This window comes from Schistocerca americana, chromosome 8 (assembly GCF_021461395.2).
Source record: "Schistocerca americana isolate TAMUIC-IGC-003095 chromosome 8, iqSchAmer2.1, whole genome shotgun sequence".
Classification (NCBI taxonomy): domain Eukaryota; kingdom Metazoa; phylum Arthropoda; class Insecta; order Orthoptera; family Acrididae; genus Schistocerca; species Schistocerca americana.
This window is the reverse complement of record NC_060126.1, coordinates 238,610,414-238,682,502: the sequence shown is the minus strand read 5'-3', so window position 1 is coordinate 238,682,502 and position 72,089 is coordinate 238,610,414. Positions and strand designations below refer to the sequence as shown.

The 72,089-nt window shown below is 44.4% G+C and overlaps 2 pseudogenes; both read left to right on the top strand.

Annotated features, from left to right (window-relative positions):
* Positions 1 to 46,126: 46,126 nt before the first annotated feature.
* On the top strand, positions 46,127 to 46,244 carry LOC124546326 (annotated as a pseudogene).
* A 13,899-nt stretch (positions 46,245 to 60,143) lies between these two features.
* LOC124546144 lies at positions 60,144 to 60,260 on the top strand (annotated as a pseudogene).
* Positions 60,261 to 72,089: the final 11,829 nt, after the last annotated feature.

Below are 72,089 nucleotides of genomic sequence, written 5' to 3'. Positions count from 1 at the left end.
TGGCAGGCATGTTTTGCATGAAACTGTACCGACCTCGAAAGGGAAGCAGCATTTCATGAATGGTAACAAATCCTGATAGGGAGTAATTGTTTTTACAGGTACTTTCAGAGTCCTTATGTACCTCCCTAAGAGCTGCTAAATTATCATACTTTTCTCTCATTGCCCTGGCCGCCCTCTTGTTAAACTTGATGGTGGTCGGTACGTCCATAATAAATCTGTAATAGGAAAACGTAGATCGGCAAGCCATCATCCCTGCACAATTACGTTTCAAGCTCTTCGGGTGTTGGTGCGGCTACTTTTGTTGAGAGTGATGAAGAATAAGAAGAAAGCCATTTCTGAAGAAGATGTAAACCTAGAACCTCTTTCCGTCGTATACTGAATTGCACAGCTCTGTCCTGAAATATACAGTTTTATGTAACGAACAGTTTCGTCACTCATATTTGAAGGAATGAATCTCATAAAGGCGTCCAATTCCGAGGAAATATTTCTGCCCTCGCTGTTCGGGCCTGGTGATACTTCTATAATGTTTTTTTTTTTTTTTAATTTCGTTTTATTCGATAGATATAAGGAATTGCTTTTCCAAAGTGTTTCTCCATCTTTTCCGCCGTTAAAACGGTAATCATTGCCTTGAATATCATCTAAAGGATTGGAATGTTCGTCCCTGGATTGTTCTGAGTCGGTACTGTGACAATCCGCGTTCACAATTTCTTCCTACCCTTCACTTTCATTAGTGAAGTCTCATGGAGGCTCTACCCCTTCATCTTCGTCAGACAGCCCACGAAGTATTTGAGGTACAACTTCATCAGGTGTATGGTCCCTATTCCTAGAAAAGCAAAAGGGACCACAGACGTAATTACGTGCACTGCACTTATCGCGATATGCAGCGACGGTTAGCACAAACAACGGTAAAAGTAAAGGGAGATACGTCAAAGTAAACACGTACCTGACTGACTTCGCGCGGTATGGAATGCCGGTTGTGCGATGTTTTCACTTGAACGGATAGTTTCTCACTGATTATACAAGGAAACAGGAGATAGACACGTGGCATTCTCGGGGAAGGGCGAATCTGGGAATTCCTATAAATAGAAAGTGAGCTACACTTGGGTTGCGGCACACTCTGCCACCGCGAGGTATTTAGAGGGGCAAGTCAGTGGTTCCCAACCAGACGGGTAATTATCTCCCTGAGGGCAAAATTAAATTTTCTGGGGAATAAAAACAAAAGGGTTCAGTTGTGTTTCGGTTAAGAAACTAAATTATTTTTAAAAGATCATTATTATTACTATTATCACTGTTTTTAACTTGCTGGAATTAACACGTGACACCGTGGGGCGGAGGCTACTAATTGTGAAACTAATATATGAACAACGTCGTCCTCAAATAGTCTTCTACCCACATACTTGGTACTTTTTATCATGCACGAGGGCTATCCACAAAGTACATTACGTTTTGGAATTAAAAATAAATAAAGTATTGGAATTTTTTTTTTATTATATACAGATGAAAGCCACACTTAAATACTACTTTTCTACATAGTTGCCATTTAAATTAAGGCACTTATCGTAGCGATGGACGAGCTTGGAAATTCCTTCGTCGTAAAATTCGGCCGCCTGCGCCTTCAACCACGTGGTTACCTCTTTTGGGACAGAAAAGGTGAGATTTTTGTGGATTTCCTGGAAAGAGGCACTACAGTAAACTCTCAAAGGTATTGCCAAACTCTGCATAACCTCAGAAGAACAGTACAAAACAAGCGCAGGGGAAAGTTGGGCTCAAAGATCTTGCTGATTCACGACAACGTCCGGGCCCACACGACAAATGCCACTCGTGAAGTTCTCGAATCTTTTAAGTGGGAGTTGTTTCCTCATCCGCCGTACAGTCCGGACCTGGCACCGAGCGACTTCCACTTATTCCCAGCAATGAAGAAGTGGTTGGCTATGCAGCGTTTTGATGACGACGCACAGCTTCAAAGAGAGGTAACCACGTGGTTGAAGGCGCAGGCGGTCGAATTTTACAGGTCGTCCATCGCTACGAAAAGTGCCTTAATTTAAATGGCAACTATGTAGAAAAGTAGTATTTAAGTGAGGCTCTCATCTGCATATAATAAAAAAAATTTCCAATACTTTATTTATTTTTAATTCCAAAACGTAATGTACTTTGTGGATAGCCCTCGTATTTATGAAAGTAAAAATGAGACGTATACATCACATACTCTTAAACGCCTCGTGGAAATTCTTTCTCCGATTTGGGGTTAGTTCCCATAATAGGCCAGAAATAGATTCGTTCTTCACTTCGCAACAATAAAAATCTAATTGAGAGTCACAGCACTAGTGTCTTGTGTAATGGATATTATACTGCTGGAGAGTGTACACAGTATAACATTGAAGCAGTTGTTAGATCGCTTACTGCTGTGTACAATGGCAGGTTATCAAGATTTAAGTGAGTTTGAACGTGGTGCTACAGTCGGCGCATGAGCAATTGGACACAGCATCTCCGAGGTAGCGATGAAGTCTGGATTTTCCCGTGCGACCATTTACCGTGAACATCAGGAATAGGGTAAAACATCAAACCTCCGACATCGCCGCGGCCGTAAAAAGGTCCTGCAAGAACGCGACCAAAGACGACTGAAGAGAATCGTTGAACGTGACAGAAGTGCAACCGTTCCGAAAATCGTTGCAGACTTCAAAGCTGGCCCATCAACAAGTGTCAGCGTGCGAAACATTCAACGAAACATCATCGATATGGGCTTTCGGAGCCGAAGGCCCACTCTTGTACCCCAACCGGCATTCCATACCCTGGATCACAGCACGACACAAAGCTTTACGCCTCGTCTGGGACCGTCAACACTGACATTGGACTGTTGATGACTGGAAACATGTTGCCTGATCGGACGAGTCTCGTTTCAAATTGTATCGAGCGGATGGACGCGTACGAGTATGGAGACAATCTCATGAATCCATGGACCCTGCACTTCAGCAGCGGACTGTTCAAGCTGGCGGAGGCTCTGTAATGATGTGGGACGTGAGCAGTTATAATGATATGGGACCTCTGATACGTCTACATACGACTCTGTTAGGTGACACGTACGTAAGCATCCTCTCTACTCACCTGCAACCATTGTGCATTCCGACGGACTTGGGCAATTCCACGAGGACAATACTACACCCCTCATGTCCAATATTGTCACAGAGTGGCTACAGGAGCACTATTCTGGATTTAAACTCTTCTGCTGGCCACCAAGCTCCCCAGACATGAATGTTATTGAGCATATCTGCGATACCTTGCAATGTACTGTTCAGAAGAGATCTCCCACCCCCAGATACTCTCACCCTGCAGGATTCATAGAGTGCATGTCACGTCGTGTTGCGGCACTTCTGAGTGCTCGTGGGGGCCTTGCACGATATTAGGCAAGTGTACCAGTTTCCTTGGCTCTCCAGCGTATAACTACCATTATGTCATTATTATTATTACTGTAATTATTAATGACAATGGTCAGACACAATGTACTGACAACCTGAGGTCTTTCAATTTTTGCTATTTCATAACTAAGGAGTCCAACACACAAGTGATATAAAGATCTTAAGTATAGTGCACATATTTTAACTTGACTGATTTTAGAGGGCAAAGCGTGCGCGTGAAGCAAGTGTCGCTAGGGAGAGGAGTGGTGCGGAGGAATAATATTTGTAACGATGCGGACAGCTAGCTTTCTTTCCTGAGAAGGGGTAGGTAGCACTCGCGATACGCTGACAAAAGATTCATTATTCTGTAAAAATGGTTGATAGAAGTTAGCAGTAGCAATTCCCTCATTGACTCATTAGCTCGTAGTTTAATAAAATACCTACAAAAACTAAATATCATTTGTGTTTCGTCATTTTAAAAAGAAAAGTGTCAAAAGAAAACACTTTTTCAGTCTAAGTTTAGTTAGGCGCTAATGTTGATGATGGTAGGGAGTGGTGGGTTCCTAGCTTACGTCTGATTCACTCTTGGGTAATAATCTTAGGAAGGTTGGTAATTACTGAGCTACACTATAGAAAAAAATAAGGTTCTGTTTAGAAGAATTAGAACTCGTTGTTTCAGTTATATTAAAAATGACGAAATGAACTGCGTTCATAACACAACAGAAAGAGTAATTTATCTCATGTTTACCTATGTAAATAAATAAGGCTACTGCTTTCACTTATTGTTTTATAAATTACAGAGAAAACCACATTATCTGAAACGCTCTGTAATCGAGGTGTTCGGGGGAGGACTGGTCAATATTCAGAGATATGACAGGAACGATCATTCTAAGCAAAAACTTCTATAAACATGGGCTCTAAAAAGCGTGCCTAAAGAGTTATGAGCACTTCTTCATCTTCGATGATGTGAAACAAATCTCTCCTACTGAACAAGTTCTCACGACTTTTAAGGTATGCATTTTAGAGCCGATGTTTTCTACACATTTTTTTCTTGTTTTGATCTACACTACCTACTCTCAAAATATGGAAAGCGAAGAGCTTCCAGCAGAAGAGATTGTTTCACAGTATCGAAGATGAAGAAATACTCATACCTCTTAAGGCGTGCATTTTAGAGCCTCTGTATACTAGATTTTTTTGCTCCAAATGATGGTTTCTGTCATGCCTCTAAATATTGACCATTCCTCCTGAGACGTCCTCTAAAAAAACTTATTTCACAGTTGATGAAAATAAATTTTTGTTAAACCGGATAATAACTTGTAATTGACACCCGCTTCCGTAGCCGAAGTCACTAACAGATGATTGGGCGTAGGCGCTCGACCATGCAGTAGTCGGTGCGAACCCGCGTGGCGGAAGAAACTTTCATCGCCAGTGTTTAGCCTACAGGGGGAGCAGGGGTGTTGATGCAGAGTTCCTAAGTCTTCAAACAGCGCCTTTGGCCTGGATTAAATTTCACACCTTCCTGCAGTGTCTCACTACGTGAGCGAAAGTGACTTAGTCGATGGTGATCCGTTTGTCAGATGAGGGCGTTTAAGATGGGCGGCCCCTGTGGTGCTACTCAAGAGGAGTGGGTTATGTGGCTAATCACCATCCAACACAAACAAGACACACGTTATACGTTCATCTATGACAGTTACAGTCACCTATCTCTTGGACAGGCATACACAGCCTGCGGGCTTCGTTCACATACACTAATCAGCCAGAACATTATGTCCACCGACCTACTATCGATATAAACCCGTCCAGGCAATAGCAGCGTCACCTGGCGAGGAATGACCGCTAGTCAGACACACGCACTGTGCGTTTAGTATCAGTGAGTGTGCTGTCCGTGTTTGGAATGGGGAAGGCGCGCGGTCTATCTGAGTTTGAATGAGGGCAGATCGTGATGGCCCGGAGACTCGGCACGAGCATTTCGGAAACTGCACGACTTTTAGGGTGTCCGAGTAAAGATGTGGTGAGTGTCTACTACACGTGGTGAAACCAAGGTGAAACGATGTCCAGACGTCATGGGATTGGCGGCCACCCATCGTTACAGATATCGGACGTCGTAGGCTGGATAGACTGGTAAAAAAGGTCAGGCTGCGAGCTGTGGTGGTGATGATGTTTGGTTCGTGGGCCCTCAACTGTGCGGTCATTACAAAGTCCCAAGTTTTTCACAGACCAATTGTTTTCACCGTCCAATCTAGCCACTGCCACGAATCATGAGGATGATGATGACATGATGAGGATAATACAAACACCCAGTCCCCAGGCAGAGAAAATCCCCAACCCGGCCGGGAATCGAACCCAGGACCCCGCGATCCAGAGGTAGCAATGCTAGCCACCAGAGCACGAGCTGCGGAGGTGAACTGTGGTGGAATTAGCATAAGACTTTAATGATGGGCAGAGTACAAGTGTGTCGGAGCACACGGTGCACAAACTCTCCCAACGGCAGGTCTCTGCAGCCGACGACCCATGCAAGTGCTGATGTTAACACCACAACAGTGGCGACTGCGACTGAAATTGGCACGTGACCATCGGCACTGGACGTTGGTGCAGTGTCAGAGCGTTGTATGGCCTGATGAATCCTAACACTTGTTCATCATGACAATGGGTGGGCGCGAATCCGTCGTCTTCCAGGGGAACAGCTTCTTGACACCTGTACTGCGGAATGGAGACAAGCTGGCGACAGCTCCATTATGCTCTGGGGAACATTCACGTGGGCATCCATTGCTCCAGTGGAGCTCGTACAACGCACCATGACGACCAAGGGGTATCGTACGCTGGTTGCAGACCATGTACAGCCCTTCCTGACAATCATGTTTCCCAATGGCATGGCATTTTTCAACCAGATGACACTCTGTGTCATCAGGCTAGGAGTGTGATGGAGTGGTTCGAGGAACTCGTTTTTGAGTTCCAACTGATGTACTGGCCCTCCAACTCGCCAAATCCGAACCCGATCGAACACATCTGGGATGTGATTGAACATGGCGTCAGAGCTCATTGTTCCCCTCCCCGGAATATACGGGAATTAAGTGACTTATGTGTACAGACGTGGTGCCAACTCCCTCCAGCGACCTACCATGGCCTCATTGCTTCAATGCCCATGCCAGAGGTGGACATGCCGGCTATTAGGTAGGTAGTCATAATGCTCCAGCTGATCAGCGTACTTACCAAAAATCGCGAGCCGCTTAATCAAGTGACGCGCTGGCAGGGCTCTTAGCGCATAAAGTCTAAACCATAGTGCCCATGACGTTAATGTTTATGAGGTAACGCACCGATATAAATGGCACCCGTTGCCCGACACATCACGCCAACAAATTATGCCTCAATACACGCGTTTTTGAGAGTACATTCATTTTATGTTCATCTCATCTTCATATTGAAACTTCCCCTTTGAAAATTAAGAATGACAGTGCTGGAAAAACTCTTACGTTATTTGATTTTCAAACAGCTGAGCAAAATTGAACGTGCTCAGACAGTTCTCTCTTTACTTATTCTGATCATCACTAAACTGACGCCGCGCGGACTTATCCGTGCGGTCTAAGGCGCTGCAGTCATGGACTGTGCGGCTGGTGCCGGCGGAGGTTCGAGTCCTCCTTCAGGCATGGGTGTGTGTGTTTGTCGTTAGGATAATTTAGGTTAAGTAGTGTGTAAGCTTAGGGACTGATGACCTTAGCAGTTAAGTCCCATGTTTCACACACATTTGAAACTGATGCTGCAGTCATGGACTGCGCGGCTGGTCCCGGCGGAGGTTCGAGTCCTCCCTCGGGCATGGGTGTGTGTGTTTGTCCTTAGGATAATTTAGGTTAAGTAAGCTTAGGGACTGATGACCTTAGCAGTTAAGTCCCATAAGATCTCACACACTAAACTGACACACAATATTTTAGCGCAACGCAATCTGACTTTCAATAATCCCTACAAACCTATACCTTTTGTGAATCACTTACTTCACAAAAATCTTCGTTGCTCGAACTATTGCAATACAGCGAGTGCCAATACTGCCAGCTAAATAAAAGATTCTAACTACTGAAGACACTAACTACTGATAGGCAGAGTTAGCAAATGAAAGTTTTTGATAGAGAACAAACACTGTATAATATATATATATGTCAATTCATGACAACCATCTTTACAAATTTCTTTTTTCTGGCGGACACACGTCCAGATCGTCCGCTTATAGTAGTCTATTAAAACTCTTGGCATCTCTCTCTCCACATCCACCACTGCTGGCTGCTCACCTCCAACTGCACAACACTACGCCCTGTTCACATCAAACTGTCCAACACTACACTAGCGAATATTCCAACAATGAGTCCAACCAGCCACAGACTGCATACAGCACAGTTCGCTATTTTCATACACAGCACTACGCAGTACCAAAGTAAAAACCTAAAACAGCCTACTTACAATATGATTATATTTATTTACTCGTTGTGAACTTTGCATCGTTATTTACGGTTTTAGAATAGCTGTCTTAAAAACTTCCGTTGCAAAAATCTACAACGCTGTAAGTAAAGAAACAATGTTCACGGCACATAAATAAACGTAAACACCTGGTGAAGGGTTGTCAGGCATCTTGAAATGACATCTTGGAAAAATGAACGTCTATAAAAGCAACTGGTTGCAGCTAATTCATTTCAAATTACCTTCCGTTTCAGCAGTTGCAGTGTTCTAATACGTCTATAACGGACAAGAATTATTTACTCATGTTGACATGAGAAACAACAGAACAAAAAAAAAAAAAACGTCAACAAGGCAAGCAATCCCAGTCGACAAACAATTAGAAGTAACTATGCGAATTCTTTCCGCAGGGCAGATTGAATGAAACCAGGCAGGGACCATTGTATGGGGAGGAAGAAAATCCTTTGCGATTAGGCAGCTTAATCTGCCTCTTGTGGTATCACAGAAAACTATGCTGTACGACTCAATCCTTCTTATAACTGATCTTTATCTTACCATTAACGCCCTGGAGGGAATTAATTATGAGATTTTAGGGTACGCTACCGATAGTATCTGCTGTAAAATTTTGATTGTTGCATACACTTCTGGAACTCACCTGAAAGTCACTGATGTCGTTGTGTCCATGGCGGAGAGAGGGCGAAAACTGAGACGTCGCTGAAAGTCCTAGTTCAGGACTTAAAGTTCGAGTTTTGTTATCGTGGCAAGGACAAGAGTTGGCAATGTACTCCTCGTACTGCCCGGTTTATCGCAGTGAGGTACGTCACCCCGCCAGCGTTTATCGTCTGCGTGTTATTGTTCTGCGTTATAAGTGCGCTACAGCGCAGGTAATAGTTGAACACGTAAGGATAACAATAAATGCTCTCTCACTGCAGTTAACAGCCTGTTAATCATACCTCCTGCGAGTAAGTGTGTGTTTTCCGGATGAACACATTTCTACATCTACAGCCACACTCTGCAGACCACTGTAAAACCCATGACTGTCGGCACTTCCCATTTTACCTGTCATTAGGGCTTCTTCCCGTTCCATTCGTGCATGGAGTGCGAGAAGGATGATTGTTTAAACGGCTCTGTACGTGCTGTTACCACTCTAATTTTTCGTTGCCCTCCCTATGAGAGCGATACATAGGGGGTTGTGGTATATTCCTAGATTCATCACTTAAAGCTATTTCTTGAAATTTTGTTAAGTAGGCTTCCAAGGTACAGTTTGTATCTATCTTCAAGCCATTTCAGTTTTTTAGCGTTTCCGTGACGCTCAACAACGGACAGAGGAATCTATTACCATATGCGCTGCCTTTCTTCGTATACGTTCAGCATCCCCTGTTAGTCCTATTTGGTGCTGGTCCCTCACACTTCAGCAATATTCTAGGATGTGTCGCACTTGTGTTTTGTAGGCACCCTCATTTGTAGGCTCATGGCATTTCTCCAGTATTCTACCAATGTATCAAAACCTGCCACCTGCTTTACCTATGACTGAGCCTATGTGATCTTTGCATTCCATATCCATACGAAGAGTTGCAGCCAGATATTTCTTTGAGTTGACCAATGCCTACAGCGACTCATTGATAATATAGTCATAGGATATTAGCTCAGCTAGCCGCGCGGTCTAACGCGCTGTTTCCCGAGCGGGAAGGCGTGCTGGTCCTCGGCACGTATCCGCCCGGCGGATTAGTGTCGAGGTTCGGTGTGCCGACCACCCTGTGGAGGTTTTTAAGGCGGTTTTCCATCTCCCTCAGCGAATGCTGGCTGGTTCCCCTTATCCCGCCTCAGTTACACTATGTCGACGATTGCTGCGCGCACACTGTCTCCACGTACGCGTACGCCGTAATTACTCCACCACACAAACATTTGGGGTTACACTCGTCTGGTACGAGGCGTTCCCGGGGGGGGGGGGGGGGGGGTGTTCACTGGGGGGCGAATCGCACAATAACCTTGGATTTGGTGTGGGGCGGCGGTGGGGTGGGTGGACTGCTGGGGCCTGTTGTGGGGTTGTGAATCACTGAGGGCTACGGTAGGTCCCCAGTTCAATACACACACACATAGCATATTACGTTTTTTGTTCTGTGGAGTGCATAGTTTTACATTCGTGAACATTTAAAGCAGGTTTGAAATCTATGCCACATTCTGAAGATTTGTCATCCTACTGAACATTTCTGCATTTCGTTTTCAGACAATTCTTCACTATACAAGGGGCGATCAAAAAGTTTACGTTCGAATGCCGTACAGTTCAGAATTGGTATGCCAATCAGGTAAAATCGCCGTTTGGTAAATTACCGTGATTCTTAACTAATTTTTATTTTCAAATACAAAAATAAGAAATACAGTAAATAGGCATATACGTGCTGAAACATACAGAAAAAACCTATTTTTGGTACTATTTTTTATTTTAGTTCTCACTCACAAAATATGAGCTATAATAGATAGGCATATCAGTATTACAAAATCAATGGGAGAAATTACATATGCACTCTCGAGCCAATTCCTTAAAGTAAGGGTCATGTGGGGAGCAGCTTATGCGAATAGTCTCTTCAAGGTGGGCGGCCGTTAATCTCGAGCGATACTTGTTCTTCAAAAAATTTATTTTTGAAACTGGAATTTCACAAATATATGCAGTTATAAGAGTCGAGGGGCATGAAAGGGAAGCAATGGTTGGGAAAGGAGTGAGACAGGGTTGTAGCCTCTCCCCGATGTTATTCAATCTGTATATTGAGCAAGCAGTAAAGGAAACAAAAGAAAAATTCGGAGTAGGTATTAAAATTCATGGAGAAGAAGTAAAAACTTTGAGGTTCGCCGATGACATTGTAATTCTGTCAGAGACAGCAAAGGACTTGGAAGAGCAGTTGAACGGAATGGACAGTGTCTTGAAAGGAGGATATAAGATGAACATCAACAAAAGCAAAACGAGGATAATGGAATGTAGTCAAATTAAATCGGGTGATGCTGAGGGGATTAGATTAGGAAATGAGACACTTAAAGTAGTAAAGGAGTTTTGCTATTTAGGGAGTAAAATAACTGATGATGGTCGAAGTAGAGAGGATATAAAATGTAGACTGGCAATGGCAAGGAAATCGTTTCTGAAGAAGAGAAATTTGTTAACATCGAGTATAGATTTAAGTGTCAGGAAGTCGTTTCTGAAAGTATTTGTATGGAGTGTAGCCATGTATGGAAGTGAAACATGGACGATAACCAGTTTGGACAAGAAGAGAATAGAAGCTTTCCAAATGTGGTGCTACAGAAGAATGCTGAAGATAAGGTGGGTAGATCACGTAACTAATGAGGAGGTATTGAATAGGATTGGGGAGAAGAGAAGTTTGTGGCACAACTTGACTAGAAGAAGGGATCGGTTTGTAGGACATGTTTTGAGGCATCAAGGGATCACAAATTTAGCATTGGAGGGCAGCGTGGAGGGTAGCGTGGAGGGTAAAAATCGTAGAGGGAGACCAAGAGATCAATACACTAAGCAGATTCAGAAGGATGTAGGTTGCAGTAGGTACTGGGAGATGAAGAAGCTTGTACAGGATATAGTGGCATGGAGAGCTGCATCAAACCAGTCTCAGGACTGAAGACCACAACAACAACAACAATGTGGAGCCAAACACAATAGCCAGGTATGTGGCTAATTTATTGCAATTTTCATATTTTTCTGGGACATGTTTACTCCAAAATTCCATGAGGGATGTAGTTTTATACGTTTGCAAGGAAATGTCTTCCTGCAGATTTATTATTTTCATCTGACTAAAGGCTTTGAAAGGCAGAACAACTTCGCAGCCACATCCGTCCATTCTGCTGCTGGAGAAACGTCAACAGGCGGTTTTAAGAAACACGACAGCTTCTGTATCTCTGAAAAGCCTTGGAATCCTGCTGCAAATTCCTTCTTAAAATCCGACATAAAAATTGAGAATATTGAGGTGTCTATTTCAGAGCCGGCCGCGGTGGCCGTGCGCTTCTAGGCGCTTCAGTCCAGAACCGCGGGACTGCTACGGTCGCAGGTTCGAATCCTGCCTCGGGTATGGGTGTGTGTGGTGTCCTTAGGTTAGTTAGGTTTAAGTAGTTCTAAGTTCTAGGGGACTGATGACCTAAGATGTTAAGTCCCATAGTGCTCGGAGCCATTTGAACCATTTTTTCTATTTCAGTATTATTTTTCTATTCAAAAATTGTTGGAAAATGAAAAAAAAAATCTTGATTTGCTATGTCTTTTTCAAAGATATCCAGCTTGCGACAGGAAGAAGATACACTTTGTATCAGATCCCATATTAATTTCCCATTTTCTTGTAGCCCTGTATTGAGCTCATTTAAATGTTTTAGAATGTCTTTAAAGAAAGCCAAAGATAATGGTTCAAATGGCTCTGAGCACTATGGGACTTAACATCTGAGGTCATCCGTCCCATAGAACTTAGAACTACTTAAAAATAACTAACCTAAGGACATCACACACATCCATGCCCGAGGCAGGATTCGAACCTGCGACCGTAGTGGTCGCGCGGTTCCAGACTGTAGCGCCTAGAACCGCTCGATCACTCCGGCCGGCGAAAGCCAAAGAAAGAAAGAAAGCATACTGCTTTCGTTTGTTAAGAACTCTAAATAGTTTCTTGCTTCTTGTGACTCCAAGTTTTCTAATAAGTACGTTACTTCTTCTTTTATTTGCCAAAATAAACTACTTGATCTTTACATAGCCAACGACTGTTGTTGTACTGCATTAAGCCACAATGCGCCAAATCTCACTCAGAAAGAAACTCTTTGAATTGTCTGTGCTGAAGAGCGGAAAGAGGCTTTATAAAATTAATCAACCTGTTCAGTACTTCTTTCAGCATGACACCAAGTTCTCCACAAAGGACTGCCAGGTGAATTATGCATTGATGAGGCAGAAGCCCAGCATTCCTTATTTTGATTCCCTTTACTAGTCTTGATCTTTGCCGATCATCGCTGGCTGAAGAGAGAACAGTAGAAAAAGACAACATTTCTCCATGATTCTTGCCTTTCTACGGCAATATTGTTAGCAATTCTTCTCTAAATTCTTTGCTCACGAAAATGGACATTTGTTCTTCATCAACAACGTCGTATGACTCAACTAGTGTTATGGCGTAGCATGGCGCCTTCTGCAGAAGTTTCTTGCAAACTACTTTTATTGTCAGCAGCCAAAATTTCGGTTCTTCTCGTATTAATTCTTGCCGACAATGGAATACCCTGAAATGCGGCAGCAACGCCCTTTTTCTCTTAAAAAAGTGCCACAACCCGTTCCAGCATACGTATATCCACTATCTCAGAGTGTGATTATGGCTCGTGGTGCTTATTAAGCGTCCAACACACACGCATTACTGCTTCTGCAGATTTTTCTTGCTTGCTCATAGAGCGAACTGGGAAGGCCGCCCTTTTTTTGTAATGCGTGGAGTTTTTCTTAACAAGCTTGACTACACAGAGGAAATTTTTTATGGAACTGCTGATGAGCTGTTTCGTTGTGTCGCTTTAAATTGACACTTTTAACAAAAGCGACAGTTCTGTTGCATATGAGGTAAACTGGAACAGCTTCAGGGCTATCAGGCAGCGGAAAACAATATTGTTCAGTATACTCAGTCAAAAACTTTCTGTTTTCACTATCAGCTTAAAGCTTTTTAGGATCCATATCGATACAAAAGAAACGTTACGAGCTTCGATAATAACGAAACGCTCCGTATGAGAGCAACAACTACAGACGAACTGGCGATAAAATATGTGTAATTTATTTAGATCCGTTCTTGATAAAAATACCGGCGCCCGGCACACAGCACGTGCGACGCACCGCAAAGGAGCTGCTTCCGTGTCGAAGTGACTTCGTTTACGTGCGACACAACTTCCGAAACACGAAAATCGAATTTCGACAACCATTTTTCGCTGTCGTGTTTGTATGTTAAGGTCTGAAGCAGACTTGCTAGCGCAGTTAAATAGGGCACCTGCAAAACAGCTGTTACTATTTCTGATTTAGTCAGCACAATCGCTATTTCTCTTCAAAGCTGCAGTCTAATGTTTCTACTTATCCTTCACTGTACAGAAAGCCACTCCGTCCACATTAGCAGAAAATATTGAAAAACAAGACGAAACCTGACAGCCCGAAGCACGTTTTAAAACCGGTTGCGTTTACATGAGAACGAAAATCGATTGCAGAATTGGAAAACCGGCAACTAGAAGCGGATTTCCAGAACAGATTTTGAAGTGTTCACATGACCGTCCAGAAGCAGTATTGGGAAATCGGTTTACGAAATCCGGTTTTGGGAGCCCCATGTAAGCGGGGTGAGTGTACGCCGTAGCTCCACAAAGGAGCCGTACTGCAAAGGAGGCGCTTTCTTGTCAAAGAGCGCCGCCGCCGAGCGAAATCACCCGAAGTTTGATATAGTAGCTTGAATCTATCATATGAGTTACAAGTACAAAAAATGGTGTTTAAATGCATGTGCCTTCGATTTAATAGAGAGTTCACCAGAGTCTGAAATCGATTTATAAGATTTCCTTGTTCATTAAATAAAATTCTAGCGTTGCGTTCATGTGTACAGAGCTTTTATGTGGATCGACATGACATGCTGCACCGACAGGCCAGCTTGCTGCCTTCTGCCCCCGTTCAACAGCGCACTCCCCTGCACTGCACGGCATAGCAACTATGTGTTTAATCCACCTATAACTAACCATTAAAAATTCTAATTCTGCAACATTTAATTGTACACAACTAGAAAAAATATAAGGACGGTGTTCAAAGGAATTGTTATCTACATAAAAATATTTTTACAAGTAATCTGAGTACGTAATTTATACTAGGTCTACAACTTTGCTTCCGCCGTTTTTTCTCAAAGTTCGAGACTTTATTGTGAAAACTTACAAACAATTTACGATTCAAAGTACTGGCCATCGTTGGCCACTGCTTTCTCCTAGGTTTAGGGCAGCATACGAATCCCGCAGTGTATAAACTGGGCATCTTTCGAGGGGAGCCATGAATCGTTTCAATTTTGCACTTGTTCATATGACCGCAAGTACTAATCAGCTAGGTCATGTGTCACAGATCGAGAAAGGTGGTAGTCAGATGGAGGACTATCTGGAGAATAGAGCGGGCGGGGTAAACTTTCCATTTCAACGTTCCCAAGTACGTTTTGACGGGATTTTCGACATGGGGTCGTGCACTGTCATGCTGCAAAATCATTTTTTCATGTCTGTCGCTGTAGCGTGGCCGTTTGTCTCTCAGTGCTCTGCTCAAACGCATCAATTGCTTTCGATAAAAATTTCCTGTGATAGTTCCCGTCAGTTGCAGTAGCAGCAAAAGCTTTCTCCCTTCACAACCATGCCGGTCTTCAACGTCAAAATCACCATTCTTCAAGCATGGAAACAATTTTCTGTCACTAACAGGCATCTCATCATAGGTCTTACCCAGTTTTTTATGAGCCTCAGCCGCAGATTTATTCATATCAAAGCAAAAAATTAAAATCTCCCGCAGATGACGAGAACTGGGCCCATAAGTTGACGTATTCAGTCGAGAATAACTTTATGATGCAATCAAAAATCGGCTGATATTCTGATGGCGTAATGTTCTCAAATGCCTGAGCTTACTGTATGACACTTACGACGAACGACTTACACCACTACTTTCCACTACTGCTGTCTATTGCAAAACGGCGGAAGCAAAGTTGTAGACCTAATACTTTCAAAATATTTTGACCTTCCGCGGTCCGCCAATTGGCGACCGCTGGGCTAGGCAAAAAGTAGGCATGGCGGGAATGGAGGCTGGGGAAGTGGGTCGCCGGAGGGGGGGGGGGGGGAGGGGAGGGGGGGTGACGACCCGCCAAACTGCGCTAATACAAAGTTTATTCACGCAATGACAGTACATACTAGCACCAGTTTTTTAAGCGTTTATGATAAACAGGTCATCATAAATATCTATTTTAAATATTTTTTCTAGTTTGTATTAAATTATAATAATGTCTTTAGGTTAGTTAGGTTTAAGTAGTTCTAAGTTCTAGGGGACTGATGATCTCAGTAGTTAAGTCCCATAGTGCTCAGAGCCATTTTTTGAACAATCAGAAAACATATGTCAGGGTGTGCCAGAGAATATGCGGTACGTCAGTCGGTACCTTCAAGAGTAAGTGATTAAATGAGAGTATGGTTGTCAAGGAATATGCCAGAAGACTACGTCGGTTATTATAAAAGCATTACAGGTACAGGTGTGCAACTGAACAACACACCCACATCAAGAAACAAAAGTGTAGACGCGTGAAAATTAACACCCGTCATGCACCATGTAAATAAGGCTTCCACGAAGTTACTGAAAATGTGTTGTAGGCGGAGTGTGACAAATGTAATTAAAATATTCTTATCCTGAATTACCTTTGTTAATTGCGGGTTGGGGACCCAGTGGCGACATTGGTGGTTTTATTAGTTCCTGCGGATTTTGTTGCACGTGTTGTATGCAGAGTGTTTGGTGATTCTGTTATGTGCAGGACACAAAGGCGAGGTTATAGTGTACAGGTGGGGAGCAGTACAAGCAGATCTCAAACAGCTTTTTTCCGCAGTTAATAGACTCCCCATGCACAGCCCCATGCAACAACAGTATTCTAAACTCCTAATGCAGACACCTTATACCATACTAATTGGTAATCAGAATACCATTATACGGAGTATTTTTATACACGTGTAACTGGCTCGATGAATTTTTAACCGAAACAATCCAGTATATTGCACTGTAAGGCAGTGGGTGTTCTGCAAGAGAGCGTAACAGGATCTCTAATTCCTCATTTTTTTTAAAAAAGTTGTCAGTTTTTTCTTTGCTGCTTTATTTCATCTTTTTCTACCTTATACTAATCTTATCTCTATTTAACAACTGCACGTGACATTTTCTACGAGGGGGAGTTGCGTGTGAAAGGAAAAAAAGAGAATGAGACATTAAAGATGAGACATATCTTTATTTTTCTACATAATTTCCAAGTACATTGAGACATTTGTCATACCGCTTTATAAGCTTCAAAAAGCCTTCCAGGAAAAAATCTGGGCGTTGCATGCGGAAGAAGCGTTGAACGGCTTGTTTGACGTCAACATTGCTGTCAAAGCGCCTTCCGCCGAGAGTCTTCTTCAAAGCAGGAAACAGATGGAAGTCACTTGGTGCGAGATCCGGACTGTAAGGCGGATGGTGTAGGCGCTCCAAACCAAGATCGTGGATGATCTTGTGAGCTCGCTCATGTCCGATTCCAAGTTCTGCCGCTACTCCATCGATGGTGATACGCCGGTTCGCTTTAATCATGTCATCCACCTTCCTGACATTTGCATCTGTAGTGGCCGTGTGCGTCCGTCCAGGTCTCGGTGTGTCCTGCACTTGCTGACGTCCATCACTGAATTGTTGGCACCATCTCCGCACCGTTTGACTCGACATCACACCTGACCCATACACCTCAACAAGGCGGTTATGAATTTCTGTGCCTGATACTCCACGTGCCTGTTCACAGCGGATAACAGCTCTCACTTAAGCCTTTGACCACGACTCCAAAACGCACCTTCTCTCCATAGCTCCGGGAAATACTGAGTGGCTGGCCGCCACTTTGCGCAGGCACTGCGACAGCGCCCTCTGCTTGATCGCAGTCGACCTCTACCCAATGGTGTATCGGTGTCTTGCACGTGCGCCTTCACCTGCCGTGTCGTCTTTCGTCCATATCACACAACTCTGCCCACAGTCGACAGGTGAAACTTATTTTCCAACTCCCCCTCGTATAATCTGTGCCGCATACTCTATTGTTTGCCCTTCCTTACTGCTGCGTCTAGTGACAACGTAACTATTCCTGATGCCCTGCTAAATGTCTAACTTGCTCCGTCTCAGTATGCAGTATCTGCTCAAACGTATTTGGACACATCTAAGTAACGCAGAATTGAACGCTAGATGTCACAAGAGGCGGAGCCGCCAGTGTAAAACGAAGTGGGGGGTACTGTGGTGTTAGCAGTGAAACAGTAACAGCGAGATGAGTCGGTCGGGAGAGGTCAGTGACTGAGAACGTGCGCTGGTCGTTGGATTTCACCTGAGTAACGACTCAGTCAACGCTTCTAGAGCTGCCCAAGTCGACTGTTGGTGATGTAACTGTGCAGTGGAAGCGCGAAGGAAAAATCACTGCTAAACCGATACCAAGAAGCCCTCATGTAATGACGGACAAGTCCGTTGAGTACTGCTGAGAGAGCTTAAAAATAATTTCATGAAATCAGCGGATGAATCACTCGTGAGCGCCAAAGTGTTATCAGGAGTCCAGCTGAACAATGTGCGTAGTGACTTAAATGCAGTGGGTTGCAGTTGTCAAAAGCTCCTCGTAAGCCACACTTTTCTGCAGTCAGTGCTATGCGACCCTTGACGTGGTATAAAGAGCGATGCCACTGAACAGTACATAAGTGAAAACGAATGATTTGGAGTGATGAATCACGCTGTAGCCTGTGGGATTTCGGCCATGCCGTCGTGTGCGGTGGCAACAGTGAAGTGCGGCTGAGTTGGTGGTATGATATGGGGGCGTTTTCGTAGTTACGATGTGGCCCCTTACTGCAACTAATAAAACGCCTAATGCACCAAACAGTCTTCAGCCCGAAAAAAGCCCATCACTCGAAATTTTCCGGCAGTTTGAAACTGTGTGCCAGACCGAGACTCAAACTCGGGTCCTTTACCTTTCGCCGGCAAGTGTTCTACCAACTCAGTACCAAGCACGACTGACGACCCGTCCTCACAGCTTCAACTCTGGCAGTACCTCGTCTCCTACCTCCCAAACTTCACACAAGCTCTTCTGCGAACCTAGTAGAACTAGTACTCCTAGAAGAAAGGATATTGCGGAGACATGGATTAGCCACAGCCTGGGGAATGTTTCCAGAATGAGATTTTCACTCTGCAACGGAGTGTGTGTTGATGTGAAACTTCCTGGCAGTTTAAAAGTGTGTGCCGGACCGAGACTTGAACTCGAGACATTTGCCTTTCGCGGGCAAGTGCTCTACCAGCTTTTTTTGTCTTTTTTTAAATTTTTTATTTTTATTTTTGTGGGATACCTAACAAAAAGAAATAAAACAAAATCACAACCATCCCTACGGGGTACCGCCACTTGTGTCCCTGCCAAACAAAAATGAACTCTTACCTCTTGAGGCGTTGCCATCCTAACGCTACGTAACCACCCCCCATCTAAAATGTGAAGAAACTATACTATACGGGACTAGCTTGCGTGCGGCAACCCACAAAACACGATGAAAGGAAGTGGGGGAAAGGTATTTCTAGTTGGGTGCAGAAGTTCTTTTTTTTCGTTATGTACATTATGGACGTATAAATGGTTCAAATGGCTCTGAGCACTATGGGACTTAACATCTGAGGTCATTAGTCCCCTAGAACTTAGAACTACTTAAACCTAACTAACCTAAGGACATCACACACATTCATGGCCGAGGCAGGATTCGAACCTGCGACCGTAGCAGTCGCGCGGTTCCGGACTGAAGCGCCTAGAACCTCTCGGTCACAGCGGCCGGCTATGGACATATAGATATCAATGTCCAAACAGTCATGGATAGTCAAGCCTGGAAAACTAAAACAGAATGAAGACACCATCGAAGATAGTAAACATAACTGAGCTACTCAAGCACGGCTCACGAGGTACAGACAGAATTGAAGCTGTGAGGAGGGGTCGTGAGTTGTATCGTGCTTGAGTAGCTCAGCTGGTTGCTGGCACGGTAGCTCAGCGTGTTCGGTCAATAAAAAACTGAGTAAAGGAATCAACGGTCAACTTGAACGGATGTCTTGTGACGTCCGCCCAGATCAAACGAAAAAAAAAGAAAAGATACGGTTGGTAGAGCACTTGCCGTAAGAGGCAAAGGTCCCGAGTTCGAGTCTCGGTCCGACACACAGTTTTAATCTGCCAGGAAGTTTCATATCAGCGCACACTCCGCTGCAAAGTGAAAATCTCATTCCAGCTCATCACTCATTTGTATCGCCTCAGGTTATTATCGATTTTTATGTGCTAGAAGAATGAAGACATTAAGTTGTTTCTACAATTTTCTAAAATTTGTGTTAAAATATTGTAGATATGTGACACTTTGTGGTCGAGGAAAGCTGTCTCCAGTCAAGTCAACGAGATTTCAACGCCCAGCCGATTGCTGAATCGCGGCGTGCGGCACAGATAACTACTACGATGCAGCTGGCCACTATGAACGTTTGCCGGCGACTGCAAAGAAAAAACACTTTTTTTTTTAAAAAAAAAAGAGAGGATTAGTGTGTTATGTTTGTTCGCAGGGAATGGCTCTTGGCTTGTCCTTTTAGAATTTCAAGAGTAGTATCGTTGTTCGAGTAGTCAGCTTCGCGAGAGATTATCTCGAATGTGATGAGATCGGCTCACACGTACGATACGGGAATCAGTTTGCTATGGGGATAGAACTTAAATGTGTTCAGATCAGTTCTAAGCCGTTTAGAAAGGTATTTTGAGAAGATTATCGGTTTGTGTAGGAAATGGTTGTTTCGCCGATTTTGGTAGTGTGTGGACTCACCAGATGTAGAAGAAGTTCCGATTCATTGAAGTGTGATATTAGTTTCTCCTACTTGTGAATAATGATGCGTTACACCGCTTAATAGCCACGCTATGATGGGCGAACCGTATTTCAATATTTCTGTGAGATTTTCCGTTGGATGGTGTATATGAAGGGACGTGTCCACGCGAAGTCGTTTAGTGGTTTTGTGGCTGAGGATTAAAGCACGCACTCAGGGATAGTAACGCTGCATTGTATTGTTGTGGTTATATAGTCGTACGCAAGCACTAAGGAGTAGTGACTTGGCGATATTTGGGTAAGGATTTATTGTGTGACTTCGTGTGAGTGTCGTAATATAGTAAATTCCGGAAATCTCGTTGGATGCACTGAATGTGTAGTCTATATTAAAGAGAACGGTCGTCGTACGCAATAGTTATTTATTGAGAAACAATCGGCAGTCTATTGAGAATGTGATAGCTTTCCCCTTTGGCCCTAAACGACAAAATAAGAACCCTTTAAAAGAGAACACGCAAATTTTCTCTGAAAGAAATCATCGAGTGCTATGTTTTGAATTTTAAATATCAGCGGGTCGCGGAAGTCAACGCCTGGAGTGGTTGATCTTGTCTGATTACTTGAGTTCATACAGCCGAAAAGTGGCGGTGACGCTCAGTTTTTTTGTTTTATTTTTTTAATTACATTCCTGCTTAGTGTGATTTTGAATAGATAACCAGCACTCGAAAATTAAAACGCTGACGGGAACCTGTAGTCGATTTAATTGCAGGAAATAAGGAAAACAGTTTTAAACTGAAAAAGTCGGTACCCGACTTGTCCTTCATCCCCAAAATTATTACAAGAAAAAATATTTAAAAAAATGGCTCTGAGCACTATGGGACTTAACATCTATGGTCATCAGTCCCCTAGAACTTAGAACTACTTAAACCTAACTAACCTAAGGACATCACACAACACCCAGTCATCACGAGGCAGAGAAAATCCCTGACCCCGCCGGGAATCGAACCTGGGAACCCGGGCGTGGGAAGCGAGAACGCTACCACACGACCACGAACTGCGGACAGAAAAAATATAATCAAAGTCTTATTTGATAGCAGACTAATATCTGGAATATATCTTTTCGGAATAAAATAAATCCAAAGGCCAATGAAGTAAAAGACTGGAATATTGGTAAAAGCAAAGTTCAAAGAAATTAAAGGACGAATAATTTTTTTTAAGTGAACGACTTGTAACGAAAAGACGGGGAAAGCAAGTTTGCGTGTTATGGAAAAGTGACTGATTATAAATGAAACTTAGTCCATTTAATTCTGGAAGACTGAGATTAACGAAATAATTTATTACGATAAAATTTCAATAGAGTCAAGGTTATTGTTGTAGCAAGGCGCTACTTGTAGAGGTTATCGTTGATTGGCAACGAGACATAAACACTCTAAAATTATATCTTTGCCCTGTGATCGTATTCTCCAATATTGGTTGCGTTTGGAGCCCCCGGCTTCGATAGGCAAACATTCTTGGAAATTATCCATCATTCTTACTCCCCGTAGATTCCCGCATTTAGTATTTTTTTTCTGGTGATTGGTACTAGTTTTGGTGGTAGTTTATCTTTCGAACCCCCCAGGGGCTCAGCATTCATTTGCTGAGTACGGGCTTGGCGACCCCGGGGTCCTGAGCTGGGGACTGGTCAGCGCCGCCAGTATCCTGTCACCGTAAACCCCGGACATGCTTCAGAGACCACCGCATGGCACGGCGGTGGAATGTTGTGTGCTGCGGGGAATGGTAATCTTGGCTTGACCGCCTGGATTGCGAGGAAGGTAAACCTCTATAAAAACCCCTCAATCTTACGGTGTGCTGCGCGCCTATAAGATGCATGGCTGTTGGGGTGGAACAGTCACAAGCGGGCAACCTCTGGGGCACCTGCCGCACCCCAGTTGTATAAGGCTTACTCAGGCACGCGGGGCTCTGTCTGAGCGGACCTTTAGTTCCCTAGCTGCTCGTGGGACCGCAATGGACCCTTCGACCTCTACGTTTCCCCCTACCAGTGGATTGGGTGGGCCACTGGTACGAAAACACACCCAATCGAAAAAGCGACTTCGTGCTGGGAGTCCTCCAGCGCCTGGTGTTACTAGAGATTTATCAGATTCGTAACAGACCACATGCTGATAACCAGAATGTGTTTTTGATTGTCAAACGGAAGGAAGGTAGCTTTGAGAGAGTTTCTCCCTTTTACATCCACAAGGGTCTTCAGGGAATTGCAGGAACACTGAAATCTGTGAAGCGACTGCGCAATGGGACTCTGTTAGTTGAAACTTGTAGTTCCCGTCAAGTCACTTCTCTTCGGAAAGCAACCTGTCTCTGAGAGTACGCTATCGAGACCGAGCTCCATTCCACTTTGAACTATAGTAAGGGTGTTGTGACATGTAAGGACTTGGTGGATATCCCCAAGGACGAGTTGAAATCTGAGTGGGCTGACGAAGGTATTGTCGACGTGCAGCATATTATGAAACGAGTCGATGGGGACCTAGTCAAATCCGACTCGTTTATTCTCACGTTCAATTGCCCGAGACTCCCAGAGCATGTTAAAGCAGGTTTCTTACGTTTGCCAGTACGGCCATATTTCCCCAACCCAATGCGCTGTTTTAAATGTCAGCGCTTTGGGCATACAACGTTGGGGTGCAATGAGATAGCCACTTGTGGAAAATGTGGTCAGCCTGCCCATGAAGGAGCCGATTGTTCATCGCCTGTGAAGTGCGTGAATTTGCTCTGGGAGTCACCCTGTCTGGAGCCGGGTCTGCCCCATCTATCTCGAGGAACGGAAGATACAGGAGATCAAAACATCTAAGCGCATCGCCTATGGTGAGGCCAAGAAGCTCCTTAAGGCCATGCAGCCTCCTGTGTTTACAACATCTTTCGCTTCCACTCTGCAGAAACCGGTACAGTTGGCCACTGTTGCTACACAAACGGATGTTGCTAGTGTCAGCACTAATACCTGCTTTTGCCAGTGCACTTGTGCTGCTGCGGTTGTTTTGCAACCTGCAGCTCTCCCCACAACGTCGGACAAGGCCGTGGTTGCTGACATTGGGGTACTTCCTGCCCCTTCTCATATGGCACCTTATGCCCAGGGGAGTAAAGCTCCAACTGTTGACAAGGTTCTGCATTCTAAGCCCCCCAAGGCGAAGACGCCGAAGGTGAAGGTTTTGCCACCTGAGGAGACTAGTCAGGGTCAGTCCGATGGCGATGCCATCGTACTGTCTGACATCTCCCTTGGGTCGCCATCGGAGCTGATGGACATTGATGTCGACCGGGGGCGATATTCTCGCCCCAGGAATAAATCTCCGGCCAGTACGGGCTCTCCTCCAAAGCACAGGGGCAGGGTGAAAATTCAGCCACCCTGATCACTGGCTCCCATATTACAGTGGAACCTGAATGGGTTCAGGAAGCATGTGGCCGAATTACAACTCCTTGTACGAGAGCGCCCCTTGTGCTTATGTCTCCAAGAGACACATTTCCGGGCCACTGATGCTCCTTCTTTACGGGACTATACCGTGTATCGAAAAGATGATCTGATGGGGGAAAGGGCAATGGGTGGTGTTGCGGTTTTTGTCCATGACATGCACCACTCATCTGAGCTCCCTCTCGTTACGGACTTGCAAGCAGTTGCAGTTGACCTTCTTGTGGGGTGGAGGCTCACAATCTGTTCCGTTTACTTACCGCCTCAGGATGCAATAGACTCTGAGGCTCTCACAGACCTTATTAGCCAACTCCCGCGCCCATTTCTCCTTCTGGGGGACTTCAATGCTCATAATGTCTTATGGGGCTCTACGACTACTTGCCCCAGGGGTCGCATTCTGGAAAGCCTCATGGCATCCAAAGAACTGTGCATCCTGAACTCTGGTGCTCCCACTCATTTCTGTACTGCTTCTGGGTCGTCGTCAGCTATTGACCTTTCCTTTTGCTCTCCAGCACTCGCGGATTCTGCTCTGTGGGAGGTTGCCGCTGACCTCCATTCTAGTGACCTGACCACTTCCCCCTTTGGATTCGCCTCCTGGATGAGGCTATGGCATTACCAGTGCCGCCCAGGTGGCACCTCTGCAGAGCTGACTGGACACTTTTCAGCGATTTAGCTGTTTTGGAACACCGTGCCAGCGTCCACGAATGGGTCGACCATATTACAGCCGTGATCTCCCATGCTGCTGAATTGTCGATCCCACGGTCCTCAAGTCATCCCAAGAGGCGTCCTGTCCCTTGGTGGACCACTGAGTGCCGCTCAGCCATCCGAGCCCGCCGTGCAGCTCTGCTCCGCTTCAAGTGCCGTCCCTCAGCTGACAATCTTGCGGCCTTTCGGGTGGCAAGGGCCAAGGCGCGGCGAGTGATTAAAGAGAGCAAACGACGGTCATGGCAATCGTTCCTGAACTCCATCTCCCGCTCCACTAGTTCTACAAAAGTATGGGAAGCCACCAGGAGGATTTCCGGGAAACGCAGCCAACTACCTGTCACGGCATTGTTGCATCAGGGTTGTCTACTCACGGCGGCGAGAGACATTGCCCAGACACTGGCCATGTATTTTGCCGAATCTACTGCCACTATTAACTGTAATCCAGATTTCTGCCGCTACCGCACTGCCATCGAGAGGGATCACTTGGACTTCCGGTCTCCAAATTCTGAACCCTACAACTGCCCCTTCACAATGTGGGAACTGGATTCGGCGCTGTCTGTGGCTCATGATTCTGCGCCAGGTGATGATCAAATCCTGTACAGCATGCTGCAGCACTTGTTGCTGCCATCCAAGGAAGTTCTCCTGAATTGTTTTAATATGATATGGTCATCCGGCACGTTCCCTGACTCGTGGAGGGAGGCGATTTTGATTCCCCTGCTCAAACCGGGGAAGGACCGAATGCATCCCAGTAGTTATCGGAGTATTGCTTTGACGAGCTGTGTCGGGAAGACATTGGAACGCATGGTCAACCGTCGCCTGGTTTGGCTGCTCGAGACCAGGCAGCTCCTTAGCCACTCTCAGTGTGGCTTTCGGAGATGTCGTTCAACTATAGACAACTTGACCCTGCTTGAGGCGGCCATCCAGCAGGCCTTCCTACGTAACCAGCATTGTCTAGGTGTATTCTTTGACATTAATAAGGCGTATGACACTACTTGGTGCCGCCTTATCCTCAATCAACTCCATCAGTGGGGCTTTCGTGGCCATCTCCCCATCTTCATTCGGTCCTTTCTTTCCCGCCGCCTCTTTCGATATCGGGTTGGTAATGTGCTATCTGATTTGTACGTGCGGGAGAATGGTGTTCCTCAGGGAAGCGTTTTAAGTGTCACCCTATTTGCCATCGCCATTAACAGTATCACGTCCATTATCAGGAGTCCTGCCCAGTGCTCCTTGTTTGTGGACGATTTTGCTGTTTTCTGTTCTTCCTCCAGTCTTGTCACTGCTAGTCGGCAGCTGCAGCTTACGATAAAGCGATTAGAGGCATGGACTGAGAAGACGGGTTTTACCTTTTCTGTAGACAAATGTGTGTGTGTTCATTTTAATCGTTCTCGACGTGCTTTTACCTCCCCTGAATTGCGTCTGAGGGACACCATTCTTCCTTTTAGAGACACTGTGAGGTTCCTGGGCCTCACTTTTGATTCCAAGTTGTCGTGGTTGCCGCACCTAAAAGGCCTCAAGGTGCGGGCCCTGAAGGCGCTGAGTATTTTGAAGTGTCTGAGCCATCGGTCCTGGGGAGCAGATCGGGCGCGTCTGCTGCAATTTTATAGGGCTTTCGTCCGGTCGCGCCTTGACTATGAATGCACTGTGTATGGGTCAGCGAGGCCTTCGTATCTGAAGATTCTTGACGCAGTACACCATGAGGGTATCAGGCTGGCCACTGGTGCCTTCTGTACCAGTCCCATCCCCAGCCTGTGTGCTGAGGCAGGGGAACCGCAGCTCGCCATCCGGCGGAAACTCCTCATGGTGCGACGGGTGTGTCAATTCCTTGCCTGTCCTACCTCCCCTGCATACCCTACTGTTGCCCGACCGCCTATGGAACGTCTCTTTTCCAGTCGTCCAAGGGCAACGAGACCATTTGGGATTCGTGCCAAGCATTTGCTTGAGTCCCTTGGTGTGGAGCGTGTGGCACCCCAACTCCAGGGTTTTACCCGCCTGCCTCCCTGGTTGCTCCAGAGGCCCAGCGTCCTTTTAGACTTGTACCGGAGGAGATGCACTCCTGCGTTTGTTTTTACCTCCTTATTTTACGATATTTTAAACCAGCATGCCGACCATGTACCAGTATTTACGGATGGCTCTAAACAGGGGGACTCTGTTGGTTGTGCTGTTGTTTTCTCGGATCGAGTCGTCAAGTTACGGCTTCCTGCCGCGTTTACCATCTTTGATGCCGAATTGTTTGCGATTTTGCGGGCATTGGAGCGGATGAGATGTGTTCCCAGTCTTAAGTTTCTCATCTGTTCCGACTCCCTGAGTGCCCTTCAGACCATGCAACACTTGTACCCAGCGGATACGGTCGTCCAGAACATCCATGATGCCCTACTCCACCTGCAACGGCAGGGGAAGGAGGTTTCCTTCTACTGGGTGCCGGGGCACGTGGGTATTAGGGGAAACGAACTGGCGGATGTGGCTGCCAAAGATGCATGTTCCCTCCCTCAAGTTGTTGAATGTGCCGTCTCCCTCCATGCTGTTACCTCCCTTTTGCGTTTTCGTGTTATGCGTCAATGGGAAGGGGAGTGGCTGGCAGTCGGTGAAAATAAGCTGCGTTTGGTCAAGGCCACCACGCGGCCATGGCGTACGTCCTACCAGTCGTGCAGGCGGGATGAGGTTCTCCTCACTCGCCTCCGCATCGGGCACAGTCCCTTAATGCATGGTTTTTTACTCCGGCGGGAGGACCCCCCAATATGCAGTGCTTATGGCGTCCAGATTACTGTCCGCCACATTTTACTTGACTGTCCTTTATTCTCTGACCAGAGGGCGGTGGTTTCCTTGCCACCGGATTTGCCCTCTATTTTGCAAGACGACGCAACGACTGTGGTTAAGGTCTTACGGTTTTGTGTCCTGTCCAATTTGTTGCCTCGTATTTTAGGGAGAGGATTTTAATGTGCTGCTGGGTGACTGGCTCACCCAGGCTTTAGGTAAGAGGTCCGCCAGTCACGATTACCTACTTGTTTCACTTCGATTTGTGTTCTCTTTTCCTTGTGTTTCCTTTCCTTTTTTAGTGCGTTTCTTCTCCTCTTGTTTTGCCTCTGTATGCGAGGATTTGTAACTGTGTCAGGTCTGTGTCTTTTAGCCGTTTTCCTTGTTCGCTGTCCGTCTTCGTCCCTTCACTGCATGTGTTCCTATTTCTATGCGTTTGGGCGCTGATGACCACGCTATTTAGCGCCCGAAAACCTCAAACCACACACACACACTATCTTTCGAACCTAGTGAATCCTGATAGTCAGATGCGTTGTTGTAATTAATATCCAGATACCAATCACTGACTCCATTATACCACATAGTGATATCGTAGCGAGCGGTAGTGTAATTTATAGCGTGAGAAGCTGAATATAAGATCTTACGTGACGTCGTTGTGTTAATACCGACGATTATTTCAAGTCACACAGATTACGTCGTTGATTGTAGGCAAAAGCTTGTCAGGACAACTAATTGTAGTATTACGAGAGTGAGCTACATTGGTCGACGTCACTTTTTACCTATGTATTGCAGTACAAAGTTGGCGTTAGTGGTATCTAAAAAGGATGGCGGGTTATAGACGCTAAGTGCGGAAGAAATGAGTATCTCTCATTGCTTTGTGTACTGCGTATTGTAGAGGAACAACTTGGAGACGATGACAGTATTTATTTGAGAAAGCGTTTTGCCATAAAGCAGCATCTGTGAGGCAATGTTTTGTTATCAATAAGATTCCTGAAATGAACCACCCTGCCTGGAATCCCGACCTGAACCAAATGGAAAAGGTATGGGATGAGTTATAACGTCTACGCCTCTCCAGACCCCAGCGCCCCACATTGCTACCTTCTGTAGCTGCTGCTCTTGAGGGAGAATGGGCTACCATTCCTCCAGAGACATTCAGACTCCTCACTGTAAGTGCCCGAGTGGGGCTTAAGGCGTCATAAAGACGAAGGGTGGACGCACCTCATATTAATGTCTACTGACAGGGGTCCGGATACTTTTGATTAGATGGTGTAGATTGTTCGCCGACGACGTTGTTGTCTAAATAAAGTTTTTTCGTTGGATAATAGTAACGGAAATGCAAACCAACTTGGATTGAATTTCCACTTCCTGTAATCTCTTTAGATATGGACGAATCCAAGATAATGCCCATAAAGAACAGCAAGAATTCAGTAGTATCAGATTATATAAATGGTAGAGTCTAGAGCGTGTCACGTTGTACAAGTTTTAGCAGTTACACTAAGGTACGATATATAATGGGACTAACACATAAAATAACTAATAGAGAAGATAAATTGAAGATTTTAGATTTGTTTGGGGGACAGTGCGTTTGTAATTTTTCAGAACATTTCTCTTGGAGAACAGAAGTTTATTACTTAAAAGTGAACATGCTCAAATTAAAGGTTAGCGTTCGTGGAGTCGTAGTGCCTGCTCCGTTCTCCGACACCGTCTATCATCATGGTGGGAGGTCTGAAGATGGTCTAAAACAGACCGAAACCGGTAACCTCATTAAGAAGTTCCCTAGCTTGTGACTGTTCATGTTCATTTTTGACAGCGCATCTGTTGAGGTAACGTCGAACTAGTGGCCCCAATTATATAGTATTGCTCCAGCCCTTATGAAGTACACATGGCAGTAGATATTGGACAATTTCAAAGACGCGCTGATAGCGTCAAAGCATATAGGTATAACCCATACTATAGTGTTGTAGAGCTGCTTACGGAACTTGTCCTGAACTATTGCAACAAAGACGACGTTCGTTTGCGAAAAAAATTTGTTGCGTAAATTTAGACAACTGGAATTTGAGGGGGACTGTGTTACAGTTCTGTAGACCCTATCGTGTATCTTGCTTAGGTATCGCAAGAACAAAAGCGGATTAATAAGGCGCACTTCTAGGAACAAAGCCATTTCGCGAAATACCTGAACGAAATAAGTCAGAAAATCGTTAATATTGAACGAAGAACTCTCCGCCGTGCACTGTACTAATATTTACGGACTATATCGTGCCCTCTTGATGTGCTGTTTTCACAGAAATACAGTGTTGCCAAGAGTGCACAGTTACAACATATAGCGTACCTCCTAGAAGTTCGAGACTGATTTTATTCCTGGCCGTTGCGCGATGCCAGCGCAGGAACTACGGTGGCAGCTTGAACTAACAACTGTAAACAAGATGTGTGAGCAGGCAGTGGCAAATAGTGCTTGTGCAGCAGTAGTGATAACTATGTTGAATCAGAAGCTACAACAGAGCAACGTCTCTAAATCATGTGTACAAGACATTCTCCACAACGTTTTGAAGAAGAGACAAGTGTGTACAATGCTTTTCCACACATCTAGACGTCCGCACAAAAAGCACTACCCGTGGACACCTGCTGTGACTTGACTGAAATGCAAAACGCGGCCAGTTCTTTTCTGGAAAAAATCATTATGGTTGACGAGATTTAGTGTTATTAATATGAACCTACCACAAAACGACAAAGTACCGAAATTCTCATGAAGGGCCAACACTTTGACTACACAATCGATGTTGAAGCCATTGTGATGGGCGAGTTGAACACCATCCCAAATAACGATATTTCTAGTTTCATATTATTGTATGAACGTTCTGTGCGTCGTGCTCAAGTGGGGGGAGACTATTTAGAACAACTGATGCATAAAAACCTCCATCTCAAAGTTTTTCAATTTTTTTTTGTTACTCCTGTCTCGAAACTTTTTGGACTGGCTGGGTAAACAGATTTTAGCTATGGGTGAAATGTGTATTTATTTCAGCAAGTCAAATATTTTTAAATGGCTTCTAGTACAAGTAGTACACGAGTAATCGCCTTTTGAAAACTGTAAATACCGTCAGCTGCCTGTTCCATGGGTGTGCTCCAGCTCAAAGGGGTCTGTGCTAGGCGTTCAGGAATGCCTTGTCGTGGGCTTTGCTTACGTGAACAGAACTCACGTTAACATGGCCATTAGTCTTATCGTTCAGAAACGGTGTCAAGGGAAGTGAGTTTTACTGCACAGCAGCGTTCGAAGGTTGCCACTCGCCTGCAGAACCAGTGTTAGAGGCGGAAAAGACTACTATTCCGTAAATTACCCGTGGCCTTAGCTGTCGAAACGAAAAATCGTATGACACCTGCCACTGATTTCAAAGAAACTTCACTCCATTTGTACAAACACCTACAAAATAAAGAATAAAGGAACATTCAGTGCAACGATCATTAAAGTCCAAATTTGTGAATAGCTGACATAATTCAAAAAGTTAACAATGAATAGAATGCGATACTAATGAATATTGAACAATATTTGAAATTGAAGTGAAGTCTTCCTTGCAAATAAAGCGCAACTCCGCATTGCTAACGGAGAGACATCGTCAAAAACGAAAGTAACCTCTAGTGTTCCTCGAAGGAATTTCACGGGATCGATACTGTACACGAAAAAAATGAATAATCTAATAGATAAAGAGGAAAGCTGTGTGACGCTGTTTGTGGATGATGGGTGGTCGCATGCCCATAATAGCGATGCAAAAATGCAGGAACACCCGCAAAAGCATGGTTTCTTGGTACTTGATATTCAACATTAAAAAATGTAGCGATTTGCAAAATATTCATGATTTGTTGAACAGAGTGATAGTGATCAGTACCGGAAACAGTTACAAACGTTAAATATCTGGGAATATGAGTACGAAGTGAGTGAAAGTGGAACAACCATATAAAACTAGAAACTGAAATATAGACCACAGACTAAGATTCATTGGATGAAACTCGATTCACTCGCGGTGTGAGGTTGTAAATCCTTCGCCTGACTGACTTTTGCGTACCATTTAGCAGTCTGAGACCATTACCAGGTAGGATTAATAGGACAGACTGAAAAAACTCAAAGAACAAAATCGGGTCTCGTCATGGGTTCGTTTAGCCGGCGCGAGAACATTAGGGAGATGTTCACCAATACCAGTGTCCAACACTATAAGAGAGGCGTTGAACATCACGAATTAAAAGTTTCGAGAACACACGTTCCAGGTAGGGTAAAATAACATATTAATTCCTCCCACACATTTCGATGTATCTATATATCATACGATAACACCAGAGAAATTCGAGCTCATAAGGACGCAGTAAAGGAAACAAAAGAAAAATCCGGAGTGGGAATTAAAATCCATGGAGAAGAAATAAAAACTCTGAGGTCCGCCGATGACATTGTAATTCTGTCGGAGACAGCAAAGGACATGGAAGAGCAATTGAACGGAATGGACAGTGTCTTGAAAGGAGAGTATAAGATGAACATCAACAAAACCAAAACGAGGATAATGGAAAGTAGTCGAATTAAGTCGGGTGATGTTGAGGGAATTAGATTAGGAAATGAGACACTTAAAGTAGTAAAGGAGTTTTGCTATTTGATGATGGTCGAACTAGAGAGGATGTAAAATGTAGACTGGCAATGGCAAGGAAAGCGTTTCTGAAGAAGACAAATTTTTTAACATCGAGTGTAGATTTAAGTGACAGGAAATCGTTTCTGAAAGTATTTGTATGTAGTGTAGCTATGTATGGAAGTGAAACATGGACGAGCCGGCCTGTGTGGCCGTGCGGTTCTAGGCGCTTCAGTTTGTAACCGCGAGACCGCTACGGTCGCAAGTTCGAATCCTACCTCGGGCATGGATGTGTGTGATGTCCTTAGGTTAGTTAGGTTTAAGTAGTTCTAAGTTCTAGGGGACTGATGACCTCAGATGTTAAATCCCATAGTGCTCAGAGCCATTTGAACCATTTTGAAACATGGACGATAAATAGTTTGGACAAGAAGAGAATAGAAGCTTTCGAAATGTGGTGCTACAGAAGAGTGCTGAAGATTAGATGGGTAGATCACATAACTAATGAGGAGGGTATTGAATATAATTGGGGAGAAGAGAAATTTGTGGCACAACTTGAGTAGAAGACGGGATCGGTTGGTAGGACATGTTCTGAGACATCAAGAGATCACCAATTTAGTAATGGAGGGCAGCGTGGAGGGTAAAAATTGTAGAGGGAGACCAAGAGATGAATAAACTAAGCAGATTCAGAAGGATGTAGGTTGCAGCAGGTACTGGGAGATGTGGAAGCTTGTACAGGATGGAGTAGCATGGAGAGTTGCATCAAACCAGTCTCTGGACTGAAGATCACAACAACAACAGCCGGCCGTTGTGGCCGAGCGGTTCTAGGAGCTTCAGTCTGGAACCGCGTGACCGCTACGGTCTCAGGTTCGAATCCTGTCTTGGCCATGAATGTGTGTGTTGTCCTTAGTTAGGTTTAAGTAGATCTAAGTTCTAGGGGGCTGATGACCTCAGATGTTAATTCCCATAGTGCTCAGAGCCATTTGAACCATTTGAACAACAACAACAACAGCAATGGACGCTAACCGATAAGGCTTCTTCCCGTACACCATTTGCGAATGTAACAGGAAAGCTAGGGATATGGTAACGGTACACGACGTTCTCTCAGCCGCACGCCGTGCATCTACATCTGCATCTACATACGTACTCCGAAAGCCACGGTGCTGTGCGTGGCAGAGGGTATCCGGTATCGCTACTAGTCATCTGCTTTCCTGTTCCACTCGCAAACAGAGCAATGGGAAAACGATTACCTATTTGTCTCCGTACAAGCGCTTATTTCTTTTATCTTACCTTAACGGTCCTTACGTGAAATGTTCACTGGCAGCAGAAGAATCGTTTTGCAGTCAACTTCAAATGCCGGGTCTCTATATTTTCTCAACACTATTCCTAAAAAAAGACATTCGCCTTCCCTCCATGGATTCCTATTTGAGTTTCCGAAGCATCTCCGTAATGCTTGGTGTTGATCGAATCTACCGGTAACAACTCTATCAGCCCGCCCCTGAATTGCTTCGACGTCTTCCTTTAATCCGATGGTGAGGATCACTAACAGTCGAGCAGTGCTCAAGAGTAGGTAGCACTGGTGTCCTGTATGCGGTGAACCAAATTTTCCTAAAATTCTCTCAGTAATCCGAAGTCCACCATTTACCTAGCCTACTAAAATCTTCATGTGCTCGTTCCACTTCGTATCGCTTTGTAAGGTTACGCCTAAGATATTTAATGCTGTATTGAACATTACGAGTTTGTTTTTCCTATTCATCTGCATTAATTTACATTTTTCTACATTTAGTGCTGACTGGCTTTCATCATAATCACTAGTAATTTTGTCTAAGGCTTAAGTCATATCATCAGTAAACAGCCACAGATTGCTTCTCACCCTGGCCGCTAGGTCATTTACATATGTAGAAAATAACAACGGTCCTGTCACTCTTCCCTGGGGCAGTGCTGACGATACCGTTGTTTCTGACGATGACAGCGTTCTTGGTTCTGTTAGCTAAGAAATGTTCGAGCGACACACATATCTGGGAGCCTAGTCCGTATGCTCGTACTTTCGTAAACAGTCTGCCGTGGAACACCATGTCAAATTCTTTTCGGAAATCTAGGAATATGGAATCTGCCTGTTGCTCTTCATCGATAGTTCGCAGGATATCATGGCGTGGAGCACTGATTGTAAAACCGAACTGGGATTCCCCACGGACGTGGCGATTCGTTTGTTTTCAACTCTTTCAGTTGTTTCTCTACAGCAGCGATACCCATTACTATGTCCTATATAAAGGAGTCTGTTCGTTAGTCAAACGACAGTATATTTGAGCGGTTCTCGTGCATGAACTTCGGCTTTTCTTTTGCTGTCTTCTACTGCCACACCGTACTGGTTAACGAGTGACTAGGTATAAGCCTGAGACCTGTTTAAAGAATTTGCGTAGAACCAGAATTATCTCGGATTCTCGGCAAGATATTTTACTAAGACATAACGATGGTAGTTGTTGTATGCTTCGTGCATCGATGTTTTTACAGAGGCACGAATATTTGCTAACGTTTGCCTCTCGTCATTCGCGCGTTCTCTTTTGAATTGAGAGTGTAACAGGCTCGGCATCATCAGCATTTTCCGAATTTCGTTGCTAAATCACGGTAGGCGTTTTCCGTTCTTAATCCACATACTCGGCACGTACTTCTTCCGTAAGGTGACTAGTAGACTGAAGATAAAGGTGCAACTGTAAAAGGCTAGACAAAATTCGATATTAAGCTGAAACAGAAGTCTTTGGATTTGAAGGACCAGTTTGATTTAGAACGATTGGTGGAAGAAACAGGCGTGGACTCGTAGCAGAACATCTTGAAGTTAACTGATAACTGAGGAGAGAGACTATGTAAAAAAATCAGGAAGTTGTCCGGGAATTTAGAACCTGCTCTTTCCGATGGAAGTATACAAGCGGTAGTCATAATGCTCTAATTATCACATCGTAAAAACAACGTTACACAATAATATTTTTTTCTGTTTGCGAGTACGTCTTCTGTCCTGAAATATGGGGTGACCCATAAGTTCGTCAACATTTGAGAATTGAACACTTCACTGAATAATGTAAGTAGAGAGGTAAAAATTAACACATTTGCTTGAAATGACTCGGGGTTTTATTAAAACAGAAAAGAATGTTCGAAATCACCAACGGATGGCGCTTCATACGAGGCAAAAGTAATAATTAGCATAACAACTTAGCTTTAGCAAATACGACGTTCTTTGTAACAAACGCTGAACATGTCGACCATCATTCAGCAACAACACCTGTAGTCGAGGGACAATGTTGTGAATAGCACTGTACAGTATCTCAGCACGTATGGTGAGAAATTGCCGTCGTTGTTGTCTTTTAGCATGACTAACAACGTCGGAGGATCGCAGTAGATTTGAGACTTCAGGTAACTCCACAACCGATAATCACACGGATGGAGCTCTGTGGACCTGGAAGGCCAAGCGTGGCGCACGTGGCGGCACAGCACGCGATCCTCATTAAATGATGCACGCAAGAGATCTTTCACAAGTGTAGCGGTGTGGGCTGGAGCACAATCCTCCATAAAAGTCATACCTTCCAGCAGGTGTTTTCAGCCGGGCTAGGGGTGATCTGACTCCTCTAAAAAATGGCTCTAAGCACTGTGGGACTTAACATCTAAGGTCATCAGTCCCCTAGACTTAGAACTACTTAAACCTAACTAACCTAAGGACATCACACACATCCATGCCCGAGGCAGGATTCGAACCTGCGACCGTAGCAGCAGCGCGGTTCCGGACTGAAGCGCCTAGAACCGCTCGGCCATCCTCCTCTAACTTCAGCTCATTTTGTACACGACTCTTATGCGGCGTCACTGACGTGTTGCTGTCTAGCACTATCTGTTGACTAGTAGTTGCACTCGTTTTTGGTTTCAATAAGACTCCATGTCATTCCAGGAATGTATGTTAATTTTTACCTGTTTACATACGTTATTCGCGAATTAATGCATTTTCAAATGTTAGGCGACTTTTGGGTCACCCTGTACATTGAAATTCCCTCACCACAGTACCGAAGCTCGCTGCAAGATGGCCCAAAACAAAATGAGGCCATCCATTGACAAAGTGGAGTATCCAGCAGTAGTTTGTTTTCTGCGTTTGAAGCGGAACAAAGATACAACCAGCCTCGCTGATTCGGTAGAAGTGTACCATGACAACGCGCCATCAAATAACACTGTTGTCACGTGACGCAAACGCATCCACTCCAGTCAAACGAGTCTCAACCACGAAGAACGACGTGACAGACCATATTTATGTGTTGTACCGGGAATCGCAAGAGGAGGCTCTTGTGTTCGAACACTGGCGTGTCAAAATCGAGGCGATAGTGAAAAACGTGAAAAATCAGTCATGGATTAGATTTCAGCATCGTGCACGATATTTTGAACATGAGAAAGGTCGTAACTTCTGGTTTCCGCATCTATTCATATTCATTCAAAAATCCGAATCGAGGCAGCAGCTGCAATACTGAAGCTGTCTAAGCTGATGACTTAGCCGGACAGTCAGCATGGATGAGTGCTCGGTGTATCACCTCGTTTGACCCAGAAGGAAACGAGCAAAGCAGTCATCCTTGAGAAAGGAGAATGTCCAAAGATTTTCGGACAAGATGATGCCGAGTGTTGTTTGCCATGGTGTTGTGCTCGTAAGGAGCAAACGGTGACAGGGTTGTACTACTGAAATGTGACGGTTTTAGGGGAGACTGCCAAGACGAAACTTCGCGGGTTGCTTTCCAAGGCGGTGTTTTTGCTCGACGACAACTCCTCAGTTCACTCAACACAGGACAAAGTCTTGTATGCTGCTTCATTGGCGTGTAAATTTGGTCACACCGTTGTATTCTCCTGACATGGCACCGACCAACTTCTTCCTCTTTCCTCGAATGAAGAAACCTTTGCGTGGTAAGTGTTACCAGGATGACGATGTGGTTATCGACGTGGAGCGTTTCCTGAACAAGGGAAATGCAGGCTTCTGCAACCAAGGTCTCCGCCAGACCATCCATCTTGGGAACTATGTATCACCTCGAGGAACGAATCTGTAGAGAAGCTGTATCATCATAGGCAAATTTTAGGGTTGCAACTTGATTCCGTCTGCCACAGTGGAAGATATAAACATTGTGTGTGCTAACGAAGAATATTGACATTAGGAAGAAATAAAATACATTGAAGCACCAAAGAAACTGGCATAGGCATGCGTATTCAAATACCGAGGTAATTTAAACGGGCAGAATACGGCGCTGCGGTCGGCAACGCCTATACAAGACAAGTGTCTGGCGCAGTTGTTACATCGGTTATTGCTGCTACAATGGCAGGTTATCAAGATTTAAGTGAGTTTGAGCATGGTGTTATAGTCGGAGCACAAGCGATGGAACACAGCGTTTTCGGCCGGCCGCGGTGGTCTAGCAGTTCTAGGCGCGCAGTCCGGAACCGCGAGACTGCTACGGTCGCAGGTTCGAATCCTGCCTCGGGCATGGATGTATGTGATGTCCTTAGGTTAGTTAGGTTTAAGTAGTTCTAAGTTCTAGGGGACTGATGACCACAGATGTTAAATCCCATAGTGCTCAGAGCCATTTGAACCATTTGAACAGCGTCTTCGAAGCAGGAATCCGGTAAAACATCAGATCTCCGACATCGTTGCGGCCGGAAAAAGACCGTGCAAGAACAGGACCAACGACGACTGAAGAGAATCGATCAACGTGACAGAAGTGCAGCCCTTCCGCAAATTGCTGCAGAATCCAATGCTGGACCATCAACAAGTGTCAGCGTGCGAACCATTCAACGAAACATCATCGATGTGGGTTTTCGGAGCCGAAGGCCAACTCGTATACCCTTGATGAGTGCATGACACAAGGGTTTACGCCTCGCCTGGGCTCGTCAACACCGACATTGGGCTGTTGATGACTGGAAACATGTTGCCTGGTCGGACGAGTCTCGTTTCAAATTGTATCGGGCGGATGGAGACAACCTCATGAATCCATGGACGCTGCATGTCAGCAGGGACTGTTAAAGCTGCTGGAGGCACTGTAATGATATGAGACATGTGCAGTTGGAGTGATGTGGGATCCCTGATACGCCTAGATACCACTCTGACAGGTGACACGTACGTAAGCATTCTGTCTGATGACTTGCGTCCATTCATGTCCATTGTGAATTCAAAAGGGCTTCGGCAATTGCAGCAGGACAATGCGACACCCCACACGTCCAAATTACTACAGAGTGGCTAGAGGATCACTCTTCTGAGTTTAAACACTTCCACTGACCACCTAACTCCCCAGACATGAACATTATTGAGCATATCTGGGATGCCTTGCAACGTGCTGTTCGGAAGAGATCTCCACCCTCTCATACTCTTATGGATTTATGGACAGCCCTGCAGGATTCGTGGCGTCATTTCCCTCCAGTACTACCGCAGACATCAGTCGAGTCCATGCCACTTCGTATTGCGCCAGTTCTGACTGCCCGCGGGGGCCCTACACGATATTAGGTATGTGTACCAGTTTCTTTGACTCTTCAGTGTGTATTAATGTTGAACGACCCGCCCATAACTATGCCATTAAAGCAGGAGCACGATCTCCGTTTCATCTAGAATGGGAAAGCACGGACCCCAAATCATTTTCAGTGCGGCAGTCCGGTCATTCACCTTAATTAACTTACCGTAACCACAGATAACCAGGACAGCCGAACTGGTTTCTGTCATGCCCACTCCCCCCTGCCAGCCATAAACTCCCTCTTCCCGTCTTCGTTGTCTGAATCAAGGTCTCAACCACTGCGACACCTTACTATAAAAAGATCTCCACAGACGAACGGCGATTCACGGGGATCCGTCATCAGCACGTACGGTCTGTCGTACATCGCAGATTTGCGAGAAATTCAGAATTAACGATCACTGATTACTCGTAATTCCCAAGCAATATGCCAAATCGCATACGAAGAGTCGTTCAGGTGTGAATAAGTGGCTGCGTGACTGCGAATTGTTTACGGAGCTTTTAAGTGGGATAATTCTGTTACGTTCACTTCGATAGGATTTATAATTCTAAATGAAAATCACTAAATGGTGGCATTACACAATATTAATTTTTTTCGTTAACGGTTTTCCGGTTACAATGCCATCAGCAGTCTTTAAATGACTGCCACTGTTAAGTTGAAATCTGCTGATGCCCTTGCATACCGAAAACCGTTGACGAAGTAAGTTAATATTGTAGAACGTCCACAGTTTTACGCTTTTCGTTTATAATTATAAAGCTTTTCTACCAAGAAGTGACGAAAGAATCAGCTGGCATTTTAAAATTTATACTTATTCAGGGAGCACGAATCACTCTAAAAAATTAACTTATAATAGGAAAGAACGCAAATCTTAAATCACTAATACTCCCAATTTTTGCAGTAAGTAGAATTTTGAAGATAGAAGTAGAAATTCATAGGAAGTCAGTGGGAATAGTCACAATATACTGGGATACAGTTCGTTATTTTGAGTTATTAATGTAACAGCTAGGCACATTACTAAAGTTTTTAACTTCTAAACAGAATATTAATGTTTAGGACATACCTGTTGTACAGATATACTTAAGTCACTTCTCATTTCGTATAATCTAACTATCGCTCATGTACTCGTAATTTACAGGAGTTACGTAACCCAGTAGTGCTACTACCGAAAACATTTCAAAGTCATCGTGTAATTACTTACAGTTAAGCTAGAAGATAAATACTCTAAGATCAAAAAGGAACTAATTACGTTAAAATGTATTTGTAAATTACAAACTGGGAAGATGTACACGACATACTTGGTGTCAATAAAATAAGTAATGCATTCTACAAAACAACCTACAGTTGTAGGCAAGATATTAAGGAGGAGATGGTCAAGGTGGAGGTGACCATGAGCAAAATATGGAAAAACTAAAGGGTAACATTCTACGAGGCTGAGCGTGGAATGTCATATTGGTAACGAAGCTGGAGAATCTGAAAAAGCAAATGCAAAGGCTCAGTCTAGATATAGCGTGGTTAAGTGAATGAAAATGGAAATTAAACAAGGATTTCTGGCCAGACGAAGAAAGGGTAATACTAATGGAGCAGAAAATGGTATAACAGGAGTGGGATTTATTTTAAATAAGAAGACAGAGCAGAGAGTGATAGGGTTGTTCTCGTCAGATTTGGCAGCAAACCAACACCGACAACAATAGTTAAGGTATACATGTCAACTTCACAAGCCGAAAATGAAGAGATAGAGAAATTACATGAGGATATTGAAGGCGTAACTCAGCATGAAAGGGGGATGAAAATCTAATAATGACGGGCGAATGGAAGAAGTTGAAAAAAAGGTTACAGGAAAATAGGAGCTTGGTAGTAGGAACAAGAGAGGAGAAAGACTAATTCAGTTCTGCGACAAACTTCAGCTAGTAACTGCGAATATTCATTTCAAGAATCACAGGAAGAAGAGGTATACTCGGAAAAGGCCCAAAGACACGGAAAGATTCCAGTTGGATTACGCAATGGTCAGATAAAGATTCTGAAATCAGATATTGGATTGTCGGCGTATCCATCTCTGATCATAATTTAGTAATGATAAAGTGTAGACTGAAGTTCAAGAGAATCGTACGGATGAATTTTCGTGGAATGGAAAAGGATACAGAAGTACTGACAAATGATGAGACGGGCTTGAAGTTCGCTAAAAATGTGGATACTGCGGTAAGGAATACCACACTAGACAGTCCAATTGAACGTGAGTAGACATCTCTAAAAGAGCCATCACAGATGTTGGGCAGACAACCGTAAGTATCAGCAGAGTAACTGCGAAGAAATCTTGGGTGACAGAGGAAGTGCTTCAACAGATCGACGAAAGAAGAAAGTACAAAAATGTTCAATGGAAGACGGGAATGTAGCAGTATAAATCAGTTTGGAATGAAATAATGTCCAAAGAATTCAAGGCGAAATGGCTGCAGGAAACATTTCGAAACAATTATCGTCAGCAGAACTGAGTCAGCACATAAAAAAGTCAAAACAGCCTTCGGCGAACATGAGCAAGGGCGAAAACATTAAGAGTGCTGTGGGAATTCCACTGTTAAAAGCAGAAGAGAGGGCGGATAGGTGGAAAGAGTACACGGTGTTCGTAATTAAAGTTCCGATTTCAAAACGCTGTAGAAAGAGAACCACTATTCAGAACGACGTCACAATTGAACAGCGTGTTATTGAAGCAGGGGGAAACATCATGAAACAAAAAGTTAACAAAAATCTGACCGATAGGTGGCGCTGTAAGCGTCGGAATAGGTACACCGACAGACACGCGGAGCACAGCTGTTCCTCGGTTGAGTTCGAGACGTCCAACACGACTGCCTACATGAATGATCGCGTGCTGATGCTAAAGATCTTTTACAAGAACAGCGACTGCTCCCCAGTAGCCTGACGGAAGTTCCGTGTGCTCAAAGTTACGAAAAAAGGTATTGGTGCGATGTTTGCTAAGGGGCTGAAAAAATGATTGCAAAATTCGAAAAGACAGGTTATTTTGAAGTACAGTGCGTCTGTCGAAGATGTGGCCACATCACTTCAGGAGGCGTCGAGCTGTGGTGTGCAAACATGTAGTGCACGGGAAATTGACTGAATGCTGAACATGGCTACGAGCACAGTGCGTAATATCTTACGAAACATACTGCATTGTTATCCATACAAAATCACCCATGTTCAGAAATTGCTTCCTACTAGCCTACCTGCAAGACAAACGTTCGCTCTAGAATTTCTTGTTCGCATCGAAGTGGACAACGAATGGCTATGGAAAATTCTGTGGCCAGTCGAAGCCCATTTCCGTCTCCAAGGACATGTCAATACGCAGAACTGCAGAACATGGGCAACGGTAAATCCACACGCACATCAACCGGTACCACTTCATCCTGCAAAGGTAACTGTGTGGTGTGGGTTGGCGGCATTGTTTATCGCAGAGCGTACTTTTTCGAGGAGATTTGCCCTGCTCGTGCTGTTATCTGTACCGTCAGTGGTAAACGCTAGGAGAGTCTTTTGCACACCAACGTCATTCCGACCCTTGAACAGCGTGGATGTTTTGGTAGGATCATTTTTAAAGCAACGTGGCGCTCTGCCGCACATTGCACATTCAGTGAAGCGGCTGTTGCAGAGGCATTTGGGAAATGCTACAAGTATCAGCTGTCATTTCCCTACGCCTGGCCGTACAGTTCACCTGATCTTAATCCGCTTGACTTCTGACGGTAGCGTTATCTAAAGATGTGTGCCGATTGTTCCAATTACGAACGTAGCTGAATTGAATGCAGCATTGCGCAACGCATTCTGCACGTGACCGTCGAGACGTTCGATCTGTTGTGGAACATGCTGTTCCTCGATTTCAACTTGTGACAGAAAAAGGTGGGCAGCATACTGAACATGTATTGCCCCAGCCTCACGACAATTAGAAGCCGATGTAATTTTGTTTTTATGCGGATATTGGCCCCAGGACATTTAAAAATCGATGTAATTTTGCTTTTCATGCGCGTTTTGCCCCAGGAGAATTAATAACCGATGTCATTTTGCTTTTTATGCGGTTTTTGGCATCAGAAAAGTAAAAAAATGATGCATCCGTCGTGGAATGACCTCACTGTGGTGAGTGGGTTAGCTAACAGTGGTACAACTGTTGACTGCAGAACTTATGCAGCCACACACGTTGAACAGTACGGATGGTGTAATGTGCATCTCAAACTACAGCCGTCGTATTGCGGTTCATCTGTCATTTCTGAGCCCATTTACGTTAAGCGCCATTTATTGGTTAAATATTCATTAGCTTTTTTTGTTCCGTGACGTTTTCTCCTACGTTAATAATATTCTGTTCGAATTTGACATCATTCTGAAGAGTGGTTCTCTTTCTACAGCGGTTTGAAACTGGAAGTTCAATACTGAAGGCCTCCACGAGGGAGAGCAATAAGAAGAAATTGGGGTCAAGATGGGAGAGATAGGGGATCCAGTATTAGAATAAGAGCATGGGCAGATAAGTGCGGACACTATCGCACAGTCAGATTAACAGCCCATGCATCCAAGCTGTTGCCAAGAATAATATTATACAGAAGATTGGAAAAGAAAATTGAGGATCTGTTCGATGAAAGGGGAGGGAAGCAAGTCTGAAGAAAAATCAAAACACGTTCGAAGGATTTGCCGACCTGGGAGTAGTTTTCGAAAATGTAACACGGTGCAAACGTTCGAAATTCTGAGAAACACAGGATTAAGAAATATGGAAGACTGGTAATAAGAAGTACGTGCAAGAACCAAAAGGGAACAATAAGACTGGAAGACCAACAGCCAAGTACTCGAGTTCAAAAAACAGGATGCAGTCTCTCCTTCCTGCTGCTCATTTTATACTTCGAAGAAGCAATAACGGAAATAAAGGAAGGGTTCAAGAGTGGGAATAAAATTCAGGGTGAAAGGATATCAATGATAAGATTCGGTGAACACATTACTCAGTGAAGGTTGAAGAAGAATTACGGGATCTGCTGAATAGAATGAACAGTTTAATGAGCACACAGTATGAATTGAAAGTAAACTGAAGTGAGAAGAGCGTAATGAGAAGTAACAGAAATGAGAATAGCGAGAAACTTAACATCTGTATTGGTGACCCTCAGGGAGACGAAGTTAAGGAATGATGCTACCTTGGAAGCAAAATAACTTGAAACGAACGAAGCAAGGAGGACGTACAAAGCAAACTTTCACAGGGAAAGATGGCGTTCCTGGACAAAACAAGTATGCTAGTATCAAACATAATCCTTAATTCGAGGAAGAAATTTCTGAGAATGTACGTTTGGAGAACAGCATTGTGTGGTAGTGAATCATCTAAATAACAGAAAGGCCCACGTTCAACCGAGAATATACTCTGAAGAATCATTTTAAGACACAATCCGTACCCTAAATATCTGGGAGTAACACTCGATCGAACTTTGTCCCTCAAAATTTCTCAGCTAAGGTAAAAACCAGAAGAAACATACTCCAGAAATTAGCAAATACGTTTTGGGGAGCTGATGCCAACACCTTGAGACCAAGCAGCATCTCTTTGATCCACTCTGCTGATGAATGCTGTGCACCTGTTTGGATCTTGTTGACGTCCAACTTAATCAAGCAATGAGATTAGTTGCGGAACAATCAGGATAACTTCCACGCAGTGGCTACCTGTTCTGAGCAACACAACACCGTCGCAGACCAATTTCGCGCCTCTATAGTCTTGGCTTCAGAAATGTTCTACGAAGCCATTATTGCATATTTACGCCAATTGTATCAAACTTACTGTCGAACATTTGAAATGAAGACTCAGATAAAGAGATCCCCGAATGAGAATAGCAACACAACTTTGTAAGTTTACTATAGACAAGAATTGGCGCTCATTGTGGAAACAAGAAGTCAGCACTGTAACCTCACAAAAGGCCCACAGTTTAAGTTGCGGTTTCAACCTGAGTGGAAGGGTATAGCGAAACATCAGCAGAATCTGCACTGGACAGGGAATATGCAGTAAACCACTGTTCCATTGGGGAATGGACAAAACTGCTTCATGTGGAAAGTGTGAAGCCCAAGAATAATTTTCCACCTAGTCTTCGAATGCCCAAATATCCACTTTGAATGGACGCTGTAAGAGATCCATGACCTTACGGCTGCAGGATTGGATTGTCTGAAAAACTCTAACTTGTGTTGTCATATATTTGTCTCCCAGTTTTCAATTTTAAAATTATCCTGTACTCGTTTATACCACGTTTGTGCAATTCCTATTCGTCTATATGTTACTGCTGAAAAGCTGTAATCTCTGTTTGTGATATATTTGTACCAGTTTTTAAACTTAAATTTCTCTGTCTGAATTTTATCATGTTTTGTACAGTTGCTGTTCGTCTATATGTCATATACCTACTATTCATGAAGCAACGTGTAATCTTCATATGAAATAATAAGCAAGTTGACTATAGAAGAGGATCGAAGCGTTTGAGGTGTGATGTTACAGAAGAATGTTGAGAAGTAGGTGGACTGTTAAGGTACGGAGTGAGGAGGTTCTCCGCAGAATTGTCGAGGGAAGGAACATGTGGAAAACAGTGACGAGAAGAAGGAACAGGATGACAGACGTTTGTTAATACACCAGGGAATAACCTCCATGGTACTACATGGAGATGTAGAAGGTAGAAACTGTAGTGAAAGCGGTAAGTTTTCGCTAATGTGTGAGGCACTTGAGAGGGAATATAGTCTTCTCGCTGCCTCGGGCCAGGACATAGCGTGCTAGGTGTATGATGGCCATATCGGACGCCCCCTGGGGAGAAATGACAACCCGCATGTGACGCAACTGCGGAAGTTGCGGCAGTACACGGAGTTTCTGTTTTATCGGTGAGCGGGCGGGACTTGCTTTCGCTTTTCTCTTTGCACTGCGTTAGTGGGGTGCAACATCAGTCATCCCAGGACAACGCACAGAGCTAGTCTTCAAGGTAAGGTATCTCGCGTTCTGTATCACTTATAATCTCTCCAGACAAAATTTTAGTCGATCCATCAAAGGAGCCTTTGTAGCCTTTAAGCGCTGTAGACTGTGTGAAACTGCTACAAGGCGGTCACGCGATCCTCCACCGTTGGCGCAAGTCGTGGAAGTGTAGTAGTGTGTATGTGACACTCTGTTGTACGGAATTAGCAAAGTCCAATGGGTCGACGTGAAGACGTAACAGAATGGCAGAAAAGGATAATCGTGTTTGGACGTGCCCATGATCACAACCTTGAACGAAGTTATCAAATTTGATGATATATCAACGTTGACTGTCTGGTGTGTCTACAAAGAATGGTGTACCACTCACAGCCATGTAGCACGGCGTAAGAACAGTGGTTGTAAACAGATCCCAACCGGTAGCGACCAGAGATGACTGTTGTTTATGGCAAGCGCTTTCAAATCAGACAGCAATTGCTGCTGTCGGTGAATGCAGGTCCGTCTCAACCAATTTCCAAGCAACACTGTGAAAGAGACTGCATACACTGTAAACTTGGAATAGGGTTCCTCGCAATAGCCCATTTCTGCACATCTTCAATGGGCCACAAAATACAGAACCCGGGCGGTTGCTGGCTGGAGGTGCATAGTGTGGCCGACGAGTCGCTGTTTTGCCTCTTTTTCCGGTAATGCGAGGCACTGATTGCGCAGACGGCCCTAAGAGACGTTTAACCAGCAGTGTGCAGAACGTGCAGTTCAGGCCGGTGGTGGTTCTTTGATTATGTTTTAGGGGTACTTTTCGTACTATGATGCCAACGGCCTTGCCGCAGTGGTAACACCGGTTCCCGTCAGATCACCGAAGTTAAGCGCTGTCGGGCTCGGCTAGGACTTGGATGGGTGACCATTCGGTCTGCCGAGCTCTGTTGGCAAGCGGGGTGCACTCAGCTCTTGTGAGGCAAACTTGATTGAGAAGTAGCGGCTCCGATCTCGTAAACTGACATACGGCCGGGAGAGCGGTGTACTGACCACATGCCCCTCCATATCCGCATACAGTGACGACGCCTGTGGGCTGATGATGGTACGGCAGCTGGTCACTACCGTTGGGCCTTCATGGCCTGTTCTGGCGGAGTTCAGTTTTTAGTTTTCATAGAGGCGTTCAAGCCATCGTCTACCTTGAATGGAAGAGGGAGAATTGCTAATGAGTGGTACAGTGGGACGTACGCTCTGCCATGCACTTCGTAGTGCTTCCCAGAGTATAGATGTGGATTATCAAGGTAGAGCGGTGTTACACGGTCATAACGCGATGTCATCTCAGGGTTACTAATTTTCTTGCCACGTGTGCCCAATTTAACTTATTTTCAAGGAATTTAGACCTCAAATCATCATCAGGTCGACAGAAATTAGCATCAATAGCAAATTATTAATATAACAGCTTCTAGCGATTTGAAGGTATCTTTTCTGTGCCGTTTAAGAACTGTGGAGAGCTGTATGTAGAAAGTATGTTGAACTCTGACACGAACCTCAGAGTTAGCGGTAATTGTCGCACAATTAGCGTCTGGTAAAATCATCAAAAAGGAAAACTCATTCACTACAAACTGATATGGATAAGATATTGTGTTGCGCGAGAAATGGCAGCGGACCGTAGCAATAAAAAGTGCGAGGCCTCCACCTGAGTACTACAAAAGATTCCGTTAAATTTTAAGGTTGTCGATTCAACAAAACACATAGCGATTATAATAACAAAAAACTTAATTGGAGCCATCACATACAAAATTTACCGGGGGAAGACGACTCAAAGACTGCGTTTTATTGGCAGAAAAAGGGTGCAACAAATCTACTGAATAGGCCGACTACGCTACGCTTATTCGCACTCTTTGGGAGAACTGTTGTGCGATAGCCGGCCGAAGTGGCCGAGCGGTTCTAGGCGCTACAGTCTGGAACAGCGAGCCCGCTACGGTCGCAGGTTCGAATCCTGCCGCGGGCATGGATGTGCGTCAAAGTCCTTAGGTTAGTTAGGTTTAAGTAGGTCTAAGTTCTAGGGGACTGATGACGTCAGAAGTTAAGTCCCATAGTTTTCAGAGCCATTTGAACCATTTTTTTGTTGTGCGGTAAGGGCCCTTACCAGAAAGGTTTGACGGAGGACATCGAGAAAGTTCAAAGAAGAACAGCCCTTTTTGCATTATCGTGAGACAGGGGGAAGAGTATTACGCGTATAACAGGCAAGTTGGGTTGGCATCCATTAAGAAAAAGGCGTTTTTCATTGGGCCAATACCACCAACTTTCTCTTCCGAATAACAAAATATTTTGTTGACTCCGACCAACGAGAGAGAAATCACAATCGTGATAAAATAAGAGAAATCCAAGTTCGTACGGAAAGACATAGGTGTTCATTTTTCCCACGTGCTAATCGTGCAATTACAATAAGGTGGATTGCAGAGCAGTCATGTAGACGTATATACACATGGTGGTCTATAGTTGTGGACGGTTTCTAAAACAAAAAAAAGGTGGACAAACAAATTTAAAACCAAGTGAAAGGCGACCATTGCAGTCTTTGGTTTGCTTTCCGCACAACATTATCTATCTGATCGTTCAAATTTAAGTAGTTCCTAGTTGTAATCTTTAAGCTATTAGTTTAATTACCAGCCTTAGATTTGTGTGTTTTGCCTGTATTCTTTAATTTTGCGGATTCATTTTAGTACTCATGTGGATGACGTCACGCCACTTTTCTCACCTAGAGATATCTTCTCTAAATCATTTCGCAATTAGTTTTGCTCGTCTGATGACCTTACAATACAGAAAATGACAGTACCGTCTGCAAAAATCTAAGAGGGCTGCCCTAAATCGTTTATGTAGATCAGGAACAGCAGAGGGTCTGAAGAACTACCTTGGGGAATGCCAGGTATTGCTTCTGTTTTATTCGATGATTTTCCATCATTTACTGACAGGAAATCACGAATCCAGTCGCACAACTGAGACGATACTCCACAGGCTCGCAGTTTGATTAGAAGTCGTTTGTGAGGATCGGTGTGAAAAACTTTCCGGAAATCTAAAGCCATGGAATCAATTTGACATGCCTATCGACAGCACTCATTGCTTTCTGAGAATAAGGAGCTAGTTGTGTTTAATAAGAACTATATTTTCTGAACCTGTGTTGGCCGTTTATTAATAAATCATTGTCTGTGAGGTAACATAATGTTAGAACACAGCACGTGTTCCAGAATCCTAGTGCAGATCAATGTTAGCGGTAAGAATCTGTAATTCAGTGGATTACTCCTACTTCGTTTCTTGGTATTGGTGTGACTTGTGCAACTTTCCAGTCTTTAGGTACGGATCTTTCGACTGCAAAGTATGGAGCTACTGTATCAGCATGCTCTGAGAAGAACCTGAGTACTATACAATCTGGACCAAAGGCCTTGCCATTATTAAGCTGCTACTCTCCACCGAGGATATCTACTTACTCATGTCGGCAGTTGTACTAGATTCGAATTCTGGAATATTTACTTCGTCTTGTTTGGTGAAGGAACTTCGGAAAACTATAGTAACTTTGCTGTCATCCGCGATATCTTCATTGCTGTCGCACAGTGAAGACATTGATTGTGTCTTTCCGCTGATGTACTTAACATACGACCAGAAACTCCGGATTTTCTGTGGGATTTCGAGACAAAGTTTCGTTGTGGAAACCATTAAAAGTAGCTCGCATTAAAGTTCGTGCCAAATTAAGAGCTTCTGTAAAACGTCACCAATATTGGGGGTTTTGCGTTCTTTGAAATTTGGTATGCTTTATTAGTTTCTTCTGCAACTGTTTTGACCTGTTTTGTGTACCATGGGAGGTCAGTACCATCTCTTATTAGTTTATTTGGTATATATCTCTCAATTGCTGTCAACACTATTTTTTTGAGTTTGAACCACATCTAGTCTTCGCTTACATAGTCAGAGAGGAAGGAGTGGAGACTGTCTCTTAAGAAGGCGTCAAGCGAAATTTTATCTGCTTTCTTAAGTAGACCTAGATATATTTTGCATTTATTTTTGGGGAGTTTGATGTTACAGTATTTAATCCGCAACAACAACCAACTGTATCCTTCATGATGCTCCCTATTTGCTCAGGATTATTTGTTGCAAAGAGGCCAAGTACGTTTTCGCAACCACTTACACTTCGAATGGGCTCCTGAACTAATTGTTCCAGATAATTTTCTGAGAACGCATTCAGGACGATTTCGGTAGACATTTTACGCCTACCTGGCATTTAAATACATATCGGTATTTTTGTCAACATATCGAGGATAGATATAAGCCAGCACCAATTGTAATTGTATGAGTGGGGTACCTATTTAAAGTGAGACTCAAGTTTTCTTTGAACTGTTCAGCAACTAAATCATCAGAGTCGGCGGTCGGTAAAAGGAACCAGTTATTAATTTATTCCGGTTGGCAGTATAGCCTCTACCCCTACTTCTTCAATTTCACTACAAAGTAAACTACTTCTGACAGCGAAAACCACTTCACCAGCAACTGTATTTAATCTATCTTTTTTGGAAAAGATTAGGTCCTTTGTAAAATTTCGGCTGAACATATTTCCGGCTTTAGCCAAGTTTCCGCATCTATAACGATTTGATCGTCACTGCTTTCTGTTAACGCTTGGAGCTCTGTTTCTTTTCTCACACAGCTATGACAATTTAAAATTACAATACCGATTGTTTCTGGCTGTACTTCCCTGTATTTGTCCTGCACCCTTTTAAACTGACGCACTTTCTATAGTTTCCCGAGACCATCTAATCTAAAAGAGCGCCCAGTCCCCTCCAATTGGCCCCTACCCGTGTAGCCACTTCCTATGTGTAGTCGACCCCTGACCTATTATGCGGAACCCAGAAACCCACTACTCTATGGCGCAAGTCGAGAAATTTGCTGCCTACACGCTCGCAGAACCGTCTGAGCCTCTGATTCAGGCCCTCCACTCGGCTCTGTACTGAAGAACCCAGTCGGTTTTGTCGACGATGCCACAGATGGTGAGCTCCGCCTTCATCTCGCAAGCAAGACTGGCAGTCATTACAACTTAAGCTAACCACCGGAAACCAGAGGGAATCTCTTCCGTTCTAAGGGAACACACATCGTTAGTTCCGACATGAGGAACCACCTGCAGCTGGTTGCACTCTGTGCTCTTCATGGCATCCAGAAACAGCCTTTCCACATCTGGAATGACTACTTTCGGTACGCACACAGAGTGCACACTGGATCCCTTCCTCTGCTAGGCAGCCATATCCCTAAGGGTCCCTGTTGCGCCTAATGCTGGAGCTCACAACTTTCAGTAATTCCACTCTCTGTGAATGTCTGTACTTTGCGGGCTTAGAGGCTTCCTCTGGAAGAGGGCAAGGGACTGCATCTGGCTCAGGGACTTCGTCAGCCACAGATAGCGCCAGAAACCTGTTCGTCGGACGATCCGGGGAGGCCCTGCGATAGGCTTCCTAGAAATGGAGTGACCCACCACTCGGCCACAGGTGAGCGGCTAACTTCAGAGTGGGCAGTACCCAGGACGGCCACAGTAGTGGACCAGTCGGTGAACACGTGGGGCCGGCCGCGGTGGTCTAGCGGTTCTAGGCGCTCAGTCCGGAACCGCGCGACTGCTACGGTCGCAGGTTCGAATCCTGCCTCGAGCATGGATGTGTGTGATGTCCTTAGGTTAGTTCGGTTTAAGTAGTTCTAAGTTCTAGGGGACTGATGACCACAGATGTTGAGGCCCATAGTGCTCAGAGCCATTTGAACCATTTGAACACGTGGGACATGCTGGACATCCGTTGGATCCCCACGCCCGGCCCCACACGGTGACGTCCATTGTCAACAGCCTTAAGCTGTGTGACTGAAACGAACACCGTCTGGAGCTGTGCACGAAAGATCACCAAGTCAGCTTGCATCTGAACACAGCAACCACAGTTTCTGTCCATACCGAAGATGCTAAAACTGGACACTAAATATCTATTAGAGCACTAGACTGTGCCCAGTAAGGTCTCAAACGCGTAAGAAATTAAACAAAAAGTTAATTAACATACACAGATAATTGACAATATGTCGTTCCTATATGAAGCTCATAAATCACGTGGATAATGTTATGGAGAAAGAAAACCAAAGAAAGCTGTATATTGGCGACCATTTAGAAAAAGCAACAGGTCTAGTAAAGAGACAGCTCACACTACTCTTGTCCGCCCTCTTCTGGAGTATTATTTTGTAGTGTGGGATCCGCATCAGATAGGATTGACGGAGGGCATCTAAAAGGTTCGAATAAGAGCAGCTCGTTTTATACTGTCATGAAATAGGGGAGATAGTGCCACAGACATTATACGCGAATTTGGGTGGTAATCATTAAACAAAAAGTCGTTATTCGTTGCAACAGGATCCTCTCATGGAATTTCAAACACCGGCTTTCTCCTCAGAGTGTGAAAATATTTTATTGGTGCTGACCTAAATAGAGAGGAAAGATTATCATAATAAAATAAGAGAAATCAGAGCTCGTACATAAAGATTTAAGTGTTCGTTTTTCCTGCGCTCTGTTCGAGAGTAGAACGGTAGAGAAACAGCTTGAATGTGGTTGGTCACTTGCAGAGTAATCATGTAGATGTAGATTTTGGAAGCTACCATCTTGAATGCAACTCGTAATTTTCAAATGGAAAAGGACTCTCGTGACGTGGCGAAAAGACAGAGAATTGCATAAGAAAAACAATGGTGTCTTTCCTTTGAACTTGTCGTTATTCATTCTAGAGTTACGTCGCATTTTGTGCAGAACAATGCTGGTGATAACACACGAAGGCTACAGGATGTGCTCGACGTGTTGTCCAGCACGTTGTAAGCCGGCTGTTATCCACTTCATCCACCCCTCGTGGAATTTAACCAACCTATTGCCGGGAAGCGATTACGAGCACCAACAATTTGCCACCTGAAGTGCGGAAAGTTTCTGACCTTCACCACATAATAGTTACCTTCATCTGGGTCCACAGATATAAATTTAATGGATAATGAAGTGAGTATCGTGTGAATAGGGCCTCCCGTCGGGTAGACCGTTCGCCGGGTGCAAGTCTTTCGATTTGACGCCACTTCGGCGACTTGCGCGTCGATGGGGATGAAATGATGATGATTAGGACAACACAACACCCAGTCCCTGAGCGGAGAAAATCTCCGACCCAGCCGGGAATCGAACCCAGGCCCTTAGGAGTGACATTCTGTCGCGCTGACCACTCAGCTACCAGTGGAGGACAATTTAATGGATGTAAATCAGTGAAACGTCGTGGCCAATCTATGGAACCTCTAGAACATATCGATCTCCAGGGAAACTGAATATTCAAGTATGCCCAGACATTTAGCCCGTAATGAGGTGAGGCACCATTGTGGTGAAACAAAGTTGGAGATATCCAGCTTTAAAACAGCAGCGACAGCAGCACATCTCGTCCAAAAATGGTTCAAATGGCTCTAAGCACTATGGAACTTAACATCTGAGGTCATCAGTCCCCTAGACGTCGAACTACGTAAACCTAACTAACCTAAGGACATCACACACATCCATGCCCGAGGCAGAATTCGAACTTGCCACCGTAGCAGCAGGGCGGTTCCGGACTGAAGCGCCTAGAACCGCTCGGTCACAGCGGCCGACCATCTCGTTCAGCAACTGCAGATAATGGGCTTCTGTCTGTTTACCAAGCAATAAGACAAGTCCATATTCCACAACAAATCGCATTCGATGCGCAAATTAACTTCAATGGATCCATCCAGTGAGGGTTGACATCTGACAGTTACCTGTCATTCTATTTATTTATATCTCCTTTTACACACAAATTAGCTTAATCCATCAATAGCTTTTAATAGAGGTAAAGACAGTTTTCGTCCAGCTTGCATGTCATTCATTATGCAAAATGGATATAGTGATGTGAAAGTGTCTGCGGTGAGATGTTGCGACATTTGCGTTTTGTGAGAGTTCCATTTATAGGTGGCCAAATTCTCGTTACTGATCCCGAGAGATGTGGCGAGTAGCCATTTTCGATTGACCAGTTTTCGGTCTGCCTGCAACAGAGGCAGTTACACGGAATTTCGCGAGAAGTTTCGCCGCCACATTGTGGGTAACGGATCGACTGTCTCGGTGCCGCCGGCTGAAATTCTCTGCTACAACGCTGTTGCTCCTTTCTCCTAATGTCAAGACGATCTCAATGTATTCGATGTGTTTTAACGCCATCAGCTTTCGTGTCACATGTAAGGAAGAAACATCAAAACTCGTCTCAAACGTCAGGCTTCTCTCCTCTCCCATCTCATACAACTTGACATTAAATTTCTGTTTATCCACCTGTTTTTAAAAGGCAATTGCACTTTCCACCTTGGGTGTGTTGTGGTCACCTTTGTTTATTTCACACTATTAGCTGATTTCAGCGAAGTGCCATTTTCAAGAGCTTACTCATTTTCTCGTAAACCCGTCACTCTATTTGGGTGTCCACAATAAACACTGACAAAGAATGTGAAGCACCCAGAAGTGAAGGACGAGATGAAACTTCATGGGTTAAGACAGTGTGAGATGTTACTTCAGTGATTATTATATCGAGTCAAATTTACAAAGAACTGGGCAGTATGAGTCGACTTATCAATACGAACATTCCATCCACTCTAGCCTGGATGCAATCATAGATTTGCTTGGGAAAGGTGTCATAAAGCCATTGCATCCCCTTCTGAGGTAAGCTGGCCCACAACTTTTTTAACTGCTCCTTGATATCTTGGATACTGCTGCAGGGACAGAGTTGATATCCAAGCTGGTCTCACACATGATCTATCTGGGGATATTGCTGGCCAAGGGAGTACATCAACTTCACGCAGACAGCTCATAGAGATTTAATGTTTCCATCAGGTGAGAAACAACAGCCGTCACATACTATAAAAATGCATTTTAACCATTAACTGTTTTATTTAACTTATCATCCAACGGTTTCGGTCATAGACCATCACCGTTGGGTGTTTATCAACACCGAAATTGAAAAAAAATTGAAAGAAAACACAACGTACACGTAAAATTACGTAACTCAACAAAATAGGGGTGCAAAATTAGGTATGTATACTTACACTGTAAGACAGACCAGGTAAAAATATATCCCATTTTCCTTTCAAGTTGATACAGCATCAAGCTTGTCACAGAGAAATCACCCAAACAACTATAGTAATCCGTTCTTTAAATACTGACGACATATCCCACAGCGCTTCAAGTCAATACACAACGTATCAACCGAAAAAGGAAACAAACATAACACTGGAAATGTTCCTCATTTGCAGAGTAACATCAAAGGTGATACATTTCTAATACGTAGCCAAAATAACAAGGAGTTTTTACATTATTAGCCAAGGACGGAATATAGTTATAGACACCTTTGATAGACGGAAAACACGGAGAACGGTGACTGTGTAAATTACAATGTACACAATAACAAAATAAAAGAGAAGTTCACATAACAGCAAAAAAAGATACATTAAAAATAACAGATTCGTAAACCATATTCATGGTGCAAGACTACTTAAGTAATACAAGCAATAGCTCCATAATTGAAGTGGAACATCGGATGTCCGGTGGTATCTAAACTACGACAACAATCTTTAGGCAATGATACATAAGAGGGTAAGACAGGGTACAGATACAGAAATACATAGCTTTTATATAACAAACTAACAGTTTACAAAACCGAAATACCTAGAAATATTAGAACAGGCGATCATATTATAAAGGCAAACAAACTGTACAGCTCCAAGGTACTGTAATCACAAATAATGTTCAATACGTAATTTTTAGTGTTGATATAAAAATCACCTATAACTCAAACTGTACATGTTACGCAATACAGCCATAAGTCAATTGTCTGACTGTAAAATACAGAACACAAAGTGGAAATATCTGAGCAGTTAACAACAACATATATGATGCAGTTGCCGTATTAATACAGGCTAGTAAATCAAAGAAACCTGTTACTTGATGCGGTAAGACTACGCCGACAAATACCACCTAAACATCAGGTTACACATAAGCCTTATTAAGTGTGAAGCTTATGAAATAATAGTGCTTGTGGCATGTTGACCATATCTATTCACACGTTACCTGTATTTTGAAATAGTTAAATTTTATCGTATTTGTACGGTATAGACGTAACTTAAGATTTATTGCCCATGACATTCCAGTGACATGATATACTCGTATTATGGTAACGCTGTTTGTACATTGTCACCCTATGGGTGAATATGGACAGCATGCCACAAGCACTCTTATTTCATGTACTTCAAACTTAAAAGGATGACGTGTAACCAGATGTCTTGGTTGTGTTTGACAGGGAAATCTTACCACATCAAGAAAAAGGTTTCTCTGATTTACTAGCCTGTGTTAATACGGCAACTACTTCTTGTATGTTGATGTTAATTGTACACATGTTTTCACGTTGTATTCTGTGTTTTACTGTCCGACGGTTTAGGTATGGGTCTATAGCGTAACGTGTTCAGTTTGAATTCAAATGGCTCTAAGCACTATGGGACTTAACATCTGAGATCATCAGTCCCCTAGACTTGGAACTAATTAAACCTAACTAACCTAAGGACATCACACACATCCATGCCCGAGGCAGGATCCGAACCTGCGACCGTAGCAGCAGCGTGGTTCCAGACTGAAGCGCCTAGAACCGCTCGGCCACAAATGCCGGCGTTCAGTTTGAGTTATAGGTTATTTTTAGACCAACACTAAAAATTACATATTGACGATTATTTGTGATTACTGTACTTCGGAGCTGTACAGTTTGTTTGCCTTTATAATACGATCGTCTGTTCTAATATTTCTAGGTATTTCAGTTTTGTAAACTGTTAGTTTGTTATATAAAAGCTATATGTCTCTGTACTCCGTCTGACCCACTTATGTACTGTTGCATAAAGTTTGTTGTCTTGGGTTAGGTACCACCTGACATAGGATGTTTCGCTTTCATTATGGGGCTAATGTTTTTATTACTTAAGTATTGTTACAACATGAATATGGTTACTGAATTTATTATTTTTAACGTATCTTATTTCATTGTTACGTGTACTTCACTTTTATTTTGTTATTGCGTGCACTGTAACTTACACGGTCACCGTTCTCCATGCTTCCCGTCTATCAAAGATGTCTGACAGACATGTTCTGTCCTTCGCTTTGCTAATGATGTAAAAGTTCCTTCCTATGCTAGCGATGTATTACAAATGTCCGCCCCTATAATAGCCGGCACGGTAGCTCAGCGTGTTCGGTCAGAGGGTTAGCTGCCCTCTGTAATAAAAAAATTTAAAAAAAGCCTGACTGAATGGATCAATAATGAACTTCTGAACTTGAATGGGCGTCCGCCACGAACAGTTGAAACGAGCTGAGTGGTCAGCGTGACGGATTGCTGTCCTAAGGTCCCAGGTTCGATTCCCGGCTGGGTCGGGGATTTTCTCCTCTCAGGGCCTGGGTGTTGTGTCGTCTCCATCATCATTTTATCCCCATCCGGCGCGCAGGTCGCCCAATGTGGCGTCGAATGTAATAAGACCTGCGCCAAGGGGGCCGGATCTGCCGCGTAAGGGGACTCCCGGCCAATGCCGCCAAACGCTTATTTCCATTTGTGTATTACGAAGATACTATCTTTGATTTTACTCCGCAAATGTGGAATTTTTCCAATGTTATGTTCTTTTCGTTCTTCTATGGCACGTTATCTACTTGACTTGAAGCATTGAGAGATACGTTCGTCAGTATTTAAAGGGCGGGTTACTGTAATTGTTTGTGTGGTTTCTCTTTGACAACCTTGATGTTGTACCAGTTTAAAAGGAAATTGGAAAATGCTTTTAACTGATCTGTTTTACATTGTAAGTATACATACCTAATTTTGCAACCATATTTTTGTCGAGTTATGTAATTTTCGTGTACATTGTATTTTTTTAAAATGTTTCTGTTTCGATGTTGATAAACACCCAATGATGATGGTCTATGACCGAAAATGGTGGATGAACGTAGGTTAAATAAAATAGCTTATGGTTAAAGCACATATTCTAAAGTCCATAGAGAAACGTGCTATGCGTGGACGAGCATTTCGATGTGGAAAAATGGCATCAGAATTCTGTCGCATGAGCGGTAAGACATGAGGTTGCAGGATGTCGATGACATTCCGTTTATGTCGTCAGAGTCCCATCAGTCACTGTCCCATGACGCCACGAGTAACACCGCTGTGCCTTACCATAGCATTCGAAGGCTGGAAACTTCGAACGTGGCCAGGTGACTGGGTGACACTTGTGTCATACACCTGTACGCGAGCTTTCCACACTCCTAAACATCCCTAGGTCCACTGTCTCTGATGTGATAGTGAAGTGGAATCGTGAAGGGACACGGACAGACCGACCACGTCTCTTGATTGACAGAGACCACAATTAAAGAGGCAGACATCTATCGAGACCATCACACAGGAATTCCAAACTGCATCAGGATTCGCTGCAAGTACTATGACAGTTAGGCGGGAGGTGAGAAAACTTGAATTTGATGATCGAGCGGCTGCTCATAAGCCACACATCACTCCGGCAAATGCCAAACGACGCCTTGGTTGGTGTAAGGAGCGTAAACATGGGATGATTGAACAGTGAAAAAACGTTGTATGGAGTGACGAATCAGGGCACACAATGTGGCGATCCGATGGCAGGGTGTGGGTATGGCGAATGCCTGGTGAACGCCATTTCCAGGGTGTGTAGTGCCAACAGTAAAATTCGGAGGCGGTGGTTTTCCATGGAGGTGGCTTGCACCCCTTGTTGTTTTACGTGGCACTATCACAGCACAGGCCTACATTGATGTATTAAGCACCTTCTTGCTTCCCACTGCTGAAGAGAAATTCGGGAATGGCGATTGCATCTTTCAACACGATCGAGTACCTGCTCATAATGCACGGCCTGCGGTGGAGTGGTTACACGACAAATATCCCTATAATGGACTGGCCTGCACAGAGTCCTGACCTGAATCCTATAGAATACCTTTGGAACGTTTCCGAACGGCGACTTCGTGCCAAGCCCCACCGACCGACATCGATACCTCTCCTCAGTGCAGCACTCCGTGAAGAATGGGCTACCATTCCTCAAGAAAGCTTCCAGCACCTGTTTGAACGTTTGCCTGCGAGAGTGGATGTTGTCATGGGCCAACACCATACTGTATTCCAGCATTACCGATGAAGGGCGCCACGAACCTGTAAGTCATTTTCAGCCAGGAGTTGGGTTGTGTTGGGTTGTTTGGGGGAAGAGACCAAACAGCCAGGTCATCGGTCTCATCGGATTAGGGAAGGACGGGGAAGGAAGTCGGCCATGCCCTTTCAAAGGAACCATCCCAGCATTTGCCTGGAACGATTTAGGGAAATCACAGAAAACCTAAATCAGAATGGCCGGACGCGGGATTGAACCGTCGTCCTCCCGGATGCGAGTCCAGTGTGCTAACCACTGCGCCACCTCGCTCGGTCAGCCAGGTGTCCGAATACTTTTGATCACATAGTGTATTTGTGGTTGTGGCACCAGGTATGACGGGAAACGATCTGTTTTTGTTTTAGAAGGGTGGTTCCGCACCCATTGGCTACCACGTAGATGTGGCTTTTGTTGCGGACGTTGCTTTAGACATTTGTTGTAGGCAGCATTGCAACTTGGAAACTTTTGCTCGCAGGTTCACCCTTCTGGTAGATTAGGCACTGAGAGAAGCGCGTTCCCCTGCCGCCAGCATGCAGCACCTGCTCGCGTCCGGCCTGGTGCTACTGTGCTGCGGGGCCGTGTTGTGTAGCGGCCAGACTCTCCGCCCCTCCCCCGCCGCCTCCTCGTCTTCACCCCCGACCTCGACGGCAGACGCAGAGGACTCGTCCCCTGCAGCCACTGGGGCCCCCGCAGAGAAGGGCAACTGCACGAGCGCGGTGCCGCTGCAGGGCCCCGAGCACACGGTCACCGAGCTGCGCTTCCCCGGCGGCTCGCAGACGCGCTTCGCCGCCACGCTGTTCGCGCAGCCCGGCGCCCGCCTGCTGGTGCAGCTCGCCTACGTCGACGTGGCGCCCGGCGTCTTCTCGTGCGAGCTCGCCTCCGTGCGCGTCTACTCCTACAAGGACGGACAGCTCACCCTGGTCGACAGGTAAGGCGCCTCCTGCAGCGTCCCCGCCTAACTTTGGCACGCAGCAAGTGTAGTTGACATGAATTGACAATTCACGCAGTCAGGAAGCAACGTTGCCAGATGTAGCTTACGGAGAGACTGCACTCAAAAATTTAACTCTTCTACTTTCCCGATTTCAATTGAATTTTAAAATCGTGTCCATGACGTAAAGATGTAGTAGTGTCCAAGCTTTATAACTTCAGAACTTCACTGGATTTGAGTTTTGAATGTTTAATGTGATTTACAGTTAATGGTACTTTTGAAAACCAACGTTTGGTTCCCAAGACTGTCGCGCGGGATTAGCCGAGAGGTCTAGGGCGCTGCAGACATGGACTGTGCGGCTGGTCCTGGTGGAGGTTCGAGTCCTCCCTCGGGCATGGGTGTGTGTGTTTGTCCTTAGGATAATTTAGGTTAAGTAGTGCGTAAGCTTAGGGAATGATGACCTTAGCAGTTAAGTCCCATAATATTTCACACACATTTGAACATTTTTGTTCCCAGGACTCAATTTTCACATTCCAGAATTTTAAGGTATACGTGTAAATGTCCGAAGGAACTCTGCTTCGTAATTCGGAATAACACAGGCACTGTAATGTCGTGTTTATCCGAAGACACAGGACAAGCGACTTTCAAGTAAAATCTCCCCCCTGTACGGGTATATACATAATGGATATACGAGTACATAGGCAACGGCCTTGCCGCAGTGGATACACCGGTTCCCGTGAGATCACCGAAGTTAAGCGCTGTCGGGCGTGGCTGGCACTTGAATGGGTGACCATCCAGCCGCCATGTGCTGTTGCCATTTTTCGGGGTGCACTCAGCCTCGTGATGCCAATTGAGGAGCTACTCGGCCGAATAGTAGCGGCTCCGGTCAAAGAAAACCATCATAACGACCGGGAGAGCGGTGTGCTGACCACACGCCCCTCCTATCCGCATCCTCATCTGAGGATGACACGGCGGTCGGATGGTCCCGATGGGCCACTTGTGGCCTCTAGACGGAGTGCATACGAGTACATGATGTATACCGCTGATTCACGACATATAGAGGTTTGGATCGGGCCGTGTGTCGTGATTAGGCACCCAAATAGTAAAGCGACCGCTCGCAATAAGCGGAAAATCCGGGTTCGAATTCCAGCCCGGCACAAATGTTCATTGTTCAAATGGTTCAAATGGCTCTGAGCACTATGGGACTTAACTTCTCAGGTCATCAGTCCCCTAGACTTAGAACTACTTAAACCCAACTAACCGAAGGACATCTCACACATCCATGTCCGAGGCAGGATTCGAACATGCGACCGTAGTGGTGGCGCGGTTTCAGACTGTAGCGCCTAGAACCGCTCGGCCACTCCGGCCGGCATGTTCATTGTCGTCATTCCATTTTACAGCTGATGGTTATTGATATCGCAACTGCGAATACAATTAATGTATTTCATAACAGCTGCAGTCGCCGCAGTGCGTGTTTCTTCGGACTTTGCATCATAATTCTAAACAACACAGCCACTGCAATATTGTATTTATCCGCCCACACCAGGCAAGCGACTGTCAAGTGACATAACTGCCCTGCACGGGGATATATGTAATGGATGTATGGCATTTAATAAATTCACAAGACGTTGTTCAATAGTTCTATGCAATCATTTTAAGAAAAATGTTCTAATTTACTTACAGTATTTTTACACATTTCAAACTTAAATTTTCTTTAATTATAGGTAAATAAATTTCAAAACAAAAGAGATAAACTGCATTTCCTATAATATTAATGCACAAGAGTATGAAAATACCTGAAGGCTACTTATTGTAAAAAGTTTACCGAAATAGGGTAATATTTAGGATAAAAAAGTTGCCATTAAACTTAGAAAAACTAACTTAAAGGAAAAATGGGTTTTAAAATTTTGTTAAAATATGAACGCTAGTACAAGATACACAACGTTAAAATTCAGCAGCACCGCACGTTTTCCCTACTTACTCCTGTAAGGCTTCTTCTTCTGGTGATTTCAACAGCAGGGTAGCATTTTTCTTGATTTTTTTTTCTCTTCTCATGTAGACTACTTCATCCGCCGTTGATTTCTGCAAGCAGATGTTCTGGGAGGGTGAGAAAGGAGTGCTGTGCAAACTTTCATTTACATTTTGTGTATTGCCATCAGTGCATCTTCCCAGTAGCGCATCAGGTGCAAGTCTCTGACAGACTATCTTGATCACTTTGGCAGCTGTCAGTGTACCAAAGCCCCTGGCGCAGTCCACATTTCAAGTTTTTCTTAGGCATACTTTTAACTCGAACACAATGAAATTGTTTCCGGGCCGACGGACAAACACTGCAAAGATGGGAAATACCCATTAAGATCTACTTGAAAAAAAAAAATTACAAACTGAACTTTTAGGGTGGACTCTCTCCCTAAGGGGAGGTTCTAGTCGAGAGGAACGAAAAGTAGGCGAAGTTTAGAATTTTTTCATATAGGGACTGTTTTTTTTTAAATGGGTGTTTTACCACTGTATTGTACATACATTCGTGTGAAAAAATATTTTTATCTCATAAAAAATTAAAAATAATGTCTGCAGCACTTGTCAAAGTCTTGGTTTGCACAAAGCGTTGAACAGACTCTTATCTATTTCTGAAACGCCTAAAAATAGACAATTCTTAAATTAGAATGAATTTTGTGGGCCATCACGGTGGGGTTTTGAAAAATACCTCGAAAAATAAATTGCCACAATTTGAAAAACTTGTCAATTTCTTGGGAGTTTTTCTAAGTTCAAATGTGTAAAAAAGTATTTAAAAGTCGAATAAAAAAGAATAGGCCCCGTAAGTCCCCCTAAATTTAATTATATTTCATTTTTAAAAAAAATCAGATAAATCGCTGATCTGTCGAGGCTCTAGAGTGCATTGTATACTGAAACACAACCTACGACCAGCTTACAAACAGAAGTGATGACACTTTCTGCAGGACCTGGCCATCATTTTGCAGGACAATGCTCAAGCACGTACGGTGCAAGCTGTTACTGATCTGTTTGACTGATGGGGCTGCTAAGTGCTGTACCACCTACTGCACTCCCCTGACTTAAGCCCTCGTGAGTTCAACTCGATTTTTAAGCTGAAGGAAACACTTCACGGCATTCGCTTCAGAACTGCTACAAATTCGTCGGGCAATAGACCGCGCCGCTCGAACTGTCAACACAACTGGCACTGCTAAGAGTATCCTACGACTTCCACATCGCTGGCAATGGGTTATACACAACGTTGGTGACTACTTTGAAAGTCAGCAAAACTTTGAAACACGTATCTATTTTGTACGAGCTGTAAATAAATAGTTGTCACTATTAAAGTTCCAACCCTCGTGCATACCTGTACCACCACCAGAAGTACAGGCAATGCAACCGCAGGATTTTGTGTCACGAACACACTTCTACAGATGGTTCTTGCACCATTGTGTGGACGATCGCGATTTCTCACCGCGGATCCTATTCACGGATGAAACCAAGTTCACCAGGGGAGTGTTCTGAATTTCCACAACAGTTATGTGTGGGCTGACGAAAACCTACATGCTCCGGGCCCCCGCGGTTTCCAAGAGCGATACGGTCTGAACATTTGGGCAGGGTTCCTGGATGGACGTGTGATTGGGCCTTACCTTCTTACATCACATCTCACGGGTGCCGCGTGCTTCCGATTTCTTGACAGCGTACTGGATGGTCTCTTGGAAGATGTACCACTGCATGTGCGTCAAACTATATGCTTCCAGCACGATGGCGCACCACCTGATATTTCACGTGAAAACCGAGGTCTGAACCAACGATTTGGGCAACAGTGGACAGATCGTGGTAGCCCGATTTCGTGGCCTGCAATATCTCCCGACTTGAACCTGCTAGACTACTACCTGAGGGGCCACACAAAATTCGCGATTTATGAGACCCCTGTGGCGTCCGAAGACGACCTACTGGCGCGAATTATTGCTGCGGCGGACGCTGGAGGATAAGGGATTGTTGATCGTGTGTACAGGACATTGGTACCGAGGTACCGTATCTGTGCTGAACTTGGTAGTCGTCACATCGAGCACTACTTGTAAGTGAACCCAGACGACAAGAAGCAGGAGTCAGAGAGCAACGTGTGTTGTGGTATTTTGTGTGAAGCAGGAAAACGGGACATTTCCGGACAAGAGTTCCTATGCTAAAATTAACCGTCTTGGTCCCCATTAGAAATCCTCAAAGTCTGTAAAGGGAAACTAGTTACACCCTGCATATGATGACTAATAGCGTTTATCTATAAACTTTTCGTAGCTGTCCCTTACATTTTTCCTCGACTGCTGATGTCCTGCTGTCCGTGGTCTTGCTGTGCCAGCCTCATCACAATCTATATTGTACTGTTCCTCACCTTTGCTTTTTCGTATTTACGCATTTATGAAGTTATTGCAGTCCTCTTTACAAACTGAGCACCACGAAGTATGGCCTCTCCTTTTTCCTTTTTTTCTGAAAGCAGTACGTTACCGCACACATGAAGCTGCAGGCTTGGCTGGGTAGAATACTTTTGTTCTTTTTTTTTCACTTTATATGTTGGGCTTCCACCGCTCGTCGCAGTGGACATGTTTTGGAATGAAACAGAGGTAAATGGAGATGCAAAACACCAAAAAGAAAATAAATTACGAACTAGACTTCTAGTTCAACAAAGCGAAACTACAACACCAGTTAACATGCAAGATAATCGATTGTTAAGTTTCAGACAAGCGCGCTTTAGTTTCTGAGGACGGGAAAGTGGCTCGTGCTGCCTGCTCAGACCGTCTTTGGGTGGCTTTGCTAGGAAACCAGGCGACGATGCTGAGCTGTCAGTACCAAAGACTCGTCTCCCACAGTACAATGTAGCTAAGCGCCGTCAGACCAGCGTACGCTGCTGGACATTAAAACTGCAGGACCAGGAAGGATAGCAAGTAACGAAATGTTCTTATGGTGCGTGTACAGAATGGAAGGGAGAATGCAATCCAAAATTTCTAAATAATTTGGGGGACACAGCGTGCGAAATTTAATAAGCAGAGCTGGAACCTGTGGCAGCGACAGTAGCTTTGACTCGGCTAGTCATCGTATCGAACTGAGCCTGGGTGACGTATGGGCGCGTCACTCGATGCTGCTTCAATTCTGTCTTTATGGCTGGTGAGTAGTGGGAATCCAGTCGCTCTCTCTGAAATCCATGGTGTTTCTAATCGACGGAAGATCTGGAGAAAGGGCTGACCAGGGCCAAAGTCGAACAAGCAGGTGCAGACACCACAGGCAGTGTGCGGTCTTGTGTTATGTTGTTGAAAGATAATGTCACAAAGTACCTGCTGGTATGGCATTAACACGTCGGAAACGTAACACCTGTCGTCCAAATTATCAGCGCTCTGGAGCATAGGCAATCATGTTGTATACCGAATTACGAATAGTACCATCGACCACACCAGGTGCTAGATCCGTGTGACGACGATGAACGCTATCTACCAACTTCCGTTCTCCTCAGGACCTCCACTCATGGATACGTCAATTATAATGCTATACAAACAAGCAGGACACTTCTCTCCAAACGACTTGTGCCAATCCTATGTCCTCAGCTGTCTGCGGCCGCGCCTCTCTCTGCTGCCGTGTAAAGGAAAACCACAATAATGGTGGCCTTGTTGACAGTCCGTGACACTCCAGGCGTCGTCGCATTGTGCACTGTCTGTGTGGATGTATGTCTTGTTGGACACGCCCCTTTCCTGAATTAAGTTACGTGGTGGTGGTGGTGGTTAGTGTTTAACGTCCCGTCGACAACGAGGTCATTAGAGACGTAGCTCATGCTCTGGTTAGGGAAGGATTGGGAAGGAAATCGGCCGTGCCCTTTCAAAGGAACCATCCCGGCATTTGCCTGAAGCGATTTAGGGAAATCACGGAAAACCTAAATCAGGATGGCTGGAGACGGGAAATTAAGTTACGTGACATGGCTGTCCGATCCTGCACGGCTGAACAGCAGTATATGTGGCCTCTCGGGCTCTAGTCGCATGGGGCCATTGACATCTTGCATGGTGTAGATAAGGCCCTTCTGAACCCATCAATGGCGCATGTCTAGAACTATATGGTCTCAGAGATCTTTCCAACTCTCGAATATCGTCGCTTCAATCTGCATATGTACATCATAGATGCTGGTAAGCAAAATCTCAAAATTACTAAGATAAATTATTCTCTAGAATAAGAGCCTAACGCATATTTCAAAATAACAAATCCCTAATCGCTTATGAAACATAAGGCCGATAAACAGTCACAGTAACAGCATTTGAATTCACACAATAGAACGTGGCAGTAAACTCCAGTCATCGTCTCGGGCTTTTAGTTTACAAAGCATTACCTGTATAGAAACTACAGTATAACAGAACATTGCAAGGCAAAACTTTTGTATGATGACTAAACAAGGTAACGTGAGAACTAATTGGTTGGCTGATGGCCATGTAGGCTTAGAGAAACCACCACTTAAGAAAAGATTCTAGTTATTAATTTGGGGACTCAGCTTATGAAATGTAACCCATATAGTTAGTCTGAGAGGAGAACCGTAGTGACAAAAATCATTTCTCTTTTCAGTGCAGACTCGAGAGATGCCATATTCAATTTCAGTTGACGTCTATATTTGGTGGATTTCATTTTACAGCTTACTTCCTATTAATAGATGCCACCTCAGCGCTCCACCGCATTGAGGAGCTCTCGAAAACGCACAGTTATTTGTGCGATATATTGTAATAAAATGACAGGAAACGTCGTACACGTCCTTAAAGAATCTTCATGTTACGTCTTGCTTGTTAAGAAGGTATGCGATTCCAAGGATATGGCATATTGAAAAATCCATCAAAACCGCGTTGTTCTTGATACGATTTGTTAAAATTACGTGTCTATTAATAGTACATTAGGGATTATGCCTTCAACAGATGGTAACATACAGGGCGTAGTCATATTACAGTTCAGCATAGTGTTGTGAATACAGATGTGGATTTAAGAAGCGATGTGGAGCTGGTTCGTGTCTTACCAAGTTCATATATATTTTTTTATTCACCTTCAAGTTTTCTAAAATGTTCTAGGACTTTCATATTGATTTAACGGAAGTTTATTCTGTAATATGCAATCCCGTCGGAGGTTCGAGTCCTCCCTCGGGCATGTGTGTGTGTGTGTGTGTGTGTTGTTCTTAGCATAAGTTATTTTAAGTAGTGTGTAAGTCTAGGGACCGATGACCTCAGCAGTTTGGCCCCTTAGGAATTCATACATTGCACTGTAATATGCAAGTGCCCTCTTTCTCAGCAGTGAGTTTGTTCGATAGGTCTTATCTACAAGAGAGCTTGCACAGCTTGCAGTAAGATATTTTGCACTTTTTTGTTTTACCTTAAGACCTGTGAGAACTTGTTTATCTTCGATATTGTGGAACACATCTCTTCTGTTGCAAGCTCCTTGTTTTCATAACTTGGGAGGAGGTAGTATGGACGAAAACAAGATAAAATATCCAATAAAAGTGGGCTCTAGACTGCATACCTTAATAACTTTGAGTACTTGTTCGGCACAGGAGATGAAATGAAATGATCGTGTGGCATTGGGCATTGAGGGCCGGGAGTACCCATCCGGGGAAGTTCGGCCTCAGGGTGCAAGTCTGTATTTCAGGTGACCCGACATTGGACGAACTGCGCGTTGGTGATAATGAAGTGATGACGAGGACAGCACAACACCCAGTTCACAAGGGCAGCAAATCTCCAACCTGGGCCTACTGCATGGTAGGGAAACAAGTTGCCACTCAGCTAAGCTGGCGGACTAGTACAAGAGATGTGTTTCGCAGTAGGGAAGACGAAACAGTGTTATAGCTCTTAAGGTATGCGCTTTAGAAGCCAAGTTCACTGGACCTTCTTCCTTGTTTTGGTCCACGCTCCCATTTTTTAAAATTTGGAAAGCGAAGTGCTTTCAGTAGAAGAGAAGTGCCTCACTGGAGCGAAGCTGAACGTGTGCTCGGCTCTTAAGGTACCGCTATGCATTTTACAGCAGATATTGACTAGACTTTTTTCCTTGATTTAGTTAATACTACCTCCACTAAAAGTTTTTCGGTATAGTTCCACTTCACCCTCTTTATATGTCGAAGGCTGCAGTGGGTGACAACCAAAAGAGTCCAACTCCGTATATATACGAGTATATATATTGTGTGTAATGGGTATAAGTAAGGATATTTTTACATGCAGTACCTTAATATGTACACACATCAGTGTGCTGGTTGTTTTTTCTCTGCGTCGAACATTCTACCTGACGTTTTCTGTATGGTTGTAACTGCATCACTTAAGTGGACTACCCCTGTCAGTATAGCCAGTCATTTTCTGTGCATGTGTCCACATTTCAACAACTGACGTGTTATCCATGGGGGAAATAAGAAATAAGCATTAATGGCTTGCTTTTGCCAATGTAATTGGAGGTACTACCCAAGCTAAAAATGTATTACTTGTAATAGCTACAATAATTAGTCTGCAAATGAAGTAAATACTAGCGTAATCTTGTTCAATACGACGTCCTCAGTCACCAACAAAAATACCTACACGTACCTGTTACATTATACACTCCTGGAAATGGAAAAAAGAACACATTGACACCGGTGTGTCAGACCCACCATACTTGCTCCGGACACTGCGAGAGGGCTGTACAAGCAATGATCACACGCACGGCACAGCGGACACACCAGGAACCGCGGTGTTGGTCGTCGAATGGCGCTAGCTGCGCAGCATTTGCACACCGCCGCCGTGTGTCAGCCAGTTTGCCGTGGCATACGGAGCTCCATCGCAGTCTTTAACACTGGTAGCATACCGCGACAGCGTGGACGTGAACCGTATGTGCAGTTGACGGACTTTGAGCGAGGGCGTATAGTGGGCATGCGGGAGGCCGGGTGGACGTACCGCCGAATTGCTCAACACGTGGGGCGTGAGGTCTCCACAGTACATCGATGTTGTCGCCAGTGGTCGGCGGAAGGTGCACGTGCCCGTCGACCTGGGACCGGACCGCAGCGACGCACGGATGCACGCCAAGACCGTAGGATCCTACGCAGTGCCGTAGGGGACCTCACCGCCACTTCCCAGCAAATTAGGGACACTGTTGCTCCTGGGGTATCGGCGAGGACCATTCGCAACCGTCTCCATGAAGCTGGGCTACGGTCCCGCACACCGTTAGGCCGTCTTCCGCTCACGCCCCAACATCGTGCAGCCCGCCTCCAGTGGTGTCGCGACAGGCGTGAATGGAGGGACGAATGGAGACGTGTCGTCTTCAGCGATGAGAGTCGCTTCTGCCTTGGTGCCAATGATGGTCGTATGCGTGTTTGGCGCAGTGCAGGTGAGCGCCACAATCAGGACTGCATACGACCGAGGCACACAGGGCCAACACCCGGCATCATGGTGTGGGGAGCGATCTCCTACACTGGCCGTACACCACTGGTGATCGTCGAGGGGACACTGAATAGTGCACGGTACATCCAAACCGTCATCGAACCCATCGTTCTACCATTCCTAGACCGGCAAGGGAACTTGCTGTTCCAACAGGACAATGCACGTCCGCATGTATCCCGTGCCACCCAACGTGCTCTAGAAGGTGTAAGTCAACTACCCTGGCCAGCAAGATCTCCGGATCTGTCCCCCACTGAGCATGTTTGGGACTGGATGAAGCGTCGTCTCACGCGGTCTGCACGTCCAGCACGAACGCTGGTCCATCTGAGGCGCCAGGTGGAAATGGCATGGCAAGCCATTCCACAGGACTACATCCAGCATCTCTACGATCGTCTCCATGGGAGAATAGCAGCCTGCATTGTTGCGAAAGGTGGATATACACCTTACTAGTGCCGACATTGTGCATGCTCTGTTGCCTGTGTCTATGTGCCTGTGGTTCTGTCAGTGTGATCATGTGATGTATCTGACCCCAGGAATGTGTCAATAAAGTTTCCCCTTCCTGGGACAATGAATTCACGGTGTTCTTATTTCAATTTCCAGGAGTGTATATATGCGCGCATTTCTTGTAATTAAAAATAAATGGTTTCCTAAGGAATGTTCTAATCAGACAAAGAAGACCATTTAAACGTGGTTCCACGCTTTCACAGGGCTTGCGGCTCTGAAAACCGGAGCACGGCCGTTCTCACGGAGGGTGGAGTTGCTATAGTGACGTACGCGACAGTGCTGCCCTCCAGCAATGCGTCTGGAAACGCCACTGGCGCGTTCACCGTTCTGGCGCAAGTGCTCGGCGCCCCCAGCTACCAGCCCGGGTACCGACCACCGACGCCCACGCAGATCACCGGCAACTACAACCTTTACCAGACGCCACCCACTTATTACTACAACCAGGTGAGTGACATAAGGAATAAATCACAACGCTATCCAAAAGATTAATATAATCTATTAACGGGCACCTATTTACCGAACAGGGTATCTCAAACGTTGTAGTACAAGGTGAAGCTTGACCACAGCAATTAGGAGTACAACAGTATGCACTTAGAAAATTTGTGAAATTTCGATAAAAGATAACAAAATTGTAAAATCTCTGTCTCAGCAAAACAGTCAACAGCGAATACGATTACCCCTTGCTACTATACATGTTCGTAAGCGATGTGACAGCTATCAATGAACTGGTTCAATTTTTTTTTTTTTTTTTTTTTTTTTTTTTGTCATTTGATCCCATCCTACGAATGAAAGTCAGTGGCCAGTCCAATCAATGGCTGTCTTCACATGCAAGTACAGTAGAGTCCTATTAATCCGAGATAACTGGGCCCGGACCTTTTTCGGATTACCGATTTGTTCGGATTAACCGGAATTACGGTGACGAGTTTCTACAATGAAGTATAGCAATCATATAAGTAAGTACACCATGGTAACAAATGAGAAGAAGTGTGGGAACAATGGCTCACTCTCACTCCCCGCCAGAGTTGCCGTTGCATAATATGTAAAGTCGCTAGCCAGTGTTAAAATTTCCACTAGATATGTAAAATAACGGTCACTAAAAATCCGCTAGACGTCGCTAAACTTTCTTAAGGGCAAAGATGTCTGCGGGCGCGTGGGGGGGGGGGGGGGGGGGGGAGGAATTATTAAATTTTTTTCAGCACTTGGGTATTGCCAGACAATAATGTAGTACAACGCCTACAACATATTTTTAATGGTCCTATTTTTCTTTTATTCCAGCGATATTTAGAAACTTGGTATGAAACACTACAAACCACATTAATTTATTGATAAATGGTACTGAAAGTTTATTATTTTCGACAACAAAATTAGTCTAACATATGCACAGTTAGAAAAATCTGAAAAAAATTAAATTTGTAAACGAAGCCATTAAATGTTCCACTCAATCGAAATTATTCGTGTCTCAAGCTTCCTATCTGAAAAGTCAAAATGAAAAGTATGCTTTTAGCTATTAAAATTATGTAGTTGTACATGAGATTAGTAATAAAATAAAATACATACATTGTGACATTTTAAACGTGTTACATTGAAAGCCCAAATAATGTAACTGTTCATAACTCCAACTTTTATTATGAGGCAAACCCTGAAATCGCGGAAAAAATCGGCTGTTTCACATAAAAAGACCAATGCCACTCAAAAAATATATGGAATAGCTAATTTTTTTGCGATTTCACGGCTGGTCCGATAGCAGAAGTTGTTCGCAATGATTAGTAACTTCGATTCGACTTTTGATGCAACATGTCACGATGTATATATTACGCTGCACGTTCATGAAAGAAAATATAATTATTAGCTGAATGCTTTTACATAAATTTCAAAATCATGTAGGAAGTCTCCAGGATCATCAGTTGCGTTAACTGAAGAAAAAGTTGAAGCCTCTCCGGTTTCTCTTGGTCTTCCTTTGCCGACTTGGTTAATAACATCTTCTGGCAGATCATAAGTCGAGTAACTAATGTTTTTAATCTTGAGTTGGTTTCTGATGAGAAGAGAATTTACAATTAGTTCAGAAAGTCTGTTCCGAAGCTTATTTTTCACAATATTCATGGAGCTAAACATCCTTTCCACTTCGGCGTTTGAATATGGTAACGATAGAACAGCAATAGCGAAATCAGTTAAATCCTTGAAGGTGTTTATTCCAATCGCATTTTTATGCACTTCACCAAGAATTGTTTTCAAAAATTACATAAGAGTCGATTCTGTTCATCTGAGTACATATTATAAAGCATCTCCGTTATGTAACATCGATCTTTAGTAGGTTTAAAATGCCATTTTAATTCATCCCGCTGGGATAAAATTCTTGCTGTGGCCGGTTCGATAGATAGCCATCGTGTGTCACACGCTTTAAGTATTTTTAGCGGTGCCTCACTGCAATTAATTAGCTGAAAAATATTTTTATACTCAATTTGGCGCTTTGACGAGTGTGAGAACCAGGTGTAGGTTTCACGGACCAGAAACTCTATGTTTCGTGGCAAAGTGATTTCTGATGCGTGCGTTACTGCCAGCTGTAATGAGTGACATACAGAAGGTATCAAAATGAGATGCGGAAGATAGTGTTGCGTTTTCAGAACTGTATACACGCTGTAGCTGGAACCACTCATAACAGCTGTATTATCGGTTCATATTGCAATTAAATTTTGTAGTTTGCGGCCCTTAGCTTTTAAACACTGAAAAAGTGCCGATACCATTCAAACGGCATC